Source organism: Cyprinodon tularosa, unplaced genomic scaffold, assembly GCF_016077235.1.
Source record: "Cyprinodon tularosa strain WSP-4 unplaced genomic scaffold, ASM1607723v1 ctg322, whole genome shotgun sequence".
NCBI classification, from domain to species: Eukaryota; Metazoa; Chordata; class Actinopteri; order Cyprinodontiformes; family Cyprinodontidae; genus Cyprinodon; species Cyprinodon tularosa.
In genome coordinates this window covers 115,238-187,326 of record NW_024039033.1, presented here as the reverse complement: position 1 = coordinate 187,326, position 72,089 = coordinate 115,238, and the positions used below count along the sequence as shown (strand labels likewise).

The 72,089-nt window shown below is 37.3% G+C and overlaps 3 protein-coding genes across 5 annotated transcripts; all 3 read right to left on the bottom strand.

Moving 5' to 3' along the window:
- Window positions 1–12,386: 12,386 nt before the first annotated feature.
- On the bottom strand, window positions 12,387–45,815 carry LOC119788640 (proto-oncogene tyrosine-protein kinase Src). Of its 2 annotated transcripts, XM_038293182.1 has the most exons (13): window positions 45,497–45,815; window positions 33,470–33,751; window positions 30,698–30,797; window positions 29,056–29,073; window positions 24,575–24,673; window positions 24,273–24,376; window positions 18,693–18,842; window positions 18,450–18,605; window positions 17,023–17,202; window positions 16,812–16,888; window positions 16,579–16,732; window positions 16,340–16,471; window positions 12,387–14,978 (listed from the first exon to the last, which is right to left on the bottom strand). In XM_038293182.1, exons 2-13 carry the CDS (start codon window positions 33,741–33,743, stop codon window positions 14,770–14,772), a joined length of 1,653 nt encoding a protein of 550 aa, XP_038149110.1. In that variant the 5' UTR covers window positions 33,744–33,751; window positions 45,497–45,815; the 3' UTR covers window positions 12,387–14,769. The 2 variants fall into 2 exon arrangements, with proteins under 2 accessions (XP_038149110.1, XP_038149111.1); XM_038293183.1 differs by lacking the exon at window positions 29,056–29,073.
- A 2,013-nt stretch (window positions 45,816–47,828) lies between these two features.
- Window positions 47,829–55,611, bottom strand: manbal (mannosidase beta like). 2 transcript variants are annotated; one of them, XM_038293169.1, is made up of 3 exons: window positions 55,588–55,611; window positions 55,054–55,243; window positions 47,829–48,345 (listed from the first exon to the last, which is right to left on the bottom strand). In XM_038293169.1, the coding sequence occupies exons 2-3, from the start codon at window positions 55,201–55,203 to the stop codon at window positions 48,235–48,237; spliced, it is 261 nt and encodes an 86-aa protein (XP_038149097.1). In that variant the 5' UTR covers window positions 55,204–55,243; window positions 55,588–55,611; the 3' UTR covers window positions 47,829–48,234. The 2 variants fall into 2 exon arrangements, with proteins under 2 accessions (XP_038149097.1, XP_038149096.1); XM_038293168.1 differs by having other exon boundaries at window positions 55,469–55,602.
- A 2,145-nt stretch (window positions 55,612–57,756) lies between these two features.
- LOC119788631 (nuclear factor of activated T-cells, cytoplasmic 2-like) lies at window positions 57,757–69,319 on the bottom strand. Its single transcript, XM_038293165.1, has 10 exons — window positions 68,981–69,319; window positions 67,069–68,035; window positions 66,751–66,922; window positions 66,103–66,305; window positions 65,154–65,326; window positions 64,810–64,950; window positions 62,324–62,379; window positions 61,876–62,008; window positions 60,224–60,832; window positions 57,757–58,172 (listed from the first exon to the last, which is right to left on the bottom strand). The coding sequence occupies exons 1-10, from the start codon at window positions 69,087–69,089 to the stop codon at window positions 58,126–58,128; spliced, it is 2,610 nt and encodes an 869-aa protein (XP_038149093.1). The 5' UTR covers window positions 69,090–69,319; the 3' UTR covers window positions 57,757–58,125.
- Window positions 69,320–72,089: the final 2,770 nt, after the last annotated feature.

The window sequence follows — 72,089 nt, the reverse complement described above, 5'->3', positions numbered from 1 at the left end:
AGTTTATGTCACGTTTGAATGAGGTTTTTGAGGACCCAAAAGCAGAGATCAGGAGGCTAAGTTGAGTCTTTTAATGATTTAAAAGGTTTAATGGTTAACTGAGACAGAAATACAAAAAATAAAAAAATAAAAAAATGCTGAGAACCAAAATACAGATAACCAGAATGTCAGGGAGAACTCACCTGGGGAACCAGATACAAGGAAGCAGCAAACACAACAAACCAGCACTGAGTGACTGCAGAGATGAGGTATATATGGGGAGACTGAACCAAGACAAGCTAATCAGCAGATATGGAGCAGGTGTGGGGAGGACCAGGACCAAGCGGGACCAACTGGGAGGAAGCCAAGGGGAAAGGAAAACAAGCACAAAGGGGCAACAGAGGATAATTTAAAAACTCAGCACGGTTAGAAATAAACTACAAAGACACAGAACACAAATAAACTTAAAAATAGACCCAAACAGAGGGCAGAACCCTGACAGTTTACTGTTAATGCAGCTATAGCTGCTTGCAATTTCCGTCTGAATGTTTGTTATGTAGTTTAAGAATTACAGCAGATGTTATGAGGGAACTAAAAAAGAACTGCATGCATAACTTCATTACACAAGATAGATTTTGCAGAAAAACCTTAAAGGTCCTGCAGTATATCATGCTTTTTAAAGCCGCTTAAAAATGACCTATAAGCAATTATATGATGAAATAATGCCTTAGGACTATGTATGTATTAATTTGTCGAGAAATATTGGTGTTTCCTTCCAGCTTGAAGAAAGACATTTGTCTTCAAAGCAAAGCCGCCTCTCTGTCTGGGTGGGCCAATTTTATGACATCATCGTATCATGCTTATTAATGCTGGAAAAACACATTTTCACATCTTAGATATTATCTAAAAAAGAAAAAGTTGCTGCCCTTTTCACAATAGAAGCAAAAAAGCCACTCTGTCTCAACTTTGAGCCGGAATTATCTCATTCCCTCCTAGATTGGAGGAATGGGGAACTTCCTTGCAGTGCGGGCACAGTGTGGTTAAGGCAGATACCTGCTGTAGGAGGCCTCTGTATGTAACTTTTCTTAATCCAGTCATTATCACAGGACATGGAGGAGCTGAACTCCTGAGGATTACTCAGAGAAGCATGAACCAAGGGAAATACCAAGTCGTGCAGGATATTGCTGATGGAATAGCATTACAACATTGTTAAAAGCAAAAAAAAAAGGATTTTGCATGATACAGGCCCTTTAAAATAATGTTAGGTAAAAGCCTAAATAGTTAGTCAGACCTTTTTGTACCTGTTTTAACTGTAATGAACATGAGAGGCTGTTAAAATAAGTAGTGCTTTTTATAAATAAAGGAGTGGAAAATGTTGTTAAAGATCTATAAATAGCACATTTAAAGTGACCAAAGCTGTGCTTATAGCCCATTATACAAACCATTTGAAGGTGTCATTTTACTTATTTACTAGTGCTGTTGTAAAAGCACATGTAAAGCTGATTGGCGAAAAAGGCATACAGAGTGAAAGTGCTCATGCAGACTGAGTCGCAAAAAAAAAGAGAGACGGCAGGCAACAGAGGAGATCCCAACAGATTCAATAATACTACAGTATTCATAATACTGGAAACACAGACACTATTTTACATTACCTTAATGAACAAGGAAATACTGGAAATGAGCTACAGTTGTATGGCATTGTGTGACCTCAGAGTTTGCTTGAAAAGCATTAATCTTTTCAGTGTTAGAGCTTTTTTATAGGTAGTTTTACCCAGTCATTGTGCATAAATTTTACGTTCTAAAGCATCAAGTTTGTTATATTACTCTGCATTTAAAGATTGAACATGATAATTATCTGATCCATATGAATGCATTTCATTTGATTGCTCACTTGATTCATTTGTCCCACCACACACCACATAGAATAATGTGGTTTCAGATGTTTAGTCCATTTCATTAGCTTTGACCTTAGGAGTTTTTAAGAAGTCACAGCTGTCTGTTCGAACATTTCCAGGATGAGCGTTATATTCTGGACTCCAGAGAAGCAGATTTTTAACTCCTTTTTGTAAAACTGCTGTACTTGGACTTCAAAACAAAGGTTTAGCAGTTTAGGAAATACTTTTAGATGAAATGTGCTACTGTTTTAAAAGTAGAGGAAAAAAAGATGCTCATCTTTACATAATGTGCTACATGATTTATCTATACCCTGCAAAAAAAACCCGAAATCCAGATAAGTCATTTTTTCTTAAAATAAATGCATTTGTTCTTGGATTGAGGAGGTAAAAGAGACATTTTGCCAATGGAACAATACAATTTACATTTAAAATAAAAAAACAAAATGATATTTGTCTTATTTCAAGTGCATTTTATCTAAATATCTTATTTTAAGAGTAAAAATACTCATCCACTGGCAAACTATCTCATTTACCTACTCAAATTAAGGGTAAATACGCTTAATTTAAGACCTTTTTACTTATTTCTAGATAGCTTTTCCAGTGTAGGGCCATTCTAACATTGTAGGTTTTGATCCTGTTAAATCCATTTTAATACATGTTTATGTAGTCTTTCTTCATGCCATAGTTTCTATATATAAGAAAAGATTTAAGTCTGTAGCTTCCATAATTGTAAAGAATGATTTGGGTGTAAAAAATGTTTTATGAATGCAGATATTCAAGTCTCACTAAATAATTTACAGAAGACAGTCCAGCCTTTGTTTTCTCGGGAGGAAAACTGACGTGAGCAGATTTTAGAAGCAATAAGCACCTTTTGATCTATAGTGGATCATATAGAGAAATGCACCTGAGGAATGCCCTGCACACCAATAATTTCTGTGTGTATTTATGAGTATGCATGAATTCTTGCTCGACAGTAGTCAGGAGATTTATCTGTAAAATGAACAGTAAGAAAATAGGCTGATTAGTCTGAAACATCTGTTTCTACTCTGAGAGAACATGAAATAATGACCCTGGTTTGAATCCTGGTTGCTTCAGGGAGGGCACCCGGCGTAAAAAACGTTGCCCAATCTGTGAGCAAGTCTTAACGACTTGTTGTGGCGACCCTTGGATATCAAAAGCAGTCGAAAGGACCAAATTAAACCTATGTTTCATTCCTTTTTTAGTGATAAAACCTGGAATAAAAATCGGAGTGGAAGTGGGTTTGTGTTTGCTGTGAATGATCCCACATGCAATCATTTATGTGTAATCAAAGGAATGCAGCTGTGCCTTATCTAGACATCTGTCTCTCTATCTATATGTATATGGATGTGTGTGTTTTTGTGTTGGAGTTACACATTTTTTATTATCGAAAGGAGTCAATGGAACCAGCTGCTGTAGGATTAGGATTGTAAGAAGTTTTCATTATTGCTGCAGAAAGTTATCCCAAATATTTCAAATTATAGATCTTTATATTAAAAAAAGAAGAATCATCAGTCATGTTCTGTTATACGTAGTTTTGTTTTTAAATATTACTTGGCTACCTTACTGTTTCCTTGCTAATGGGACAAACCTTTATTTTATTCCATGAACAGAGTTTATGTTTAAGTGGGAAAGAAGCCACACAGGGGCAGGTCCTTACAAAGTATAAACAAATATTTTAAACAGTTTATCCAATTTCTCAGTTTTTATAAAATACATGCCATTAAATCTTTCTTGTGATTTTATGTTTAAAGAGAAAAATCTAATTTATTGCAGCTTTTTTGCTTTTCAGGCATGTCGGTGTAACTAAACTCCTACAGAACTAATTTCTGTTCTGTTCCACAACTGAGTCCAGTATTTGATTAGCTGCCTTGTGTGTCATTAAAAAAAACAACAACACATTTTCTAACTCTAATGGTGCTCTCCACCCAGGCCACCTGCAAGCCTCCTATAATCAGCAAATTATGTGTTTAAATAAGAGGCTTTCATGGCTTTATGATTAGTGTGTGTTTGTGCTGTGAAGGTAAATGCTACACAAAAAAAACTAAATTAATAGCGTCTAGAATGTTTACATAATATTAATGATTTCATCAGCAGCTGGAAGTAAGTTCCAGAGAAACATTTTATGTTTAGGTTTTAATTTTTTTTTTTATTACAAAGATTTGGAAAGCAGTGAACATTTTTATGTTGTTGTAGAAGAAAAACTAGTTTGTATTTTTCTCCACAATTATAAATAGAAGATTATATTAATCTAAAAAAAACAATAATATGATTTTTATTATAGTACTTAATAAAGCAATACCTCCAAACAGCTGATCCTGGATATATATATATATATATATATATATATATATATATATATATATATATATATATATATATATATATATATATATATATATAATTATATATATGTATAAATATATATATATAAACATATATATGTATATATATATATATATATATAAACATATATATATATATATATATATATATATATATAATTATATATATGTATAAATATATATATATATACACATATATATATATATATATATATATACATATATATATGTATAAATATATATATATATACACATATATATATATACACATGCATACATATATATATGTATAAATATATATATATATATACACATATATATATATACACATATATAATTATATATATATATATATATATATACATATATAATTATATATATATATATATATATATATATATATATATATATATATATATATATATATATATATATATATATATATATAATTAGTATACACAAGTTTGCACTTGTGTGTGCAAAATGACAAAATAAAAAATAAAAATTAAGTCTAAGATCCCAGCCTACAGTTATTTTGCATGGATTTGCAAGTTCTTCCAATGTATTTATAGGTTCTCTCCAGGAACTCCTGCTTCCTCATATGATCCAAAACCATGACTATTACTGTATGTTAACTGGTTAAGCTGAATATTTTTGCATTATTTTGCAGAAAAAAATGCAATATTTCAAAAGTTTTGGTTTCTTGATACTCCATAATAATTCACATTAACACAATTTCAGACGGTTTATAAAGAATATCAGTCACAAAAAGTGTCCTTATTACTCCACATATTAAAATCAAGAAAAGATATACGTGTAAAGATTAAGTAGATAAAAAAAAAAAGGATGCCCTAAACTGCTCTGAACGTTTGAAAGAAAATGTTTTTTAAAAGGAAATGCCATGCAGCATTAGGGTCCAAGCTTTGAGTTCATACATTCCTTGACCTGTTACTGTTTGTTGTCTGCAGCTGCAAGACTTCTGGCCTGCTGTTGACTTAACCAATCCCATTCTGGTTATTTGATGAATAGACCAATAGAGGATGATGAATAACAGAAGAAGTAACAGGCATGGAGCATATCACGGTCCCAATGAGGCCCCAAAACATGGAAGTGGAACCAGGAAGGTAAAATAGGGTAAAGAAAGGGAGATGGAGGGAGATAAAGACAGACAGAGGAGACGTATGGAGGGAGGGTGTATCTCTCCTGGGTGATAAGTGAGGGTGGGAAAAGGAACGACTGGAAAAATGAATGTGACAAAGAGGTTGTGAGGAGAGTTGATAGAAGAGAGGAGGATTTATGAGCAGCGAAAGTAAATAAAATCATGGAAAAAAAAAATTAAACATTGAAAAAATGGCTTCTGCTGTCAATTTCTCCGGGTCAATGTGAAGTTTGTTGCAGCCACAAAAATCTCAGTTTTAAACTTTTGTTTGGATTAGGTCTGTGCTTGTTAATATTTATTTATTTAACTAATATCTAATAAGAATGTGTTTCCCAGCAGCTGAGTTTGCCTGTCATCATAATTAGACCCAGTTTTTTTAGTGTTATAATTTAGCATATTCAGGGATGCGGTTTCTAGAGCTGGTCTTTAGAAGGATATATATTGTTATAAATGATTTACAATGATTTTAATAGTTGATCAAATAATCTGTGGCTAAACAGATATTCAGAGATTACCATAAATCTGTGTGTGCTTTAAGACCGTAATGGTCAAAGATTAAAGTTGGAATTTACAGAATCCTATATATGAAGCCTTCCATTTGCAGTTATTTTGTTTACTTTTAGGAATGTCTATGCTGAAATTTGCACACCTCATCTTGCTGCTGCTGATTTGTCCTTTGGAAAACTTTAACTGCACAGTATTTGTGTTAAATTTATCCCCTTACTTTACACCATTTTTAGTCTTTAATCTTTTTATACACTTTTTAGCTCAATGTTTGTGTGAATCTTTTCACAAACAATACCTGTTATTTTGCTGCTGTTGAATTAAAATCTCCAAATTGTCATACAATTTTATTTTCAGATATGCTAAGGAAAAGTAAGTGTGATAAAAAAAAAGGCCAACTTCTCATCTCGCAAACACTTTGTATTGAACACTTACACAGAGAAAAGCTGCAGTTAGAAAAGTATCTTTCAATGTATTTATACAGGTAAGGCAATCAGATCTAAGGAAAATCAGCTGATTGCATCGACTCATTGACTTGATAGCAATGCCTCACACCAGGCATGCTTGTAGCGACAGTGGAGAGTAAAACGCCCTTTTGACAGGAAGAAACCTCCAGCAGGACCAGGCTCAGTGTGAGCCTCTATCTGATGAGGCTGACTGGGATTCAAGGAGGCCCTAGTAGAGGACTTCGATGCTGTGAATCAACATTCGCTTGAATGAGTAACCTAGGAAAGGATTAGAGTAGCCTTCCCCCAGGGCCCCAACACTGCTGGTGGAGAAAACAGTGGATGAGTGGAACTGAGAATGAGGGAGGAGCTGGAGTGGAGGTGAATGAAAGTTTGCTTATGTGCGGGAGAGAGAAGCTAGGCCAGGAGCTAAATGAAGGGGATCTTGAAAGATGGTTGGCTTTGGACAAGGTGCGGCCCTTGAGTTGATTGGCTGGAGCTGAACAAGAGACATGTCTTCATGTCTCATAGACAACCCTGGTTTCAACTGGTGGACCAGCACAGTCCTGAGGGACGAGGCATAGCTACCCCAGAACTAATGTGATGCAACAACGAATAGCTCTTGTGAAGTCAGCAGCCAGACCATTGATGTGTGGTGTTCAGATATGAGGAAGCTGAAGTGTCTCCACTTAGTAAAGTGAGTTATTCCAAACAATCTTTTATTTATATTTTTATGGTTTACACATGCTCAAGGTCATAATAATTGCCTTTATGTTGCTCTCCGCTCCAATTCCTTGCAGATGACTGAGAAAAGGGGCTTTTCTTTACTTGATTCTGTCTGTTGCAGAAAGACTGGAAATTAATTCAACTTATTTCATTGAGCATTTTTAAGTCTAGATAATAAGAGAACAGATAACCTCTTTAAATATTGATTTTTTAAAAATGTATCAATCAATGTATTATTTAATTTATTTATTTTTATGGCACGATCATTTTAGACTTTAAATGTTGTCTAACTTGTGTTACCGCTTGGCTAAGACTTGACAAACATATTTTTTAACTTAATGGGATTTTCCTGTAAAAAAAAAAGGTAAGATTAAGAAATAAATAAATAGACCTGAATTACTCTTTGTAATAAGATTAATAATTTCTTTCTTTAAAATTTTATGTGTATAAAAGCTTTGTTATAAGTTCTTCCATTTACCACACTATTGGCTTGCAAGTGTAAAACATTGAGGAAATATTTTTTTTATACATTTTTTTTTTATAACTCATGACATTTTATACACCCTGCAAGTAGTTTGATCCGTTACCAATTTAAATGTCTGAAGTGTTTAAAGTAAAAAGAACATGTATGTAGCCTACATAACATAGTATTAGCCTTAGTAACACAACTGTGCTGAAAGAGCAGCACTAAAGACAGAGAATTGCCTGGCAACCATGAAAACAGATTATCTCAAACAGGAAGACTCGTTTCGTTCATCCAGGGCTTTAAACCCTCCAATAGATCCTTTTGAAAAAAAATTATAAAAGCGTGTCCGATAACACAAAAAACTCCTTTGACTCAGTACTGAAGAGAGATTAAATCCTCTACTCAGTCCGTCATCAAAAACACTAGAAAATGCGGGGCATATTTTAAGGTCTCTTGAAGATGTTTGCAGAGTTTGTCATGCATATCAAAACCACCCAAACACGGCTCACTCTGTCACGACAGAGCTTAGCTTGAGGCTGGAAATCTCCTGCCAAGCAGACTGTAATCAGTAATAACTTCAGGGCACAACTTTGTGCCACAAAGATCTCTGCACACCCGTGGCAACCTGGCAGGCAACATGTAAGGTTGTAATGCAGGTTAAGCTCCAAATGGCTCAGCAACAAAGGAAGACTGATTAAAGTTCGGGGCCATCTGCACACCTGTTCATCCTCTGATATCAAGAAGAATATCCTGTTACTGTTCCCAAGCTGTGCAGCATCTCAGGGAGTCATTAAGTGCACAAAAGAAACTCCAGGGATTGTTTGCACACGTAGCTGCATGATCGACCTGCTGTTTGAAGTCAGTTGATGATGGAGAACATGTGCATCTACCTCCTGAAGTGGCTCTGCCAGGTTCACATGAAGATTCATCTAAAACAAGGATGGCAGAGGAAGAAGAAGTGGAAGAAAGATTAGATGACTAAAGATTAGAGGAGGGTATAAATAATTGCAAAAAAAGTGGTTTAAATTTGACCAAAGTTACATTTGTGATCACACATGTATTTTTTCTGTCAAATTATTAGATTTCATCATTCTGAAACCTCTGGAAAATCAAGGTTTTGGTCAAAAATACTTCTACACTGGAAAAATGATTTAGAAATAAGTAAAAAAAGTCTTAAATTAAGCGTATTGACCCTTCATTTGAGTAGGTAAATGAGATAGTTTGCCAATGGAATTAGTATTTTTACTCTTGAAATAAGATATTTAGATAAAATGCATTTGAAATAAGACAATTATCATTGTGTTTTCTTATTTTAAATGTAAATTGTCTTGTTCCATTGGCAAAATGTCTCTTTTACCTCCTCAATCCAAGAAATAATGCACTTATTTTAAGAAAAAATTACTTATCTAGATTTCATTTTTTTCCCCAGTGTAGTGTTATAAATCAAAAATAACATTATAGTTAGTATGGAAGTATTAAGTAATATCAGCTAGCAGACAGATGGACAAAATGTAATAAAAAAACAAATTGCAAAAGGTTTTAGGAATATGAAATATTTTAAAATCTGTAAAAAGAGCAACAAGACATTTTTTTGCAACTTTAGGTAGAAATTAGATAGAAAGGTAGGATTTGCTCAGTATTTTTTTTTTTTTATAGCTTAAGCATATTGAAACAAACCCAAGCAGCCAGAAGGTCTGATATCTTCATGAGGCTCTATGATCAACAGGCTCATTTTGATTCATTTTTAAACCAAACAGCAACCTGGAGCATTAGCAGAGACAGAAAAAAAAGAACACGACAAAACATGACTATTATCCATCTTCCCTCTGGGGTTGCCATGCTTCTGTCACTCTAATGAGATGAAAACAAACAGAAACCGTAGCTCTCTGAATGCGGGTGAGTGTGCAGTCAGTGTATTCCACCATGCTCTCTTGTCTGGTATCAGTGGTTGTCACTTAAAAAGTGTGAGTCAGTGTGTTTACTCTTTTCACAGATGGAGCTCTGACAGTTTCTGCATAACTGAGATAAATGACTCTCAGTGCAGGTCAGCAGATGGGGAAAAAAGCGCACTCACATATACTGCATGCATTTTGCATTTATGGATACAGACATGCACAACTGAGAAAAGCAAAATATACACATGTAAAGGGACGAGGAAAAAGTTATCAACTGTAAATCTTTTTGGCTCAGATGCTTTATAAACACCCATGGAGTAACTGAACTGTTAGAAATGAGGCATTTCAGCAATGATTTGATTTTAACTGTACAGTAACAGATTGGGGAAAAAGCAAAGTAGCAGCTATTCATTAATGGAAATGGTCAGTTGGACAAATATGTCAGCTGATTAAAGCTATAACCAGAAAGTCATATGTGATCTTTTACTTTTGTTCTACGATGTTCTGTCGATCTCTTACTTTTGGTCTCACATATAGAATCACAATCCCACAAATAGGTTTTCATTCAAAAAACATTTGCAGTCCATCTAGCAGGTGGGTCACAAGCTGGTTCTGCTTGAGTAGGGAAGGGTCTTTACTACTGACAAATACTGCCCCCATGTGGACAAAGCTGCTCTCACTTAAACAGAGGCTGAGCATTAATATGGAAATCAGAGACATGTCTTGAAATTCAACATTTCAAGTGAATAGTGTTATTAACAACAAGACATTATTACTTTTGTAACATGTTAAACAGAAGTAGTTTGATGGGAAAAAAAACAGGGTCATTGTATTTACCAAAAACAGTCACTTGCCCTAATATGGTTCTAAAAAAAAGAAAAGAAAAAGAAAATACAATTTCTCATACTGCTTCTACATTATGAGAAATTAGTAAAAAAAAAATGTGCCAACATAACTAGTAAGTTAAATAGTTAACTATTTAACTAAATAGTTAACTTTTAATAACGTCATTAAAGATTACGAGTGGGATTCTAGGAAGCAGTTATGCTCACCTTTAAAACAAAGGAGGACCTTTCAGACCACATTTAACCTCATGATCTTGCCTTGTTTGCTGCAAAGTAGTGTTTATATTCAAATGAACAAAAACGGTAACATGGATGATAAAGTATTAATTTGTCACTTATTGTCATTAAAATCCATTTAAGAAGGTAGCCCTGAAAACAAATCGGCAAAATAAACGCAACAAGCCTTCATCCAGCTGATCAAAATGTTTTTTTTAACACTAACTAATAAAAATAACCTCTGGATTTATAAGGTGATCAAAACAATGTGAAATAATTTCCTCCTAAAAGTGTACATAATTCCATGTAGTGGAGGAAAAAGCCATTTGCTTTGGGTCTAGCATTCTTTATTTATATCAAAATAGTTTAAATTGAACTAAACTAAGAGTTAAATCCTACTATGAGCTTTGGTTTATGTTGGTTGTCTAAGTAGTGATATTTTGACTGTTCTCGCTAAATATTAGACAATGACTCAACACAGTGCTGTATAATAATCAGATGAATGTTAGTGAGCATGCTCCCAGTCAAATGAATAAACAAACACAGCCTGCCTCATCACTGCTGGAAACACTTGGTTCCTTTGTTTTTAGCTGTGTAAGCAGGTATGTTTGACATCTACAGAAATGTAATCTAACCCTGCTCCACCGGCCATTATCAAACATCCTAAACAAACTTAACATGGTACAAAAATCTTAAATAAGCTCTACATGTGTTTATCTACATGCAATTAAACCCATTTTCAAATTCAAAATCAAGGATTATTTGATCAGAATATTGTACTTTATTAGTTTAAAGTAACCCACTTTGTTTCCCTGTCAGTTGTGCTATGATAAAACAAATTCACTGCTTTCAAACACATTTACTCTACATTCCAGCAAGTCTTTTCCTCCTTTATTGTTATTCAGGGTCAATTTCCATGGTAAATTTATGCAGAATTGATTTTTTATAAGGCATACAAAGCAATTCACTCAGCTACCCTCCCTTTCCATTGGTTTCATTCAGTTAGATGTTTTATATGCATCTTTTTAATTGGCTCCAAAAATCCCAATAATCAGTTTTAGACTTAATATTTTAAGCATAATTTTTCCTTCAAGTGACGATTAGTTGCATTCTGGTACCCAAACCAGTGAAAACTGTATCCTAATGGTGAGCATCAAATTGACCACATGAAAACAAAACAAAAAATCCTTTCATACATATATTTAAATAAATTTTTGATAATCTTAAAGGTATAGAGGAGGATGTTTTTTTTCTGGGTGGACTATCTCAATAAATGGTCCTCCTAATTGTCAATCATTGTGTGGTGATACAGTATGTTTACATAAGGCGCTCGTCCCCATTTTCACTTACCAGTGGTGAGTCTGACATAGTAGAAAAAAAATGCAAACCTTCATTTGGAAAGTAAACTTGTATGAGTGATGCAAACAGCAACTTTTAAACAGGGCGTGGATGAGGAGAAAGGGGATGATGGATGCTCTCACACGTGTTTAATAGGCTTTAATTCTCAGGAGCAGGTAATGGTTGTGCAAGGGCATTTTTTTTAAAGTGGAGCAGGCAGGTCTTTTCAAAAAAATTGCCCAAATCCTCCATTATACCTTTAATATCTTACTTTTAAAAATTGACCGAGGTGGTCAAAAGCTATAAACCTCAAATTATTAACTGAAGGTCAAGGTTGCAAGGTTAAATCACTCAAGGTAGGCTTCCTCTTTATCACCATGCTGTGCTTTACTGGTTACGCTTTAAAAACCATCAGCTCTATTAGCAACGGAACAGATTTCGCCATCTTATTTGGAGCGACTTGTTAAACTTTCTCAGCATTTGACCTGCGAGCCAACTTGTTATGCACAAATGACTGCGTGCCGTCAGGTTCCACACACACCAGCACACACATCTTTATCAAAACACAGTTCAAATATAATTTATTGCACATTTAAAAGAACATAAAGTGGCACAATACCTATTTCAATCCTGTTACATAAAAACAAAAATAGATGAGAAGTCCTTACAAAACGCTCAAACTGTTTGTCATCGATCATGTTTTTGACTTTAGAACAAAACGCTCATAAAGTTGTAGTAATGCAAGAAAAACTGCATAGATTTATAAACCATTGAAGCAAATAATGAAGAAAAGGGGAAGAATGAGACACTATTTGAAATATATGGCACAGTTTGACCTCAGAGTTACTCATTCTTGTCACACGCCTGCTTACTTCCCCAAAGCTGCGGTGACTTAGTGGTGGCTCAGTGTCCACATCAACAGGGTAATTCCCATTCTAAAAAAAGAAAAGCGCAAATGTCACAGAGCGCCCTTACTCTTTTGTATTTACCTCAAGCCCAATTGTGATGTCGTTTTTTTAGTGAGAGATTTAAAAACTATAAAAAAAAAAACATTTATCAGCCCTGTTTGTAGTAATCTTAGTATATCACTAAGATTCGATAGGGTAGGCGTTTGTTAAAAGAAGTGAAATGGAAGAGAAGCTACACACAAAAAAAACATGATCGTCACAGTCATTTGATTAGGATATTTACATCTTTGACCTTATTATACGGTATAATTACTACCTGCACTGCCTGCCTGTGATTCATCAGTGAGGCAGGTCATTAATTTAGCCACAATGGAGACGGTGGTCTGCTTGTTGGTGGACGTCCATCTCTTATTGCTGCATGGTCCTTATCAACACTTCTAAAACATCTAACCAGCTCCTTCTACTTTCATGTGAAACGTGAGATGCCCACCTGCCTTTTGAATGTGAAAGATGGATTGCAAAAAGTGAACTTTATGAGCTACAATATGTACAAGAGTGACCCGGAAAAAAAAGAAAGAAAAGAAAAACGGTGGGGAAGGATTTGATGACCAGTGTATAAGAGTCTGTAAATGATCCCCGTGTCTCAGCTGAACCTTGAATGCACAGGATATACAGCATAAATCAAAACCAACCAACCGTCAAGAATAAAAGAGCAGAAAAACATGCTAATAATCATCAAAATGAACTCAAACAGTTTTATTAGGTTTACCTGATGAGAGGTTTACCACTTCTTTAGGGCTTCGAAGTTGCATATATTTTTTTAATGATGCAAGTTTAAAAAAATAACTCACTTAACTATTGTTCTGAATGTCAGTTTGCCAGCATATATATGTACATATGGATATTTGGCACAGAATACAAAGGACTTGTATTTGATATAACTGGTCTAATTGGTCATATCAGCCTTGACCACGACTATTTCATGGAAGTTACCGGCTTGATGTTTCTTCCTCATGCTAAAGTTGCCTAATGTGCCTGTGACATTAAACAGATTTGATCAGCGCTGTTTTTTTTGTTTATGTGCCTGTGACAGAGCTGTTTGCTTTCAACTAAGGTCTAACAAAACAATACGCATTCAGACAGAACCTGCATCAGAGTCGTTTTAATGGAGGTTTGGATTAAACACGATAAACAGGAGAAAAGGGCTTCAAATGAACTCATTTCAGCATCACAAACCCTGCCAGCTTCTCCTGGCTCTGCTTGATTGGGAGTTTACCAAATTTGTCTAGTGAAAAAAATATATAAATAAAGCAAAAAGCAGAAAGTTTGTCTTCCATTAAGCGCACACACATATACCTTTCAACGCAAAAGGCTGTCGGAATAAACTGAAAGAAAAAGATGCAGAGTGGAGTTTCAGAATTGAGACACGTTAAAGAAGCAGCACTTGAGAATACTGAAGAGATACTGAAAGTTGGAGAGAAAAAGCAAAAGTGCGGCAGAGAAGATATAGAGAAGGACTTAAGTTTGGCAGCTGAGCCGCAGCAGCAGCACTTTGTGTGGTGGAGAAGGGACTGGATTATGGTACAGAGAAGCAAGAGAGGAGGGAACTAGTTTACTCCAAACACATCTATTCCTTTCCCTTTTTCCTTCACACCCTGATGTTTGTTCTCTAAACTCTCACTCCATCTCTACGTCCTGATTTGGTTCCTCCCACATCCACTGCACCTCACATACAGTTTACCTGCAGGTCTCAGTCTGAGTCAGAATAACCAGCCACAGCTCGGATTGGAGGAGAACTTGGGTCAGCTGTGACTGATTCCAGAACTTAGATTATTTCATCTCGTTCTGGAACAGTTCCTGTGTGGAACACAGAGGGACTTCTGCAGCTTTTGGTCTCGGTTGGGTTTCCACTGAAGAAGTTCCTCACAGATTAGTTTCAGAGGCTCAGATCCTCCTCTGAGGTCGGTTAGTGCAGATCATTCAGTGCTGAGGCAACACTCCCCGCTCAGGCTCTGTACAGTACGTGGTTCTATAGGTTCTCCCCAGGCTGATACTGGGGTTCTGTTGAGGTGAAGTAGTCCTCTAGGAAGCCCTGCAGGTACTCAAATGTAGGCCTCTCCTCTGGATCCTTCCTCCAGCAGGAAAGCATGAGGTCATGCAGTGAAGTGGGACACTCTGCTGGACAAGGCATCCTGTAGCCACGCTCCACCTGATCCAGCACCTCTCTGTTAACCATACCTGCAAAGAGAAACAGAAAGTCACTTTTATACCTTCCTAAATACAGTAAAAACACAAAATTTAAACCCTTATAAAAGAAATATAAGGGAATCATTAAGTTAATCTATATTTAGTTAAAATCCTTTACTCTTTATTTCAATAAATTAGTTTGTCAGACAAGAAGAGGAGTCTGCAGTGGTTCCTAGAATCTCATAAATAGAATGAGAGGCAGATCTTTCAGTTATCAGTTTCCTCTCCTGTGGAACCAACTACCAGTTTTAGTCCATGAGGCAGACACCCTGTCTACTTTTAAGGCTAGGCTTAAAACTTTCCTTTTTGATAAAGCTTATAGTTAGAGTGGCTCAGGTTATCTTGTGCTATCTCTATAGTAATGCTGCTATAGGCTTAGACTGCTGGAGGACATAGGGACCCCTTTTTCATCATTCTCTCTATTCTACCACTGCAGAATCTAATCTCTAGCGTTCTGCTTTCTCTGCTTTTTCTCATTGTAGCTTCATCTGATCTGTTTCTGTTTGGCTGTGATACCACCCTGGAGAAAAGTATCAGCTGTGCTGCTATCAAAACCTTAGTTTATAGATGTATAAATTTGGCCTGTTTTTTAGTGTAGTCCTGTTTCTCTGACTGTGACTGGCTGGATGTGCTCTCTTCATCCTCAAAGCTCGTCTGTCTGGCTGTGTGTTTCCTAGACGGGGCACTTTTTACAGTGGACTTTTTTTTTTTTTGTAAAGTGCCTTGAGATGACTTGTGTTGTGAATTGGCGCTATAGAAATAAACTGAATTGAACTTTTGTATCTCTGCTTCTGTCTCCTTGAACCTCAGTCGGCCTCGGCAGATGGCCGCTCACACTGAGTCTGGTTCTGCTGGAGGTTTCTTCCTGTTAAAAGGGAGTTTTTCCTCTCCGCTGTCGCTACAAGCATGCTTAGTGTAAGGGATTGCCTTTGAATCAATTAGTCGATGCAATCAACTAGTTTTCCTTACATAGAAAACTCTGAATCAATTTGACTGTATTACCTGGTGAACTGTAAAGTGCCTTGAGATGACATGTGTTGTGAATTGGTGAATTGAATTGCAGTGTGGGAAAGCTAGCTAATGTGGGACAGTTTTCTTTCAGTGATGTCTTTGGTTCAAACTCTTGTCTGAGGTTTGTGAGTGGATTTTTCGTGCTCCCCCTCAGCAGGGCTGACCGTCAGGTATATTGATCTTTGGGTAGTGAGTGCATGTAGCGTGATTGATGATGTGTTCAGGGAAAACTCAGACTTTAGCCCAATGACTGCAGACTGTCCCCAAACACCTTGCAAGGATAAATGGACAATGATTGGATGTATGGACTAGAAGAGTTTCTTTCTAAAGCGAACACAAACCTGGGTAGGGAACTCTGCCTTTGGTTGCAAGCTCTGTTAGTAGAACCCCAAAGGACCAGACGTCTGACTTTATAGTGAAACGGCCGTACAGCGCAGCCTCTGGTGCGGTCCACTTGATTGGAAATTTGGCACCTAAAGAAAGAAGACGAACTCAAGTGTTGAACTTCCCCACTTGTAGCATATAGCACGTCATAGAAGAAAGAAACGTTTTGCTAATATTCCCTCTAGAAATGACTTACCCTGCCTTGCCGTGTACTCGTTGTCTTCAATCAGTCTAGCGAGACCAAAGTCGGCCACCTTACACACCAGATTGTCTCCTACCAGGATGTTGGCAGCACGCAGGTCTCTGTGGACGTAGTTCATCCTCTCTACGTAAGCCATACCTGCTGCAATCTGGGAGAACCAACAGGGTTTTACTCAGATTCCTCACACTAAGACACAGTAAATCATATGGATGTTTTTAGATGTTTACCTGAGCAGCCATGTCCACCAGCTGTGGCAGACGAAGCATCTTTCCAGCATCTCCTTTCAGGAAGTCTAGTAAGCTACCTGCAAACACAGAGGGAGACTAACTGCAAATAAGTTCATTTAAATTGACCATACGAATAACAAATATAATTTGTTTTCATGTGACCTTCAAGACTTAATAGCCTCCTATGGGTAGAATATCCTTCCTATGTTACCTTGACTCATATACTCCGTCACAATGTAGATGGGCTCCTCAGATACTACAGCGTACAGCTGGACCAGCTTCTCATGCCTCAGCTTCTTCATGACCTGTGCTTCCTGCAGAAAGGCCTCTGGAGACATCGTGCCCGGCTTCAAGGTCTTAATGGCTACCCGCGTTGTACCGTTCCATGTACCTGTCAAAGATACAAGAACTTCAATGCACTAAAGCACATTCTGCTCCTCTATGAGCTATACGGCCATTTGTTAGGATTGATCTGAATCATTCATTAATATGCTGTTAAACCCTAAAAATACCATGGTGGTTCAATGTAACATATGTTCACTCCATAAATGGTATAGTTCATCCTACCCATAGTATAATATTAGATCTATACAGTATAATTCAACTGCAGGGGTCTGCAACCTATGGCTCTTTGTAGCCTCTACAACTACTCTTAATAGTGGTTAAAAACTATAAAAGGACCAATTAGTGGTTTTGATTTCAGTACATTTACAAATGGAAGAATTCTTAGCAGCTTTAGCTGATTTTTAAAGAACATTTTAATATAATTTTGATAACAGAAAGACTTTAAAGACCCATAAATATGTTTTTAGGTCTACATTTGTCATTAGTTTGGAATGATTTCTTTTTTTAACATAAAATGTTCTGTGCTCTCTCTTTATGAAACATTTATTTTGTCCTAATTTTAACTCTTGAAAGCCATGAAAAGATAAAAACTTTAAACTAATCTGATTGCATGATTTAAATTGAAACTAAATTGGCTAAATAAGGATGACAGTTTTCTTATGGTTGAAGTTCATCTCATGTAGAATAGTTTAGGCATCTTGGAGTTTTGCTCACAATAAGTGATAATAGGATGGAGCAGAAAATGGAGAAACAGAGTAAGGCCTGGTCTAATGGGCCATGGTGCTTTTATCTGGCATGTTGGACAAAGAGGCAAGTAGAAAGTGAAGCTATTGATTTGTTGGTCCATTTTTATCCCACTAATCAACTTTGGTAACGACCAAAAGCACACAAACCAAATAAAAGAGGCTGAAGTCAGCTTACTTTGTAGTCTGGCTTGTCTCAGCCTTGTAGTATGGATGAGGAGCTTCTGCATTAGTGAGGAGCTCTACACCTAAAGAGGTAAAGTTGTGTGGTTTGGGCATCAGGATACCTCCTTGGAGCCTCCCTTTGGAAGTTTGCCAGGCCTATCTTATATAAAGGGGACCAGACACAGTAAAACTCTCCCTCTTCTTCCTAAAACTGCTGCAGGAGTGTCACATCTTGGCCTTTCTCCTAAACCTGCCGCCCCTGGGACCCAAACTCCGAAGAATGAAGGAAACAATTTAGTTCACAGCAGGGATGATAAAAATAAGTCAGGGACCCTCTTAGGTTGGATGTTTAAAGTAAATCTGATCTGACATGAGAGATTCCTACCCATCCAGACTTCTCCAAAGCAGCCCTGCCCCAGTTTAACATCCAAGCGAAGGGACTCTCGTGGAATCTCCCAGGCATCCCTGGCCAAACCCTGCGTCTGAGGCTTGGCCACTGGACACACATCCGTCAGAGCATGACACAACCCATCCGAGTGCTCTGATGGAAGAGAAACAGTAAAGAAAAAACAGATTAATGACAGGAGTGCTGTACAACATTAACTAGCAGCACTGTCTAAATACTCACTGCGGTAGTGGAAGACTAGTTGCTGCAAGCTGGTGAATTGGGTGCGAGAGGTGATGTAGAACCCGCCGCTATCCAGCTTCCTGATCTTGTAATGTTTAACATTGAGGCCTTTGGTGTTGTCATAATCCAGCACTGACAGGCAGTACGCCCCTGTGGGCAAGGCAAACACAGCAGACGGGGATAGATCAGAACAATAAAACCAGGCGGCTCTGAGGCGCCGTGACAGCTGCTCTGAGGAGTTTCCTAATATTTGTGCCAAAGAACTCCAGAATTCCAACATGTTGTCCAATCACATCTCTTGCCGTTATCCTTTCTAAGTCCAATGCACTCAAGTGGCCAACATCCAATATGCTTCACTGTATATGAAGGAAAATAAAAAATGCATATGTATACATTTATACTACTACATGTCTTCAAAACCAAAAATATACCATTTAGATTATATTGTTTATTATGAATAAAACATTATTAAACTGTATAACCAGACTATAAAAATCTCACATCACTAATCCAATTCTAAATTTTAAATGCATCAATTAAAACATGTGACTAAAAATGTAGGTAAACATACGATTCTTCCATACTATTCCCTTTTTTCACTTCCTTAACGGTTTTTTTCTTTCCAAAAAAGGGTGGAAAAACAAAAAATGTGCAAACATTATAATAAAAGCTGTCAGTGGATCAGAATCAGTGAAACCAAAGTTTAGTTGTAAAAACGATTTTACAGCCATGGTTTTCAGATTGGTGCAACAAACACTGAGGGTGGTTTAGTCGCCTTTTAGTGAAACTTTCGTAGCAATTTCCAAGGTTAGACATAGAAAGATGAGCTGTTCAGCTGTTTGCCTCAATTAGGAAACACTCCTTAATATGCAAAGGAAAAATGTAAAGAACTTTACCGAACCACAGCGAGTGTAGCACAAGTTGATGGACATTTTTACCTCTAAAGTCAGAACACGGAACCAGGGAATGACTCAAAACTAAACTCAACTTCTTCCTGTTGTTAGACCAGAAAAAAAGGAAAAAAAGAGCAAAAAGCTAAATATTGTATTGTGCCAACCTAATTCAACCAGCATTAAAAGAGGTACAGATAATGTGTTTAAACACTAAAGTAATAAGTCTCCTTTCTTAGGCCAAGTCAGAGCTGGTACAGTATAAAAGATGTAATACAGGAGATGTTTTATTCTGCTGCCATCAGATCTTTTTAAATGCACATTTTGTTAGCAGACTCACAACTAGAGGAGGGTGAATGTGGCTCAGCGCTTTCAAAATTCAGTCCACTCATTGTACATCCCCACTATCATGGGATTTCTTTTCCAGCTTGGAGCTTGATGTAAAAAATGAACGTAAACTTTAGCTTCATTCTTCAGCCACAATGAATCACCAATAAACAGACTTCTATTATTTTATTTCTTTTCAAAATAAGCATAGAAGCATCACATTATTACTACTACTCCGGTAGTAGTGCTACAAAAAAATGAAAAAACAAACTAATAGTTATGTTCTAATGGTTTGTCTTTTAAAAAAACATTTTAAAAGAAAAAGCTGCATTTTACAGAGAAACTCACTGCAAACACTTATCTTTCCGTGCATGAAGCTGTTGCAAAACTGGACAGCTCCTTCAGTGACAGACTGCTGCACCCTAAATGCACCAGGGAGCGTTATCACAGATCCTTCCTCCCAGAAGCTGTAAGACTCTATAACCATCACTGCTCCCAACAACCTCAATAAGTTGTTACATTCATGCCGAGTTTGCACAATTTCTTCTTTAATTAGTAAATAACCTGCTGCTGTCATTTTGCACATCTCTGATGTTGCTGCTATTTTCAAATATCCATTACTGAAAAAATGTAGCTGTGTATTGGTTATTTATTCTACAGATGCACAATTTACACTTTACAGTACAGTATTTTATTGTTTATGTTTTAACTCTTCACTATTATTATTCTTATGCACTTTTATAAAGGTCCACATTTGTGTGAACATTTTTTTTTTATCTTTTTGCTGCTGTAACACCAGAATTTCCCAATTGTGGGACAATTAAGGGCTATTCTATTCTATATTCCACATGCTAGTTTTTGTCCAAATGTAAAAAATGAACATTCACTTTAGCTTCATTCTTCAGCCACAATGAATCACCAATAAACAGACTTCTATTATTTTATTTCTTTTCAAAATAAGCATATAAGCATCACATTATTTGTCTACTACTCTGGTAGTACTTAGGACAAAAAGATGAAAAAACAAACTAATAGTTATGTTCTAATAGTTTGTCTTTTAAAAAACATTTTAAAAGAAAAAGCTTCATTTTACAGAGAAACTCACTGCAAAAACTTATCCTTCCAACCATCTACTTCTCATGAATCATGTTTCCTTTGAGTGGATGAAAACAAGAAGGATTGTTAATGATTAGGCTGCAATTAATTAGGGAAACACATCTCTTTTGAAGTGATAAGAGGATCTGATGCTAATGGACATAAAGGAGCCACTGAACCTCTTTTGGTTGACATAAAAAAGGACTCAAACAGGCTCTTATCATGGCTTCCACACGGAGACTTCTGGTACATTTTGTTTCATTAAGGAGCATCAAAAGCAGGGGAAGCAATTCAGCTGCATCCTACATTTACTTGGTCGATTCCTGTTTCTTAAACTAACAGTTATTCATCAGTAACACATGCTTATAAATCTAAACGGCACTGAACCAAATAATATTTTTGCATTAATTATATTTGTTACTTTAACAAGATCAAGGTTAATCATACGTCACCTGCCGACAAATATATAGAACAAACTGCAGCGTAAAACTTTTATTTTCCTTTAATCAGCTTTTTTCAGCTGATTAAAATCATATTTTCCTTTTGGTTAATTGGCTACATTTTTATGTTTCTATAACCTAAATATTTCAAAATATACTTTAAATCATCAATTATAAATCATTTTGGGGAAGATTTTAACTGGTCAAATGAATAAAAGATTATGTAAAATGATTGATTCGAAAAATGAATTGCCTTTGGATACGTGAAGTCTAAAGGAAAGCGGTTCCAGTGGGAAATGGAAAGGCAAAAAAAAGAAAGAGAAAAAAAGGATTGCTACTTATCTGGAGATTTGTTGACTGATCTTATCTCTTTCTCTGACAGAAAAAAAAATCTAGGGCAGATGAGTTACTCTTCCTAGTGTTTATCCACCCTGCTTACCACATGGCAGCTCTTCTCCACCAGCTCAACCCCTCACCTTCTGTTCTGACCAAACATGCTTTAATTCAACCCTTTCCTTGAGTGAAGCTTAAAGCTTTTTTTTTATTTTGAGCCACCCGAAACATATTGACTGTCCAAGTAGGTTATTATTCCCAAACAAATCTCTGATAAAGCTTAAATGATTGATCTCCATGTGCATCCGCAGCCTGTGTTTGCAGAGATCAGATTGTTGCTGCTGTCTCGACATGTCAGCAGCTTGCTCCAGCTCATCTCTGTCACACCGAGAACCAAACATTTGACAGCTAATACAGAACGTACCCTGAGGCAATGCATCTCCTGCCAGAGCTCCTCCTCTTCTCGATCCTTCTCTTTTTTTTTCTTGTTTTGCCCCTTCACAGTTCTACACTCTTCAAGCCTTTCTACCACTGTTCTTCTTCTTCTGTGTGTGTGTGACTTACAGCCTGGGGGAGTGGGGGGGGGCTGCCCCCTTCAAGGCTGACCTAGTTAAGGGTGAGTGATTCACCCCTATCCATTCACAGGTCCAACCCACAACACTCATTTTCTTTATCCTCCCAGACTTTCTCAAAAACAGCCCTTTTCCAGGTCCTTCTATCTCACAGAGGCTACATCCGACTACAGATTTGAAGACAAGGCAACATCTCAGTCATGAGCTTAGAAAACAAAGCTGCAGTAAGCCACAGGCTGAAAGAAAATAACTTCATTATGAGCTTCTGCCTCTTTTAAATGTCGTCCCTTAAGATTTACTCATATCAAAGTGATCGCAATCTGTTGGGAACTGTTGCCTCTTTTTCCACACAGTTTTAACCCGTGAGCTAACTTCTTCATAACCTAGATTTTAGATCTGATTTATTTAATTCTTTTTTTTTTTTGGAAAAGCTGCTATTACTGACTATGTATGCAAAGCATGATGATAACCAATCACTAGCCTTTCCCCGATTTTCAGGAGAACGTTAAGACAATCGGAGCTGGACTCATTCTTACTGTTAAAATTGTATTCCGCTCTGGATGTTCTCTCAGTGTGAAATAATGAGAGGGGCTTCAGGGCAGAGCTTGTGTTGAATGGTAGAGCGAGGGTATGATGTAAAAGGAAAAAAAGAAAAAAAAGGAAAGTTGAAAAGGTTACTCTGCATCATTATAAGCATTGTCAATAAGTGGAGAGTTTTAGTGCCGATACCAATACGTCATGCATTGGAATGGATAACGAACGCAGCAAAGCGAGAGGGAAGTCTGATAGAGGTCAGGAAGAAGGATGTAAAACAGGAGCTTGAGCAGCGCATGCGTGAAGAGACCTTTACCTAAAAAAATACATTGAAAAATTAGGAAAAAAAATAAAAAATAGTTGGAGCAGTGGCTTATCTGTACCTGATAAAAAGAGGCTGGATAAGCTGATCAGAAAGGCCAGCTCTGTGACTGGAGGTCCTCTGGGCTCAGTGCAGGAGGCGGGAAACAAAATGATCCTAACTAAATGAACATCTCTGTTGGATAATGTCTCCCACCCCATGCATGAAGCTGTTGCAGAACTGGACAGACTGCTGCACCCTAAATTCACCAGGGAGCGTTATCACAGATCCTTCCTCCCAGCAGCTGGAAGACACTATAACCACCACTGTTCCCAAAAACCTCAATAAGTTGTTACATTCATTCTGAGTTTGCACAATTTCTACCGTAATCAGTTAAATAACCTGCTGCTGTCATTTTGCACATCTCTGATGTTGCTGCTATTTTCAAATTTTCGTTACTGAAAAAATGTCCGTAGCTGTTTTTTGGTTATTTATTTATTCTACAGATGCACAGTTTACACTTTACAGTACAGCATTTTATTGTTTATCTTTTAACTCTTCACTATCATGTTATTCTTATACACTTTTCTAAGGTCCACATTTGTGTGACCATTTTCTTTTAATCTTTTTGCAGCTGTAACACCAGAATTTCCCCATTGTGGGACAATTAAGGGATTTTCTATTCTATATTCTACATGCTAGTTTTTGTCCAATTCCACAATTAGCAGGTATTTAATTCAGAGACTTACTACTTGGCTTAAAAATGTAACTTTTTATTACATGATAATGACACAACAACAACAACACAGAAGGAAGGAATATATTGCTCCATTTCTAGACTAAACCCCCTGATGGTCAGCTTTACCTTAATGAGATTTCAAATGTAGCATTAAGCTATAAGCAGTTATTTTATTTTTTTTAATGGCATTTGGCTTGTAACATGCTCTAAATTGGACAGTATAACTGAACACGTCTGATTTATGACACCATTATGAGTCTCTGCAGATGAAGCCATTAGCCCTAATCCTGATGATGGATCTTAATGAACACTGTAGCCACTGAAGCAAATCAAGCGCCTGCCCTCTCACCTTTAGTCGTCTCGCTCTCCCTCACCAGGAAGGTTCCTCGTCGGTTCTGCGGGTTCAGAAGGAGCCTCTCAGAATCACGTCGAGTGATTTTCCCAAAATACCACCTGCCGAAGTCGGTCAAAGAAAAGGAAGATCAGAGGGAAGTCCAGCTGAGCTGCTGAAAAGAACAGCAGGAGCTCCACATGTACCTATAAAATACTATTAGAATCATTTCAACTGCATACATGGCAACGGTACGCAGTCATAACTATACAGTATATAACAGCAATCAAGTAACATGTAGATATAACGTAAGGAAATACTCTTCAGCTTGGATGGAGTCGGATGGAGCCACATAGTTGCTGGGGATGTAGCCACTCTCTCCTGTGGTGAGCGACCGGGCGAGCCACCAGTCCCCTTCTCTATGGAGAGAGGAGAGAAAAAAAATATAAAAAGAGGCAGAGTGGACAACAAACAATTTTTGTTTTCTTTAAAGTGGATATTTTACAGAGGATTTTTTTTAAAATATATTTTGAAGAAGAAAAACTGTGTTATGGCACAAAAGTAGTAGATTTTCTTCCGCCACAATGTTTTCCTGCTCTTTCCCCATCTAAGTTTTACCATTTATGTTGTTTTGTTTAAGATGATTTAGTGTTGCAGCGTCTGAGCGGTGGTATTATACCCACCTGCTCACAGCATGGCTAGTGTCAGTAAACTGATGTATGATGAGTTATAATAAAACCCTCCTTTTAAATCATCACTTCCTCCAAGCGAAAACAAAAATATACACATTTGTTGTGTTTTTTTGTGTAGTTTGCTAAAAAAAAAAATACTTTAATTCTCAAAGTGATATATATATATATATATATATTCTTTTTTTTTTTTTTTTTTATTTATTCACTGCACCTGAAACTATGCCAATCGGTTCCAATAAAAGCTAATATAGAAAAGAATGTGCAGAGTTAAATAACAGCATAGAGTAGTTTCTTTACTTGAGATAAATTTCCTGTTAGACATTAACAACTCCCCTCTGTTGGTATATAAAAACATCACTAAGCTCATGGGTAGATTTCCATCCCATTATTCCATAAACAGCCTGGGTTAGCATTTTAAAATCAGAAAAGTTTGTTAGGTGTTCTGGGTGAGTGTTCGTCACAGAAACCAACTCCTATCATACCAGACTTGTATTATTTTCATGAAGGACATTTGGGGCATCAGTAATGTACCACAAATGTACAAATACCACTTCCACCTTATAGCATACTTTATTACAATACAGCAAATTTTACATAACTGACATTAAGAAGTGAATGATTGAGATATGGAAGAAAAATGAAATTAGGTTTTTGATAACATTTAAAAATCAAAGCCTGAAAGGTGTGGTGTGCATTTGCATCAAGTATGCCTTCCCTGTTCTTTGTAGAACCACCTTGAGTCGTAGTTTCAGGTCCTCTGGGATATGTCTCTACCAGCTTTGCACTCACAGAGAGAGATAACCTCACTCCCACGTGTCTTTGTAAAAAAAGCTTAAGATAAGATTGCCTTTGACAGAAACTATTCATCCATCCTTCAAATCAGGGATTCTCCATTGGCTCGATACCATTTGCTCGATACTCAAATTCTTCAACATGAATATGGTACCAAAGACATACATCAAGACTAGAGATGCACCAATCTGATATTAATATCTGCGTCTATCCTGATGTAGAAGACAATTCTAGATCCGTTTTTTTTTTAAAGATACGCCCAATCTGTAGGGATATTCAGTCTATTTAAATACCACATTTACAGGTGCTGGTCATAAAATTAGAATATCATGAAAAAGTAGATTGATTTCAGTAATTCCATTTAAAAAGTGAAACTTGTATATTATATTCATACATTACATACTGTACAAACTCATATATTTCAGATGTTTATTTTGTTTAATTTTGATGATTACAAATGACAACAAATGAAAATCTCAAATTCATCATATCAGAAAATTAGAATATTGTGAAAAGGTTCAAAATTGATGGCCCCTGGTGCCACACTCTAATCAGCTAATTAACTCAAACCACCTGCAAAAGCCTTTAAATGGTCTTTCAGTCTAGTTCTATAGGCTACACAATCATGGGGAAGACTGCTGACTTGACAGTTGTCCAAAAGACGACCATCGACACCTTGCACAAGGAGGGCAAGACACAAAAGGTCATCGCTAAAGAGGCTGGCTGTTCACAGAGCTCAGTGTCCAAGCACATTAATAGAGAGGCGAAGGGAAGGAAAAGATGTGGTCGAAAAAAGTGTACAAGCAAGAGAGATAACCGCACCCTGGAGAGGATTGTGAAACAAAACCCATTCAAAAATGTGGGGGAGATTCACAAAGAGTGGACTGCAGCTGGAGTGAGTGCTTCAAGAACCACCACACACAGACGTATGAAAGACATGGGTTTCTGCTGTCGCATTCCTTGTGTCAAGCCACTCTTGAACCACAGACAGCGTCAGAAGCGTCTTGCCTGGGCTAAAGAGAAACAGGACTGGACTGCTGGTGAGTGGTCCAAAGTCATGTTCTCTGATGAAAGTAAATTTTGCATTTCCTTTGGAAATCAAGGTCCCAGAGTCTGGAGGAAAAGAAGAGAGGCACTTCATCCACGTTGCTTGAAGTCCAGTGTAAAGTTTCCACAGTCAGTGATGGTTTGGGGTGCCATGTCATCTGCTGGTGTTGGTCCATTGTGTTTTCTGAGGTCCAGGGTCAACGCAGCCACATACCAGGAAGTTTTAGAGCACTTCATGCTTCCTGCAGCTGACCAACTTTTTGGAGATGCAGATTTCATTTTCCAACAGGACTTGGCACCTGCACACAGTGCCAAAGCTACCAGTACCTGGTTGAAGGACCATGGTATCCCTGCTCTTAATTGGCCAGCAAACTCTCCTGACCTTAACCCCATAGAAAATCTATGGGGTATTGTGAAGAAGAAGATGCAATACACCAGACCCAACAATTCAGAAGAGCTAAAAGCCACTATTAGAGCAACCTGGGCTATCATAACACCTGAGCAGTGCCACAGACTGATCGACTCCATGCCACGCCGCATTGCTGCAGTAATACAGGCCAAAGGAGGCCCAACTAAATACTGAGTGCTGTACATGCTCATACTTTTCATGTTCATACTTTTCAGTTGGCCAACATTTCTATAAATCCTTTGTTTTTATTGGTCTTCAGTAATATTCTAATTTTCTGATATGATGAATTTGAGATTTTCATTTGTTGTCATTTGTAATCATCAAAATTAAACAAAATAAACATCTGAAATATATGAGTTTGTATGTAATGTATGAATATAATATACAAGTTTCACTTTTTAAATGGAATTACTGAAATCAATCTACTTTTTCATGATATTCTAATTTTATGACCAGCACCTGTAAGTTGGGTTAAAAAGCTCTTGAACGGCTAAAAAGTTTGTCCATTTTTTAACATCTTTCTTTGTCAATTTGAACCCTTACACTTGCATCTTTGTCTTCAGAATGAAATTTGTCCTGTTTGCACAATCTACTGTTTTTTTTTTTTTACCTTTATTAAACTCAATCTGCCTTTTCGGATATATACATGCCTACATTTATACATATTAAAAGTAACAGCCTCTTAAAATGTTTTAAATCAAAATGAGCAGTAATGGTAATAGCATTAAAGCAAACGTAGCTATGACATCAGAAAGCTATAAGGATCTGCAGATACCCTAATCCAAGTATCAGCCTTGGAAGTGATTTTTTGAATGGGTGCATCCAAAGCTAAAACAGCTGACATTTCTACCACCTGGGTCCGGCTCAGTTTTTGCCTCACCTTCAATGTAATCCTCTCCTTAATGGCTCTAATTTAAAAATTTAGTTCTTTTAAATTGACCACTGGGGTTTTGTCTAACTCTCCAGTTAATATTAGTCTTTTGACCCTTTGAGCTTTAATTCCAAAAATGCATCTCGTTGGATTTTTAAATTTTCCTAATTTCTCAGATGTTTGGGATGTTGTTAAATGACCCAAACTCACTTTTGCACAACTTTATTTCTGATTTACCTGGTGTTCTTTGTTTCAAAGATGCATTTGTTCACCGTTGTTCTACAAACAACCTCTGAAGCCTTCAAAAATCATATTATTACTTAAATTAAATTATAAGTGGTTCACTAATTTGGAAATTTGTAGAACTGGGTGTTTTTCTATGGCTATACACATTTCTCTGACACCGTTTTACCCATTTTTGTGTAAATATATGATCATTATCAACAGAAAATATATATTATCCAGAACTCCTCAGTATTCTGGGGGTGCAGGCAGAGGAAAGGATTTAGCCTCTCAACCTCTCAAGGCCAAGCTAAGCAAGGTTGGTGGTCTAGTCAATCTCTTTTTAAAGGTTAGATAGGAGTAAAATTTAAATCCAGGCTTTTTTTCCCTGGTTCGTCATTTCAAATTTGTTAAAAAACCCATTAGAGTCAAATACTAATATAGAGTGATTACATTTTTTGAACCATATCACAGCCCTATAGTGAAAAACTGTTTACATAAGGAGCTTGAACCACACCAATTCCCTCAGAGTGTTGAGTTAACCTTAACCCAGGTAACCTTTATTCTGCTTTACATAAAAAAAAGTGGAACTGTTGCTTTAATTTCAGAGGCATTAATTACATTCAAAAGCAAGCAACACCACAAACCTCTTCTAGGTGTGATTTCAGGTAGAATTCTGTGGTATAACCAAGAGACTATTCGTTTCAATCCATGCACTAGCAAATAAAGAACTACAAAAGAAAGGTTGCACGAGGCAACAGTACTGACCTGAAGCTGTACTTTTTCCTAGAAGAAACCATGAAGCATGAGAAAGGAAGAGAGAAGGAGAGATAACAGACACAGCAGACGCATCAAAACAGAGCAAAGAGACACGGCAAGGCGAGCAGCACGGCACAGAGGAGGGAGGGGGAGCAGAGGGGGCCATGCTGCAGGACTGCTTTGTGGGGCTGTTTTAATATCCATTTTATTCCGGGATGTCAGTTTAAATCCGAAGAACTAAAAAGAAAACAAAAAAACCTAAACAGAAATAATTTACCAATTGTTCTATAAATAAACCCTTTAAAGTCTGTTTTTTGGTTGACAGCCCAACGATGCAGTTCCAGATGACAGAAGACTTTACAGCCTTTTAGCACAAAAGGTAAAAGATTTTAGTATTTAATCACCCATTAAGGATTAGAATTCGACTGATAGATGTTTTTTAAGGCTGATGCCAATAATTATAGGTCTAACTAATCTGAACTGAATATGTTTTGCTGATTTTTGGGGCCAGATTCTTGAAGCTGACATTGCTTTTTCTTCCTTCGGTTATATATTGAAAATGAAACAATGGCAATAAATGTTAAGACTCACAATTTAAACAAAAATAAAACATGAACAAATTGAATAATAGATTGCAAATGGAGGGATTGGCAATCCATGTACTTGTGTGACTCACACATACATCAGCAAATGCTTGAACTTATCAGTCGTTGCAAGATAAAAAAAAACAAAAAAAAACAGCCAATATTGGACAAAAATATCGGTCACTCGACATATCGGTCTACCTCTAATAGAGATTTTTTGCAACCTATATATTTGTTATCTACCTACTTAAATATTTACTCTGTTCCTTCCGTGTTGGCTTAACAACTTAAGAGTTTGATAAGAGCCAGAAGGCACAAGTTTCAGGTCTAATCGGTACCAAAGAAAAGAAGTCAAGCCTGCATCTCAGCATGACACGCTCTCTTTGACGAGACTAAAAGATTACGAGGATGGCAGCGGCCCAAATGGAAGGAGAACGCGTCAACGAAACGCTCATCTCCTTCGCTTGTGTAAACAGATGGGAGGGTTTTGCTCCACTGTTCTCAGCTCCAACCCTTCACTGTGGCCGTCACTGTTCATGTAAAAACAATCTACTAAGCACATCTACTTTAACATGTAACATTTATTTTTTGTCATAGGAGCTTTAACTGGATGCCTGAAGATCTTAGCAGTACCAATGTTTAATAGCAGAAGAATTAGTGAGGGAAATGCAAGCTTCAAAGATCAAAATCTGAATTTCATAGTTTGCAGAACACTAGTTTATTCAGTTTGCTGAGCAATGTGTCATAAACTGTCTGGCTCACTGTTGGAGTCTACCTTAGGATAGTGTGTGTAATTATGTGTAATAGTACACACCCAGCATAAGGAGGTGAGGATTGGAGTCAGGAATCTCATTTAGTGGCCAGAAATCAGTAGCAGAGGAAATCATTCAAATGACAGACTAGACAAATGTGTTCAGTTACTGTAATGATTATTCCCGGTGTAATTCGCCCTGAATATGTCACAGACGTTCTGTTAAACATCAGCTAACTGAGACAGCTGGTGTAAAAGAGGAATATCGAGTCCGTAGGAGAGTGAAGAACTGATGGAAACGGGTAGAGATTCTTACGTGTTGTTAACAATCTGCAGCCGGTCGCCTTTCCTGAAGGTCAGGTCACTCACCGTCCGCGACTCGTAGTCGTACAGCGCCACAAATGTAGTGACGCCTCCTGCAAGAAACCAGGAATACAGACATATTTATTTAAACAGGACTATAATTAAAAACTCAACAAATAACAGGGTGCTTCCTCCTGACACGCATAGCAGAGACCTCACCTTGAATGAGTTTTTTTTTTTAGGTTTTGTGAGCTAAAAAACACTTTCCCAGGGTTTATTAATAAATACTGATATCCATACATCCTTTGACCAATTTCCCCTGAAAGACAACCAGATAACAAGGTTTTAAATATTTGAGAAGAATATTGTGCATATTGGCTTCAACATTAAACCTTTACCCTTCAGCAAATCATTGATTGGCTCATTAGATGCATGACAGGATGTATTAGTTAGGAAAATTGCTGCTGATACATCAGCAGGGTATTTTCTCTGCATGAAGCAACATTAACCCAACCATCTGGCTGGTCCAGACAGCTTGAACATCACTAGGTAAATACAGGACACTGAGGCACAGAGACAAGCTTTAAGTCAATCTAATGAGGAGTACACTGCAAAAAAAAAGGTTCATCTTAAAAATGCAGCTATTTTAGGTAAGTCACTTTTACCTAAAATAGCTGCATTTGGATTGAAGAGGTAAGTGAGACACTTTGCCAATCGAACAAGACAATTTATATTTAAAACAAGACAAAACAATTTAATTTTTTTATTTCAAGTTCATATTATCTAATTATCTGATTTTAAGAGTAAAAATACTCATTCCATTGGCAGATTATTTACCTACTCAAATTAAGGGTAAATACACTTAATTTAAGAAATGTTGAATTAAATCTGGGTTGTTTTTGCAGTGAAGACTAAAGAGCTTTTAAGTACTTGTTTGCTTTATTTATAAAGGACAATCTTAATTTATCTTAATGAGCGGTTATTGGAATAGGTTAAAACGTTTCTGATTTTATCAAGTTAGATTTTTGTTGCCCCTATTTTTAAAATGAAGCTCTAGGACTGGAACAGTGGGGAAAATACAGCATTGATAATAAAGCAACTTTGACTTTCCCTAATTATGCTGCTGTATGCAGGTAATTATTTATCTGGACACAAAGGCTGCTGACGCCTTCCTGTTGCTTCACAAGCTTCTTTCTCCGCTTAAAATAAATATAAAAAGGCATACAGGCTTTATTTCTTGGTTCTACTACGATTTTTCTGTGCTTTCGATATGATATGATTGCTGCCTGAAGAGATACGAGTACACTCTATAACACTAAATGGTCGTGGGTTCAAATACCAGTCAGAGTGTTTCTAAATTGGGTTATCTGCATGCATCTGTGGGCTCTTACTGAGTATTAGTGTTGACTCCATCCGATAACGGATACTGGTACGATATCAGCCAAAAGAAAATATCGGAGTATATCAGCTTGCATCTAGAAGCAAGCAGATAGTAAAACTCTGCTTCTGTTAAAAGTTAATGTAACACATTGGTTAAAGGAACTAGAGGCAGGATGAGGAAATGAGGCTCAGGAGTGACATGACTGGGTAACTGCAGCCACCAGCCAAGATGGGATGGGCACACGCAGGATTGCTTCATGGACCGGCCGCATTCACAGCCCTGCACAGCTGATGGTGCAACACCAATTACTACAAGACCACCGTACATATTTTATCACAGCAACAAGCAACATGTTAAGTAACGACGTAACTAAGTAATGTTTATTTTAGTTTTCTTCTTCTAGTCCTATTACTTCTAAAACAACCGTGACTTCCTGTATCAAAGCTGTTGGGGGTGCGCATGCAGTGCCAACGGACGTCCCATCTGTAGGACTGTGTGGGAAATTCGGTCCCTGAATTGCAGTGTATTATGTAATTAAACGTAATGAAGAGGTAATCTGTCCGGTTGGTTTATTTTGGTTTCTAACACTAAATCACCCGCATTAGCATAAAAGAAAAGACAAGCATGTGTATTATTTTAAGATTCCTGCCCCCAGTTCCTTTACTGATAAATGGGTGAGTAGTTTTCATACAGTCTGTTGTTGACTATTGTTCTCCATTTGATTATTATTGCTTGATCTAACCCCTTCTAATAATCCATGCTACAAAACAAGCAATTAAATTATGTGTGATGGGTACCGATACTGTATTGGGTTAATATTGGTAATCGGTCAATACTCAAAGATGCAATATTGGTATTGTAAGGGAAATTAAAAAATTGCATTGGGACACCCCCACTGGGCATCTCTGCTTTTTCTCACAGTCCATAATTTATGTAAGGTTAAAATGTCTATCTAAGATAATGGGTGAGTGTGTGTGCGTGTTTTTTTTTCTTTTTTCCATGTTGACCTGTGATAAATTGGAGCAACCTGTAAGGCATCTGCCTCCCCCTCACCCAGTCACTGCTGGAGATGCACTCCAGTCCCTCTGCTTAACTGTCAACGATTTTAACTTTTCGGAGAGAAAAAATCTTATCTTACCTTTATTAGAACTTAACATAAAAAAATACAACTTCTCTGCAACCTATATAATTTAAACCCAAGATATACAGAGCAGAAAACAGCTTCAAAAGATGTTAGGTTGCTTGAAATGTTTGTCTCTCTTAATGCACAATCCATAAATGTTCAGAATATTTCCGTGCACTGAGGACTTCATGAACCTTGACTGAATAAGTGCCAGGCGGTCCATTACAACAGTTGCATAACACAGAAAACCAAACGTGTCAAAATGTCATGCACTTTCCTACCTGACAGAGGTCCTCTCTGAGGAGATGTAACAGTTCCTGTGTGGTCCACACCTCCGAAGAGAGCTAGTTCCGGGGTATTTGTTGGGGCATGCTGATGCTGCCCCTGGTACCCCCGCCTTCCTGTGCCGACGGCGGGGCTTCTATTGGGGGTCTGGGTCTGCTGAGTGGGGCCCAGGTGGTGGAAGTGTCCGCTGTCTGAGCCTGTGCCTATAGTACCATCCAGGCTCATGGAGCGCTGGCCCGGCTCCTTGGGCTTGCTTTTGCCCGCCCCCATGTGCAGACCTAGGACGAAAATCCAGCAATGAGCAAAGCGGCAACATTTAAAGCCCGAAGTTGTCAAATGGGTCTTGAACTTGTCATTTAGAGCTACTTAATTACTTCAAAACAAAACAGGGTTATTCATAATAGTGTTACCACCAACATATCCACTAAAATTCAAACAAAATTGCATTAAATATTATTTCAAACCTGTATCTTTAAGAAAGAGAGCCAACCCTTTGGGAGGATAACTCATATGTGTATAAACCAATTGTCACATTCAGTCCAGCGCCTGCAATCCACCATTTTACATCCCAGGATGGACAATTTAAAACGCACACATACAATGTTGAAGGTTATTCCCATCAGATTACATCTAGTCTGAATCAATATCCATCAACAAGGCAAACACAGCGGTAAACAAAACGAGCCACGAGGCCCAGCGCTAAAGCCGGTGGGACGACAACGACAGAAACATGTCCAACACTTCTTTTCTGTCCTGATAAAAGCAACAAGTCAAGAGTGTGCTGTCATCAGGAGGGCACAGGCAAACAAGTTCACAAAAGTGTATGCACAGAAAGTTGGAGTGACTCGCTCACACACCGGCTCCATTCCTCCCCTTCAGGCAGGAGCGGTGACTCACTGTGAGACCAGCTATTTCAGACCGGCTGAAACAAGACAGTCACACACACATGAAACAGCCTGGTTCCTTTGTGAATCCCAGCACTCTCAGTTCCAGACAGAGTGGATTCATATGCGTAGGTGTGTGTGTGTGTGTGCGTGTGGATTAGCAGCTGTTCTGTGGCCTCTGGGAAACAAGGCTCAACTGCACACCAACACCCCCAGCACAGTTGTGTCTCACATCCTTTTGTCCAACACATGCACGCAGCCTGGTGAGACTTTCCAACACACAGCGTCTGACAGACAGGACAGAAAAGGGTTATTAACAGACATGGAGGAAGGAACTGACTGTGGCTCTAAAAAGAACGTGTAGGTGGTTTTTACGTACTGCGCGGACAGCTGAGGCTTAGTGGGTGTTTCAAGTGTGATGTGTGAGCATAACATAATTACACAGGTATGGGGAATCTCAAAGACATGGGCAGGCTCCCACTGAGAAGACGTGGGAGTGGGTAAGCTTCTCTAGCAAATGTGCATGCAACTTCTGAGAAAAATAAAAAACACTTTGGCCCAACCTCTCAAAGGTCGTAATCCAGTACACTTTATGTTGATCTATCTAAAAGCATCAGATGAAGTAGAATGAAGGGAAGCAAAGTTTTAACAGTAGCATCACAAGCAAACGGTCGTCTCAATTAAATCCGATTATAAATTAAAAAGTTCTTAGAACTGTTCTATAAGTGCAATGTTTACTCTACAAACTACATTGGCATTTCATGCAAAACATGCATAATGTAGGCTGGACAGCTGAAAGCATTGGCAGGGCCTGATACAAGTTATGGGATAGGCTTTCTTTACCTATTCCAGGCATTTTGAGCTTTATTGGGTCAACTTAAACTCCAAGAACTGGCAGTCAAGCCATTATATGGGTTAGGCTTAAGAGGTTTGCTCTGTTTTAAGGCAAAATTGGAACAAAAATAAAGAGGAAAAGATGTTATGCAACAATGAAATATCAAGCCCCTACTCTACGCTGGGCCCTTAAAAACACAATTGGTTGCCTTCTCCTTAGGCGGCCATGAATGTGGCTCATAACTTCATTAACACCCTCAAGTGGTTAAATAATGTTTAGGAGAATAAATCAGAAAAAAAGGTTAGTCAGGCGCTCCAAGCATACAGCATGAAGAGGTGAGTGAACCTTCATGAAAATACCCAGATGCATGACATGAATTAACATTATCAGGTTATTGGCTATATTTGTTTGGCAGTTACAGAAATAATATGAGGTCGCTTTATGCAAAATGTATGAGAACACAGATTGGGAGCACTTCTTTAATCAATGTACTTCCGTTGGCGAATTAAAAGCCTCCAATAAAAAACTAGAAAAAATGAGGATTTAGTAGGATCAGTGTAATGCTGCCGACATATTACTTTTAAGACAGAATTAAAGATAGTTAATGCTGAAGTATTATGAATCTAAATATGTGCATCTTGATACAATAAGCAATAACTAAACAAGTATATACATTTTAATCTTATAGATCTTTCCTTTTTTCCAATTACTTCAACTTGGAAAACAATACAAGTCAAAGCTAATTTTGAAATTACCTTCTGATGAATCAAATGTTTCGTTAAAACTCTCTCCGAGTAGCAACAATAAGAACAAGTCAGTAAACTGGAGAATGCAATTAGCCATTTTCCTTACAGCTGCTGCGGCCTAAGGGTGAGGTCTACGCAGTCCATACAACTTTTTTGGCAACCATCGAAAACTGCAATTGGACTTTAGAAACCTTTTTAAAAACGGAACAGAGTACATATATTTTCATTAACCAAGCTCCACAGAAAGACAATACAAAGTCTTTTAATACGGCAATTAGGGCTGCAACTAACGATAAGTTTGCAAATAAATTAATCTGTCGACTATTTCTTCAATTAATCGATTAATCATAGAATAGTCAAAGATTCCTTAAAGATTTTTTACGAAAAAAAACCCCAGGTGAATCAGAAACATTTTATTTCATTTTTTATCTTAAATGCAAAATTTTTATATATTTTTTTACGTTTATATACACTCACCGGCCACTTTATTAGATACACCTGTCCAACTGCTCGTTAACACTTAATTTCTAAGCAGCCAATCACATGGCGGCAACTCAGTGCATTTAGGCATGTAGACATGGTCAAGACAATCTCCTGCAGTTCAAACCGAGCATCAGTATGGGGAAGAAAGGTGATTTGAGTGACTTTGAACGTGGCATGATTGTGTATTTTAGAAACTGCTGATCTACTGGGATTTTCACGCACAACCATCTCTAGGGTTTACAGAGAATGGTCCGAAAAAGAAAAAACATCCAGTGAGCGGCAGTTCTGTGGGCGGAAATGCCTTGGTGATGCCAGAGGTCAGAGGAGAATGGCCAGACTGGTTCGAGCTGATAGAAGGGCAACAGTGACTCAAATAACCACCCGTTACAACCAAGGTGGGCAGAAGAGCATCTCTGAACGCACAGTACGTCGAACTTTGAGGTAGATGGGCTACAGCAGCAGAAGACCACACCGGGTGCCACTCCTTTCAGCTAAACAGGAAACTGAGGCTACAATTTGCACAAGCTCATCGAAATTGGACAATAGAAGATTGGAAAGACGTTGCCTGGTCTGATGAGTCTCGATTTCTGCTGCGACATTCGGATGGCAGGGTCAGAATTTGGCGTCTACAACATGAAAGCATGGATCCATCCTGCCTTGTATCAACGGTTCAGGCTGGTGGTGGTGGTGTCATGGTGTGGGGAATATTTTCTTGGCACTCTTTGGGCCCCTTGGTACCAATTGAGCATCGTTGAAACGCCACAGCCTACCTGAGTATTGTTGCTGACCATGTCCATCCCTTTATGACCACAATGTACCCAACTTCTGATGGCTACTTTCAGCAGGATAATGCGCCATGTCATAAAGCTGGAATCATCTCAGACTGGTTTCTTGAACATGACAATGAGTTCACTGTACTCCAATGGCCTCCACAGTCACCAGATCTCAATCCAATAGAGCATCTTTGGGATGTGGTGGAACGGGAGATTCGCATCATGGATGTGCAGCCGACAAATCTGCGGCAACTGTGTGATGCCATCATGTCAATATGGACCAAACTCCCTGAGGAATGCTTCCAGCACCTTGTTGAATCTATGCCACGAAGAATTGAGGCAGTTCTGAAGGCAAAAGGGGGTCCAACCCGTTACTAGCATGGGGTACCTAATAAAGTGGCCGGGTAGTGTATATTTATTGGGTATAATTGCTGCTCTAAGTGGGTCGCTCTTAGCCTGGGTGCCATTCCGAAATTAGTCCCGCCCACAACGTTTGAGGTCGGGAGGTTCGGTCTGGCATTGCTCAGTAGTAGCGCGAGTATGCTCGCACAATATCTGGCGGGCCAATCAAATTGTCAGGGCGGCTTTATACGATGATGGACAGATGATCAACAGTAACGTAATCAACCATGTCACCAAAGCGCGCTTGGGTGACAACAACAATGGCTGCCGCTGGAGAGTTGAGGTGAGTAGATTCTGCTATTAGGTCTGTTCTAGAAGATATCGACAGGAAATTCATTTTAAAAGAGGAACAGAGAAACGCGATCAAGTCTCATCTTCTTATTCTAGGCGTGAAACTGCACGCTTTGATTTTTGTTGACAACAACTATGTGTCGCTTAACATACGTCACGCACTCCGTTGCTCTTATTGGTTGTAGGTCTATCCAATTGAGTGCAGAGGCATTTTTTTTCCTGGTTCGTTCAAAACACGCCCCATAATCACAGCTCTATGGAGCAGTATCAGACTCATATTCTGACTAGAATTGAGTAGGACTACGTCAGGCTAGGTCGCTCTGTCAGCTACAGGCATTTTTTCCAGTTTATACAGTCCAGTTAACGAATAATTGATTACTAAATTGGTTGACAATTATTTCAATGATCAATTAATCATGATTAATCCAATTAAATGTTTCAGCTCTAATGGCAATGAAGATGAAAATAAGCTAATATATGACATCACAAGAATCAAACTAATAGGCCTCCAGGAGAAGGCACTCCATTGCCTATATGGGAAAGAAGAAATACCTCAAAGAATTAATTCAGAGAGACAAGAGGGGGAAAAAAACTAAATAAATACAACAAGCGACATGTGATATCACGGCCATGTGAGGGAGAGCTTTGAGTTTTTATGAGATTGCATTTTTGTTTTATTAGTAATATACTCCACAAAAATCACACATAAAAAACTGACAGCAGGTCTATGCCAAAGAAAAAGAAACATGTCTGCAGCCAGACCACCTATGGACTTTACAGAAATGTTAAGGCACGTTTAACCAAATGCCAAAAATAACAAAACTAATCTTTGAAATCAATAATCTGCTGTTGAAGGCTGCACTGCAGCTAAGTTCTGCAACATAACCTCGGAGTCATTACTTAAACTTCCTTTTAATTGTTGCAGAGAAAAAGCTTTTCTGGATGCAGAGTGGGGCACCATAACCAAGAAGAGTAAAATCTGTGAATGGAGCGTTGCTGACAGCAAAAGATGTAAGGTAAAGGCCAGACTGAGCTGATGAATGAAAATGTGCTGTATTTATTCACAACTTCAGTTGCTCTACTCCAATTAGTCTAACAGCTTTAACAAAAAAGAAAAAGGTGTGGCCACAGAAAGGAGACAGGAAAAGTGCAAAGCGGAAAAGAAGGATGATATGCAGCAAACATCAAAGGTAAGTTAAGGAATCAAACATTTTATATGCAAGCGAAAGCAAACAAGGAGTTAAATTCAAACACAGCCTGCAGGGAAGCACCAATGTCACCTCCATAAAGGCCTGTCCATCATCCTGTGCGCCTGCTACTGTGCAGCTATACATCTGAGTAAAGGCAGGAGGGAAAACAAAACCAAACCCAACACCACCCCAAAAAAGAATCACCTAACCTTCAACACTTTAAAATGATTTCTTAGAAATGTTTTATTTGCAGAGGCCAATTGCTTTCTTATGTAAATTTTTATAAGGATAATCAATTTTACTTGTCACTGTTAAATGTACATTACATTGTACATGAAATTTGACCTCTGCATTTAACGCGTCCCTTGGAGCACACAGGAAGCAATCTGGATCTAGAGTCTCGCTCAGGGATCAGAGTGGCAGACTGTGGGGTTTGAGCCTTCTCAGAACACAAGTGCTCTTCTTCAAACCAGCCCATCAGGCCCACTCTTATTTTCATAATGCTCTTTTTTTCTAAAATATCTTTGGCCGTAAAATGCAGAGATTTTTTTTTATGATTCACATATGCAGAGCCATTGATTTCTTTCGAGCAAACATCAACTTGTCTTCATGCTTAGATCACACATTTTTAGACTTAGTAGTATGCAAGTTTTAGATTAGGGTCATCATGAAATCAAAATGTCCAACCTGATATCAATTCCAAAGAAAATGTCGAATACTCAATTTACTTTTTGATACCATGGGAATAAAAAATGCCAAATAATTAGAGGTAAAAACAAAACCCCATTTATTAACAAAAAAAAGGTTCCCACTTCAATTTAAATGTGCTTTCTCAACAGAATCATATATTAGTCAAATATTAATAATTAAAAAATAAATAACCCAAATATAAAAACAATGCAATAATATTCTTAGTAAAAAAAATATGTATTTTTCTGTTATATGCAAATCATCTAGATATCTAAAATTTTTAATTACTAAAAATATGCAAAAAAAAGTATCAAAACCATGCCAAATTACCACAGCATTGTATCCAGAAACAGTATTTGAGCATTAATTCTTTTCAGAGTTTTGGTGCTCTATACAACCCTATTTTAGATGCTTTAATCTATCAAGTAGCAATAAATCTATTAGGTTCTCCTTTCAACACAAAGGACCATCAGGCTAAAAAACAAACACCAACTCAAAGGGAGACAATTTAGGAATAATGCAGAAGAAAGAGCGCATGATTGAAGAGACATTTTAAGCCTAATTAAACAAACTGTCCTCTCAATGAAAGGAGGCAATGGTCCCTACAGTCATGTCTTAAAATACCAAAGAGCCAACAGAATTTATCATTTACTCCGCTTTTATTCAAGATATTAGATCAAACCATGTGAACTTTATTGTCTAAACAGCAGAGCTGCCTCACAACTTTTCCTAATATGGAAGTGTAATATGCTAAATATCTATAAGCACCAAAGTGTGGATATATTTGAAAGTGTCTTTTAAAGTAAAGATATAAATGTAATAACAGAATATTTTGCAATATTTTAGATAAAAAAAAAGAACAACTTGTCTGCGAGTGTTTCAATATATGACAGGGGTGTAGAGGAACGTGGGACAAGCTGCCTGCATCGCTTAGGCTGCCAGAGACTGCAACACGAACAGCCACCTGAGCAGCAGGAGGGCAGGGCAGGAGGAAGGAAGTAGGGAGGGAGATGAAGGTGTGTGTGTGTGTGTGTGTGCTGCTTTAACAAAGAGGGTGGATACGAAACAAAAGCTCCTTCCAGCTCCTGTTGCTTTGATTGCTTCACATCTTTCATCTTCACTTCAAGCATAAATCCTAAATAACAGCATTCTTAGGTTGCTGTCTCATTGTTTTATTTCTGATTTTTCTGTCGTCTTCAAAATACAAACTACTTTTATTGACAATGTATGCAGGAAAATAACATTTGAATTAGAATATAAATATTTTCCTGTATGAGAGATATAAAAAAAGAAGTAAAAAAAAAGGGAAATCCAAATCCTGGTTTACTCAAAAGCACATTCTGAGCTACCTTTAGTTCACAATGGAGTTCAAGAGCACTTCATATTGATTCCCGTTCATCAGTCCCCCGTCTTCCTTACCGTCTCAGACCTGATGGGGTCTTATGAACTCGATGACCCATTTCTGTACATGAACTGAATACTGAGAGTGAAGAACAGAAATTATGGGCAGGAGAAGGAGAGCATAAAGGAAGAGCGCTCAGATAGCTGACAGGAATGCAGGTTAAGAAAGCAGGCAAGTACCAACACCTATCAAGTACTGAAGATACATGAAGATGAGGCTAATAAATTCATTCCTTTTACATGCATGCACCAACTGTTTTCCTTTAATTTTTTTTGTTTAAACTCACATATTTTCTCTTTTCTGTAACTGCTCTTCTAGATCACATTCATTATAAGGAGTCTTTATAGTATAGTTTACATTAAAATTCAAAGCTATAGCCCTGCAAAATGATCCTCAAGCGGTATCCTGCTGACATTTATGCCCTCTGTATTTGACGTATTTATACAGCAGCAGATCAAAGCTTCATTAAAAGGATTCGTAGGACTGGTAAATTGGCATGGTGGCATGAATCATTTAGTGAACGACCTCAGTGAGGCGACATCTCCTCCATGGGGTCATAGTGAAGCTAAGATGTGTTTCTGATGGTTATTATTCCAGTACTTTTTGCTACACTGACACAAATATCTCTGCAAAACAAAACATGTTCAAACAAGGTGCAAGGTCCTGCTCTTAGCTGTAACATCCGGACAGTGGGGGATTAAGCTTAGTAACTTAATGCACTTGCAGAAAGTGTTGAGGGAATATAGTAATTGTGATAGAATAAAAATAGTCAGAAATATTTTCAATACTAATGCTGCTATAAGGTTAAACTGCTGGAGGACTAAGGGACGCCTTTCATTCTGCAGCATTGGTTCGTTCCACCCATAACTTTATGCTTTCTCAGTTTTTATCCTGTCATAGTCGCTTCATCTGATCTGTTCACGATTGACTATGACAACATTCTGGATTGAAATATCAGCACCTTTGGTGATAGATGTTGGAGTGTGGCCTTTTTTTGCAGTTTAGGCCTGTTTCTCTTACTATGACAGACTGTATGTACTCTCTTACATCCGCTCACATGAGAACTGATTTGGAGGCCATCTGCCTGGCTGTTTTTCCAGTACGTGGCTGACTGTGTAGCTAGTTTACAATAACAGTTCCGTTTTGTATGTCTGCTTCAATTTCCTTTAACCCCAGTCGGCCTCAGGAGATGGCCGCTCACACTGAGCCTGGTTCTCCTGGAGGTTTAGAACCTGTTAAAAGGAGTTTTTCCACTCCACTGTTGCTGCATGCATGCCTGGTGTGGGGGGATGGCTGACGAGTCAACTGGTTTTCCTAGATGGAAACGTTTAACCAATCTGACTGTATCGTCTCTGTAATTTCCCCTGAGATGATATCTGATGTGAATTGGTTCTATATAAATAAACAGAATTAAAATCAGGTGAACAGAAGTTTAACTTTTCAAACAAGTCCATGTCTAGTGCTTATAGCGTAATAACATTTAAGAACTTGAACTGAAACTTTCTGAACATCTTGACCTCTGCTTCATTCACCAATGTACCCCTATGGTCTAGAGACCAAACATATGGAAAGTTTTACACCAAAAATATAAAAGCCAACCAAATATTTCACACAAGATCTTTCAGCTGAAGGATATTTCAATATTTAATCACACTGACAGGACACTTTTCCAAGTGTCCTTCCAAAAATCACTACTTCAAACGCCATTTAAACAGTCAATACAAATTATAGAAAATTAGTCATATATGGTGGCCCAAGGAACCTGAAGCAGCATTCATTTTTTACAATTGAACCATCAAAAAAGTTGTTTTTTTAAGCATAAAAAGCAGATTCAGTGCAGTTTTAAATGTGAATCCCATTCTATAAAGAATCTATTCTAGCATGACTTAATAAAAAGAAACTGTCGCATTTAAAAGAAAACGGAAACACCTCAAATTTGTTCACAGACGACCTGAGAAATCGCCCATTTCTCACCTCCGAAAGGGGAAATATAACTAAAACTGAAAGTAGTCAAAGAACCAGTGAACTTGTCTAGTTTAAAGGAATTCCTGAAGATCCCACTCCATCTTTCCACTTACATATAGGCTAAACATCTGAGTTATTGTTTTTACTTCTAACCAGGTTAGTTTCTCATTAGGACCTGATGTGTATTCTTGGTGAAGAAATGTTTGGAAAATTTGCCTCATATGCTTTAATGCCACGCTTTAAGTCTCTTAAGGGCTACTATAGTTAGCGTTAGAGGAAAGAACGGCAAAAACAAGTTTGGATTTAAAGATCCCTTCACTATAATCAAATATATGGTCAGATATTCCTACTATTTAATCCTCCACAAACCAACACATGCACACTTTCCTTTAGTGGAGCTGCAGTTTTTAGACTGGACTTTAAGCACAATCTAAAGCTGAAGAGGATTCACGGTAAAAGTTACATGAGCAGCAAAACCACAAAAATCCACCTCATCCAGACAGTAGCAGTTGCCACTTTGTGCTGCAGACACTGAAGGGGCACCACACAGTGTTTCAGTTCAATGGGTAAATTACAGTTTACCCCAGGGAATGGGGGGGGGGGGGGGGGGGGGGGGGGGGGGGGGGGGTTGGGTTTGGCCCACAATGGCTTCCAAAGATCAAAACAAGAGGAAATGTGGACATTAACAGTGCCGTCTTCCCTTGCTTTAAGATGTGCAGTGACACAGAGACGTAAGGGAAAGACAATTTCACCATGCCATCAAGTGAGGTTGTATTTGGGCACAACAAAATAAAACAAGCCCTTTAAGATCTTTCCTTAATTAACCTAACATAGTAAGAAACGTGCAAACCTGGGAAGCTTTTAGAGAACAACAAAACAACAACAACAAAAAAACGCTTCCATTCCATCCATCTTTGACTGAAGGCTGTTGCAGCCACTCATCCAGACCATAAGGAACGCCTGCTTCTGCATGATTAATTTTACAGGACGCAATGATCCTCTGGTATCAGGAATGGACAACAAGTCATTAACTCAACAAATTTTAACTGTAAGGTCAGCTTGTAAAATAAACTCTAAGCTTGGTTTAACAGATCCCTCAATAAAATAAAGAATCTTGTATTTGTATTATGTGAACTCATAATAAAACTGTTCATATTTACATATACTCTATAACATTTTTGGTCAAATTCAAATACAACAATCTGAATAGAGTCCAGAAAATATGCTAAAACATCAGCTTGTTTGATTTGTACAGTGAAATATTTACGGAATAACCAGAAAGCCTTATTTAAACAGATTTAAAGGTCTAACAAACATATTTTCTAATGTTTGCAATTCCTTATTTACTTAACAAAACTGGAGATTATGAGATTTAGCTTTAAGGAAATGAAAACACATAAATTAATGTTTGGAACTAATAATTAAAATTGATCAGCCTACATCAAAAACAAAATTAAAGTATTATCTATCTTTTTTCTGTACTTTTTAAAACATGTTAGATTTATTTTGTGGCAACCCAATAAGATGCTTGATTTTTGCTCAGGTTTGAAGATCAGACTCATTGGAATCCTTTAACTTGTTCATAGTAAAAACTGAATCCAGTGGTTTGTGGAAATTAGCTGGAAGCAAAAAAAATCTCCAAACCCAACTGGAAACAGATAAATTGCACAATTAAAAATTCTATTTCTACGAGATTAAAACCCCAGTTGTCAGCAAAGCTGCTTTCAAAGAAAACACGGGGTGGGGTGGCAGCTGGGAGCAGCAGCTGTCAAACTGAATATGGAAGGAAAAAAAACGGAAAATAATCATAGCCATAGAAAAAAGAAATAAAATAACACCACTGGCTGCTTCTCTGAATGATCCATACCAGATAAAGAATAATAAAAAAAAAGATTTATGAATGAGATCAAAACAAGAAGAGAGTCTTGGATCCGACAAACAAGGTTGTTTGCGGCCTGATGAATCAAAACAGGTGCTGTTTCTGCTCCATTTTGAATTTCCACTCAGTAGTTGGCTTTTAAATCGTGTGCCACAGTTTATGTTGGCCTTTCCCCCCCAGAATGTTAAGGACCGACGAGGATCAAACGCGAACCATTGCATTTTACGCGTTTGATTTGAAGGGGTGTAGTAAATGCGTCCTGCTGCACAGATTGGATGATTGGATGATGGCACTGGATCCACGCTCACTGGGTAACAATGAAATGCCACTCGGTGCGTGGGGATCCTACACCGGCTGTATCTATTATATACGCACTGTTAAATTTAAAGCCATGATCTTTAGGAAAAACAACTAAAATATCCAAACAGCATTGCCTCTATGAGAAAAAAATAATAAACAGAAGCTGGAATAAACTGAACGTACCTTTAACGCGTCTTCAGATTCAGAGACGCACCGCCAGAACCGCTCAGATCCGGACGGCTGTCCTCATTAAAACAATAATAGAAACCTCAGGCCAGCCGCCAGGCCCATTTAGCGAATCTCAGTAGAGTCGCAGAAGGAGGAGGTCATGATGAGAGGCTGGCTTTAGGAGCAGGAGGGCAAAAACAGCCGGTGTTATGCTGCGGTGGGCGAACACTGTTCAGCTGGGGGGGGAGCCGACAGCGAAGCAGGAGTGGTGGAGTGAGTGAGTGAGCAAAGGACTGGCTGAGCTGGGGGAGGAAACCAGGGGAAAGCGCATCACTGACGAAACACGGGAGCGAAATATAAACGGAGATCGTTTACGCTTTTTTTTCTTACGCAGCGGCGTAAGGTTCTTTGGGAATGCGCATCATGTTGCGCAAGATTCTGTAGAAAGTCGCTGCTGCGTTTCCTGCAGAAAACACATTTTAACCCGTTTTTAATGTCTTACAGCCGTCACGGCCGATTGTATTTCTTTTTATTTTATTAACTCAATAGTTCGGCACCTCTTGAATCACAGCTTTTTTATGAGATAAAAAGCGGTAAGCTTAGTTTTGGGCGATGGGTTCGGTTGCTAAGCAACACGCTTTCCTTACGACAAGAAACGTGACGCATTTTACACTTAAGTGAATTTATGTAGTAGACCAACAAAAAATATCATTCTGTGGATGTCTCTTTAAATTTAGGGTCTAGATACTTAAACTGTTTAAAATAAAGTAAAATTAATTTGGTACTTTTCTATAAATTAGAATTTAGCCTATGCCTCATCAGCAGGGACGGAGCTAGATGGGGCCCATTTTTTCCTTCTAATACAGACTGTGGCAGCAGTAATACTCTGAAGGGGAATGTGCAAACTTATTAAACATTACAATTTTTCATATATTAACTACTTGACAACAGAAACCCTGCAGTTAATTATGCACATCAATTTACAAACTTTAAAGATGATAGATACAGAATTCATGCTCTTTTCAGAACTAAATTTTGATTTATTAGGGGTAAGATAAAATGATGTGCCTCTTCAAGTCTTCAGTGAAATCATAGATAAATAACTACTTTAATAATAACTTAAAAATGCATTAAATGTGGGTATTAGTAGATTTAAATATCATTTTTTTTGCAGAATGATTATTGATAAAAGTAGGTAATGACAATTTAAATATGTTCGCCCCAGAACTTAAACCTGAAAGAATTTTGTCCACTATACCTTTCATCTACACAGCATAGATGTTTAAATATATGCATCTATTTGTTAGCAAAGGCTTCAGGAAAGTATAGTTTTTCTTTATTTAGAAAATATGGATGTGCTCGTTCCTGTTGGAACAAAGTAGATTGACCCTGAGGTTCTGGTCCCTTTCGGCCACCCCTCAATTTTTATTGGTTATTTTCTGGCTACGCCTCTGCTCATCACTACTTAAAATCATATTTAAATTTAAAACGGGAATTGTTGGCTATCACTTTGATAAAACCAACTATTATTTTTACCTAAAATGCAGTTTTATAACTAGTATGGAACTTTTTACATCTCTTTGCAGGTGATGAAGCAGACTGGAGATGTTTTATCGTTATCTCCCTTTTATCTCCTTTCTTTCATCTTTTCTCCTTTTTCTTTCCTGTCCTACTTAAATTGCAGTGTCCATATAATCTGCAATACTCTCTGCATGAATTATAATAAAGCTATTTATATGCGTAAATAAAGCGGAAAACTATGGCGATAGCCGTACTGCTCCAATTGTGAAATTAAAATCTGTTTGGCTCTCTTTGGCATCAAGACAATTATTCTTATTGCCACATTGCCAGACAGGACACTTTAAAAAAAAAAAATTATATTTAACATTAAATGGCAATTGTTGGCTATTACTTTGATAAAACCAACTATTATTTTTACATAAAATGCAGTTTAATGACTAGAATTAAACAGAAATGGATTTATTGAACATACACTTGGGCAACTTCAGTATCCACGTTTCTTTGAAAAATAAATTACATTAAAGGACTTCAGAGTCAAATTCGTAATCTATATGCAACATTATTCTTATAATTCGGCTTTAATGATATTATGCTTAAAAATCTTTACGATTTCATTTTGAACAGCCCCCCCACGTTAAAAAATGGCTTGAATTTTTTTTTTTTTTATAAAATCAGTATATGGCACCAATGCAGCTTATATTTCAGGTTAAGATTTGATATAGAAACCTAAACAAATAAAATGGAAATTTTAAGACAAACATAACTTACCTATTTGAAAAACTTAAAATAAAACTGCATACATAGAGACTTGAACAAGCAAATATTATTTCAATTTTCTTTTATACAAACATATTTTAACAGAGATCTAAAAACATATTTGCAAGCAGGAGGCAGAGCTAATCGGTTTGGGAAAAACAGCTATAATAAAACCTGACCTACTTATTTAAACAGACTGTTTTAAGAAATATTAATTCAGTATTTATAGCTAAGAGGCTTTCTATTAGTTTTAATCCACATCAACATAATAATAAATGACAAGATAAAAAACAAACACTATCAAATATGCAGCTGTATTAACAATTGGCATTTATTGTGAGTGTGATGACTGACAACCGGATCAAGCTGAGGATCATTCTGAAGTGTCTTAGATGTAGTGGATTATTTTGATAACTGTGACTAGTTTCTAATTGTGAAACACAAACGGAATACAAAAAGAGGACACAGAGACACATTTATCTCTTCTTTTTGCTCTCTTTCTTTTGTTTCTGTCGAATCTGCGGTGCTGGTCCTTTCGGTTTCTTCATCTGATCACCAGGTTTGCCTTCAGTGGAGTCCGTTTCCTCCTGCGAAGCAAACACCAGAAACGAAAAAAAGAAAATCTCCATGTGATTACGAAGGCTGGGATGAGAAGACGTAGATGCAAACCACAATTACATAAGTGCAGTCTGAGGATAATGCTGATGCTACTGCAATTTGGAGTGCAAAATAACAGGAACATTGGTGCTGATTAATAGACATTTTCACTGTGATTTTGCTGGTGGCTCATTTTTTGCAATTTCAGCTCCACTAAAGAGACAGCTGAATTAAATTCCAACATGCATGCTCACCCAACAAAAGAAATTCTACCACATTTCTTCCCGTCAGCAATACCACTGTGAGTGCAGCTTTTGTTCTTTTAAACACGCTGTTCAAGATGAAACGGCGACAGACTGAGTCGTTTCTTAGGGAAATCTGATAGTGTCACCTGAAAATAGAACCATTAAACAGAGGATTTAAATGCTCCCGTCTATAAATAACCTCAGCATTTGGAGTATGAGGAGTGTGGCTTTCTGTGGGTTTTCATTAGATTTTCACAAATGGGATTTGAATTACCAAATAAACTGTAATTGTCCATTTTTGACTAATAACCCAAATGAAATCCTTCATAAAGTGGAGAGAATGTAATTTTAATGTGAACTTTTCCCTTTTTTTATCTGGTGGCATAAGTATAGAAAGCACAATTATTTAATAATAATAAAAAAAAGAATTGATGCAAGAGTTTGAGTTCACTTTAAGTTTAATCTCTGAACCAAAAATAGCACTCATAACAGACACAAATATCTTATTTAGTTAGAAGCTATTTGGTTAAATTTAGCAAGCCATTTCTTTTTTCTTTTTTTTTTAAATGGTAGAGCTCATTGAAATGGCTGGTTTTATTGCAAAGGACATTTTAAAGGCATTTAAATAGATTCTAAAGAGTTAAAGAGAGCCAATTTCAAAGCTTGATGACAGCCTGCTTCTTCGCTTTTAAAACTGTTTTTTTGGTGTTTGACTTTATAGTTCTCTTGGAGCACTCCCTTATATCGAACTAACAGTCTAGCAGTGTTGGGCAAGCTACTTGTCCAGTGTACTGTAGTGAGCTAAGCTATCAGTTACTCAACAATAAATTAAGCTTCACTACACCAAAGCTACCACCTAAAGAATTATAGCAAGCTAAGTTACACTAATGTGTTAAAAGTAGCTTAACTACATCAGAAGCTACTTAATGTTGTACCAACCTAATGTCAATTCAAAATGAGTCTGATACACTGGTTAAAATATTTATTAAAGATCAGCCAATGACATAACACAGTGTAAACATTGCTTTATGATCAGCATATTAAAATAAAAACTGAAGTAATTACTAGTAGACAAACTAGTAAACAATCTGCTGTTATTAGAACCAAATTAAATGTACTGTGTAGTGTTCTACACATGGAGACATGGCTATGAGTTTGCGTTCAATGGACATCTCTAGGGAAAACAAAACCCTACAAAAGGCATCTTATTTCTTTAGGGTCTCCCTTAGAGCAAAACTTCTTCAGACCTCAATTAAACAGTTGATTCAAGTAACAAATGAAACTGTTTAAAGAAGGTGAAAAAATAAAGAAGCTAATTAAGTGATACATATATTTATGTCTCACCATATAATTTAATTTCTACCTACATATTTATTCATTGTATTTTTGGAGGCAATTAATTGAATGCTTATTTATTTATTTATTGAGCATTTATTTATTTATTTTATATACGTTAGAGCTGTTCCTCCATACCTAAAAACAGATTTATGTAATTATCCTGTCAGGTAAACTAGGCCATGGAAATACAATATGGAAGTTTCACTACTTCTCTCTAATTAGAGTATCTTAGTGGCACATATGGGAGAATTATCCTGCCATAATGCAAGAGCACATAATTTCAATTTGAGAAAAGAATTTCATCTTCTTGCACTCAAAACTTATAATGCTCACACTCAAAACATGCGCTCTCTCTCAAATATTTTCTCTTCATTCTCAAATCTTTGTTTCTTCTCTCAGATTTAATGCTTCTTGCACAGATATTTTCTCCTCTCACTTGCCTCCTCTTCGCGCTCTGTTTGAGTCTCAGATACGCTCGCAAACCCGTAGGCTCTGCTTGAGGATTTTTTTTTGCCCTCACTCGGATTGCAGTTGGATCGTCGCCTAGCAACCTTTCCAGCCAATAGAACGACAGCCTCGGAAAGGGTGCGCTTGTTTAACCCTACTGAGTGTGCCTGTGCTACTACGCCACTTAGAGCGTCAGCTGAAACTGCTATTTACAGTAGCTTGTGGCTGATTGTTGTTTCAAAATAGAAAACCTGGTTTCATTACTTAGTTATGCCCTGGATTTTGTAGCGTTTGTGGAAGCTACGTCACTACTTGATCAAAACAATAACGTTGCTACAGGAAAGTTACTTGATAAATAAAGCAGCGACGCTACGGTCAAGCTACTGGAAAATGTAGTTAAACTAATAGCTTCGCTACATGTAGCGGCGCTACTGCCCATCACTGCAGTCTAGTGATGATTTGAGGTGGAGTTTTAGAAAATGGAAGTTTTCCTGCTTAATTTATTCATTTGCTCTATGCAGCGAAAAGCCCCACTGCATGACAACTCCACTGCCGTGCTTAACACTTTGACCAGTAGAGCCTTTGCATAAAACAAATCTTCTTATTGTGGCCAAATAAGTCTTTCTCTCTAACTCCACATAAAACCTTTTTCCAGGAGACCGTTGGTTTGTTGATGCGGACAGATGCAAATTTCCGTTGAATTTAATGGTGTCATCCTCTCTGTCCAATAAAGTTCAACTTCAAGATTCTTAAATAAACTCCCCAAATATTTATTTATTTTTTTTTATTGAGCATCAGTGGTACATTATATAATTTCCATACAACATGATACTCATATTTATATTTTAACCCCCCCCCCCATCCCAAGAAACGGTGGGACACCAATTTTGCAGGAGTAGATATTTAAAAATAATCTAAAAATAGACAATAGCTAAAATAAATAAATAAATAAATAAAACCTCCCAAATCTTATCTTATTTTTATTTTTTTTATCATTGGCTGATTGGGTTAAAAACCTGGAATCATCACTCAGGAAGCCAAGAATTTTAATTACATTTTAAATAAACAGATTTAACATAAACCATTACTTTTAATAATGTTTACTATTTTGAAAACTTTCCATATAGGAAGAAAGCTGAAAACACACTAATAACAGATATATTTTTAACAATTCACAAACTTTGTTTTGATCCCTACTTAAAGTCCATAATAGATCTGCTTTCATTGTAGGCGTACCACCAAACATTATCTGGAGATTTGATGCTACTGGTGCTTTTTTGGACGTCGGAGATGCTGTAGAGGCCTTGCAGATACAAGGATGGAACAGAACTGTGAAAAAGCTGCTGCTTCTCTGTAACTTGATTTTGCTTGGTTTTTCACTCTTCACATGTCCAACTCTGATTCAAATCATGCCCCATATACATTACCTGGTACTGTTCTTAGCCATGCAGAAAACTATTGGATGGATAGCCAAATTTAATTAAATTTACAATTCCCCACGTTGTCCAGATAAAAAGTTATTGGCGCATCACCCCAAGGTCTGTTTGCAACATCGTTTTTATTGGTTCTGCTGCCAGGAGGGAACTAATAAGGGTTACAGCTAAGCTGTCAAAAAATGATTGTGAATTATTAACATTTTTGATATGAATTACAAAAATAAAATCCTATTTATGACTTGGTGATAATTTTAAGACCTATGAAAGACTCATTTAAGACATTTTAATACCAATTAAAGGAATAGTATATGGGTGTACTATTCCTTTAAGGCCTTATTTTTATATTGAAGAATTCAATGACTTTTTAAGGATCCGCAGGAACCCTGTACAAGTGATGACATAATAAAAAACCCAAATATAAAACCTGTTTTTTAATATGTGAGAGATTCATGCCCATGTGGTCACTGTATGAAACTGTTTTCCTAGCAGATTACTGAGGCTTATTGACAAAATGAAGAGTCATGAAAAGTAAGGGTCCTTTTTGAAGTCCTGCAACTGAGTCAGCAAATTTGTCCTGGTGTCTGCTTACATTCTTAACAGCGGTGATCTATTTCAGTTCAGTTTAATGAAGAGAAATTGTTGGTGACGGCTATTTACATTAAGGATCTCCTGTAGCTGCCTGTGTTACATCAAATCAGAAGAAGCTTCTGACTGGAGACATGATGTAGAGGATGTTTAGGATCGTCAAAGATGCTTTTCATTTTATTAGCAATCCATCTTTGTAAAATTTAGGGCTGCAATTTAAGAATAGTTTGCTAATCGATTAATTTTCTGATTAATCGATTAATAATTAGATAGCAAAAGGTTCCTTAAAGAAGATTTGTTTTACAGAATTAAACTAAAACATTTCCACTTGTGGAGTTCTGGATAGAGCATATTGACAGGAGAAAAAGTTTTTTTTAAATTGTAAATGATATGAGGTATTTAGACATTTTTTTCACAATTTTGGCATTGTTACTGCTCTAAATGTGTTGCTCTGTCAGCTAAAGGCACGTTTCATGGTCCATATACTCCAGTTAACAATTAAACCATTACTGAATTAGTTGACGATTATTTCAATAATCGCTTTAATCCGATTAATCATTTCAGTCCTAGTTAGATTATCTTCAGAGGTTCTAGAGTTGTAGCTTTTCTTTGGCTTGTTGAGCTTTTTTTTTTTAGTTACTGACTGATGTTGCTCCTCCAACCCATGATTAGCCTGGACAGCCACTTATTTACACGGAGTGTAGTTCAGTCTGGTAAGGCTCACTCTTCAGTCTAAAACAACCTGCATCAATCACAGGGTGGGATGCTTAAGTTTAAACTTGAGCTAGAATTACCCATAATGCAAGTGCGCTTTTCTGTAACCATAACAGTCAAGCTTGCAGCCACAATGGAAAGAGCTGGATATGTCTTTATAATATGTAAAAAAAAACTATTTTTTTCCTTCTTTTTTTGCTTCTCATCCATAGTTATCCGACTGGTTCTAACTGGTGTCCGCTGACTCCGTTAGTCCCGTCCTGGTCTCACCTTTGAAATCAGGCTCTAGCCGCACCTCTCCACACTGATATGCAGTGAATACAGCACAAGTCCGTCCAGCTGGCTAATGGATGCCGGTAAAAGAGAGCATTGAAAGATCTGAGCTTCATCTAAAAGTAGTCTTCTCTCTAACCTCTTATAGACGCTTTACAGTTGCGTTTCCAGTCTAGTCTGTTGTCCAGCTGAGCACCAAACTATTTATACTCCTCCACCATCTTAACGTCTTCTCTTGTGGTTTTAATCAGGTTTGACCTTTCCTGTTTCTTAAGCTCCACATACGTCTCCTTTGTTTCTTCTACCGGTACATTCAATATAGAATGTATGTTTCCACACCATCTTAAAAGCAGTCCAGCAGCTCCCTGCGCTCAGCTACTTGTGCGTCTCTGATATCTCAATGACTGCAAAGTATTTCTGCAAATAACAGGACTCAGTATTGTACTGGAAGTCTGACATTTAAAGAGTAAAACGTTTTTTAAAGTCTAAAAACGATGGTCTGTTTGTCAGGTAATTGCCGGCTACTGCTGAGGCTTCCGCCTCAGTCCTCTGGAGTTTCTGACAAAACAAAGCCGCCTCAATGATGCTAAATACTCAACAGAAACAAAAATAACCTGATCATCACAGCTTTTGTTTCTTTGTTCAGATGAAAGTTGTAGTGGGTATATGAAAAAAACCTTAGTCTGATCACTCACCAAGGCTGATGAGAGTATTTTCAGGGTAAAGTACCTTTAATGTTGCTGGATTTGGCCTTAAAGCAGAGGTAAGAAAAGTATAGAGGCTGCTTAGAGAACAATATCTAAACCAGATGAGGCTCCTTTTAAAAAGGGACTCAAATTTTTTTTGTCTATTTTTCTTTTGAATTTTTCCAGACGGATGCAAACAGTTTACCATCTACGATTCCTCATCCAAGCATCCATTAAATATGAAACTTCAAAATAATTCAAAAAGAAAGAAGAAGTTTTTTTTAATACATCCAATCTGATAACTTATGGAAGAGGATTAGGACCACTGAAAAAAAAAAAGTTTACTGATTTTTACATTTTATTTCAGTGGGAAAAACATGGGAAAAAAAAGTCAGAATTCTGACTTTTTTCTCAGAATTCTGAGGAAAAAGTCAGAATTGAGAAAAATCAACTATTTTCCCATGACAGTGGTGTTGTCCAAAGTCATTTGCCTCTGGTATACAGGTTTCTCTTGCGTCTTTGGTGCTGCTAGTGTGGTGCCTCTGTAGGTGAACCTGCAAGTTTGTCGTGTTTCCAATATACCATACCGCACCTTTACAATACTTTCAAATTGCATTTTTTTTTTTACTCCTTGGACCCCCGTAATAACGCCCCCTGGGGTAGGGAGGTATATCAATATTAAAAACTAGAATAATGGTATTCAATCGTTTTTACAAACATTGATATTAATCTTAATATTGATTTTTATTCACAGCCATATCTATATATATATATATATATATTTTTTTTTTTTTTTTTTTTTTTACTTCTAAAATTACCATAACTCCTAGCCAAAAAATAAACTCTCTTAAGCATATATTTAAGAACTAAAAACTCATTTTGATGATTTGTATGTTGTCTAGCTGGAAGGAAAACCATTTTTCTAGCTATGGGTGGTCTGCCTGCCTCTGCTCCTCTTTGGGGTGTCTACCCACCTGCTCATTACTCTTGGATGAGGGGAAAATGACAGCCAGGATACAGATAAGCTGGAAGATGGCTCCAAGGAACAGCCCATAGCGCAGGATGCTTTCCAGTAAGGTGGGCTCAGGTACTTCAGGAGGGGACAGGTCCAGCTCTGCAGACATGATGCTGCTGTGTTTGGATTTATTTCATCCGGTGAACATTCTGCCAACAAACAGCAGTGAGGTTAACCAACAGTGTTAAGAGGGTGCAGGCTGCTAACATATAATAATAAACAACTCGCTATATGTTATCCTGTCGAAATAAGACATTTAGAGAGGAGCTGCAGAGCCGATCTGTAGCCACAGGGAAGATCTGGTAAAACAAAAAGCTGGACGGAAGTAAATCTGCGTTAAATCCGATCGAGACTGCGGGCAGAAAGAAACTCACCGATAAAGAAGAAAGTCTTGACTATTTATTTAGTCTTCAAATTTATATACGTAAAGAAATGTGAAGAATTGTACAGAGAATTTATCCCAAAAAAAGAGAGAGAAAAAAAAAACACACACCGGAAGTGACGTATTGAACATGTCGTCTTCTTCCCTCCACAGAGAAATTTGATTTGAGCATGCTGACCTCTAGCGGTCATCCGGTGATTTGTTGTTGTTTTTTTTTAACGATGAAATATTTATTATTTTTATTTATTTATTTTTACTGATTTGTTTTAATCTCGAAGTAATTCAAAACAGATGAAAGATTGCGTTGGGTATTTATTATTATTTACATTATTATTACAATATATCATATTATTATTCTTTTCTTTTGTAATGAAATTATTACTTTAGTAACATTCTTGCAAAAATGTGTTATTTTGTTAATTCTCCCAAGGCTACAAAAACACAATGATGAAGTAACAACATCAAATAAATGGTATATATATATAAAGTGAATGAAAATACTACAGTGTGCATTTATTCCAAGGGTGTGACTAAAAAGAAGAATTGAGAATGTTTAACCAGTTTCTGGTTTGGTCATACAGGTCACTTCGTCTGGATGGCATTAATTTGGCTTACCATAAAATTAATTTAAAAAAAAAACTGGTGGTTAGATCAGGACTAAATCCCTAATGAAACAGGTTTCTCACATATAAATCCCTAAATAACCAAGCTCAATCTGATATCAGATTCCTTTACTTTAGTGACTAGTGGTCTTTATGATTTTAAGGCAGCTAGAAAAATGGGACTACAGAAAGGGTGAAGACTTGCTGCAAAGGTCAACAGGCCGGTATTCCTACCGTCGAGCCACGCTGAGGACCAAAGCCTCTGTACATCGGTCATTTGCTTAACCCCTGCACTACCACCTTGCCCTCTTTTATCTGATTTTTGATTGTTCCTAACAGAGCACTTCGCTCTCAATCTGCAGGTTTACTAGTGGTTCCTAGAATTTCTAAAAATAGAATGGGAGGCAGATCTTTTAGTTATCAGGCTCCTCTCCTGTGGAACCAACTACCAGTTTTAGTCCTTGAGGTAGACACCCTGTCTACTTTTAAGGGTAGGCTTAAAACTTTCTTTTTTGATAAAGCTTATAGTTAGAGTGTCTTAGGTTATTTTGAGCTATCTCTATAGTTGTGCTGCTATAGCTTAGGCCGAAGGAGGACATAGGGACCACTTTTTCCTCTCTCTGCTACGTTCTAACTCTATTATCAAGTTTTGCATTATTTATTAGTCTAACCTCTGACTCTCTGTTTTTTCTTGCCATTGTAGCTACATCTGACCAGGCACGCTGTTTAGCTGTGAAACCATCTGGGAAGGAGTCTTCAACACCTTCAATTAATGATTTTGGGCCTCTTTTTCGGTGTTCAGTTCTTCTTCTCTCCTAGAAATAGTTATGGGCTCAGTTTTACTTCTAACTGCTTTTGCTCTCTGTATCACCTTTGACCTGAAAACTGTCTCAGAGCACATCAGCTTAACCATTTCCTAAGCAGAGATACTTATAGACCTAGTTTATTTCCTTTTCTAACATAGAACGTATCCATTGATCAGTGCTGCTTTTTCTCCTTTGAGTGTTTATACATTTTTATATTTGGAAATAGGCTAAAACTCTCTGAGGTTGTAAATCTTCAGCTCTCTGTGCAGATACCATCCAATTTAAGTTGGAAATCTGAACGGAACAACTTCTTAACTAAGATAATTACTTTGAAAAATGTTATTTAAATCAAACTCCAACAGTGGTGAGTTATAATTTTTATTGTTTAGCTTTTTTATTGCTTCTAAAAATCAATTGTCTTTTTTAGTGTTATGTTTCTGTTAAGAAAATAGAAAAGAAAGGATTTAATATTTATTTTTTTAACAATAAATACAATAATTAACTAAATTGAATCTGGATTATAAAAGATAACATTCAGAGATTTTTTCCTCTGGATTTCTTTTCCACCAAGAAATCTGAAGGGGTTGCAGGCTGAAAGTCTGGTATTACCATCATTTTAAAGTGAGTTCATAAAACACAGAAATGCTGCCCTTTTTACCAGCCAGGGATACAAAATATTCTGTTTAAATAGATGAGAGATCACACTTTGTGCATGATCTGAGGTGAATATAAAAATGTCACCGCCTAAGGGGTCATAAATTCACCCTTAAGATATCAGGGTACTTGATTCTTGAACTCACCCTATCATCAAGCATTCATTTCCTTTAGACATTCAAATTGAGGTATTCATCCTTCACACTCAAACACAAAAATTCATATAAACACAATTTATTTAATATCAAATAGTTTCTACATTTCCAAAAGAGCAATTATACAATAATATGAACAGAGAAAAATGAAATGACCAGAGGCAAAATAGATACAGATTATATCTTTATAAATGGTCGACTGTTAGGCATTTAAACAGCTAAATGGCTACTCTTGGTGAATACAACAGTAATGTCATACTATGTTAAAAAACAACAACGAACAACAAAAAAAAAAACAATATTGTATCAGCTTTTAATATATTTCTGAAAAGGATGGCATCAAGCGTCCGGTTTTTGCAGGTTACGCTCTGCTTTATATTTTATATCTTGTGTGTAATTACTGGTCTTCAGATACTCTAAAGTGGCGCAGGATCAGTTTCCACTGTTGCCTTTCATGTCTCTTCTTATGATGTCATTTACTAGAAAACAGAAAACAAGCAATTAATCTGTGTACCTTGTATTCAGGTCAGGTTGTTTTAGTTGATGCTGCCTATAGGTGTCACCACAGTCTCCTTTTGCATTGGTTTTTTAAATGGCTCAAGGTACAGTGGAGATAATTCAGGAAACGATGAGTGAAAGGTGGGGAGTGATACAAACAGCCCTCAGTAGACTTGAACCAGGGATGTTGAGGTTTGTGGTTGGCGCTTGTTTGACCTCAGTCACCGAGGTCTCCCATAGAAATGATTTATTAAAACCTACAACCGTCCACTGACGACTGACTCTCACTGTGTGGAGAAAAATCTGCAGTTACATCAACATCTCTTTGGCTTGGTTTGTGCTGTCTTTTTAGTTTTTTGTTTTGTTTTTTACACCATCTCAAAAATCCTTACTTAGTAACAATGACCAGATTGAGAGGTGAGTGGTTTTATTTATTACTATTTTTAATGGCATGTGTATCAGCATATATTTGCATGTGTACAGTTTACTTCCTGTTTCTGTCAACCTCCAAAAAGGTGAAACAAAAAAACTTTCTCCCATATCGAAATCTTCTTACTTCTTAAAAGTCAAAGTTCTTTTAAATCACAAATGTTAGGATTAATATGATGGTTTACTAAAAGGGAAACTTGGTGAACTCGGTACGACTCATAAAGTGTGTGAAAGAGACAGTGAGAGTGAGACTGAAACAGACAGGAATGTGGATAGAGAGGCCCGTCAGAAAACCACATGGAAGGATTTGCAAATGTATAGTTGCACGGTGCTAGTTTGCATTGCGGAACGGACCACAAATACCCATCCCCCTGGCTTCAGAGCTTACTTCTTAGACTCTATTTGGTTATCTGCCCTTTTTTTCATATTACAAATCTATTCAGTAGGATCTAGACTAAATGTTATGTGGAAATCAGATTTATTAGAAGATCATATAACAGGATTATTGATTTAAGATGATTGTCAGAATTGTTTTCTTTTTTTGTGCCAGTGAATTTTTTAAGTATCTGGCCAGAAAACACAGAATGAGTCCAAAATCGTTGCATCAAATCAAAACCTATAATTAATGTACCGTACAAAAAAAACAAAAAAAAAAACTGAAAAAAAATAAATAAAAATCTCTGTTTATTTATTCAAAAACATTATTCATCATAAACTCAAAGGACAAGGCAATCCTCAATCCTGTACTTGGGCTACTACTGTAGCCCAAGTACAGGATTGAGTAGTAGATTTTACCACACACTTAATATTTGGGGTCAGACTACTTTAACCAAGTAACAACTTTTTTTAGATTGATACAATAATCAAATAATGGGGACGCACCTTTTTCACACTTTAATTGTTCTTCTAAGAAAGGCCATAACTTATAGAAAGAACCAACAATAGAAAACGTGTGCAGATGTTTCATAAAACAAGATAGGTCCTCTACACTGCATGAGCCTTGGGGATTGTATCCTACTTTGACTTTTGCAATAAGAACATATGGTTTTTATTTTTTAAATTCCCAACTTCACCAAATCCGCGTTCATGAAGGTGTTATATGTAGTGTTGCACCGATACCGATACCAGTATCGGGCGGGGCCTCGAAACAAATAGGGCACCGATACCATTTTGAGAGCCAAAAGTTTCTTCAACTATTGTCACCCATTGCAGGTAGGCAATAAAAAGTTCTACTGGATTCACTTTGTCTTAGTCTTTTTCCTGCTTCACAAAGGTAGGCAGCAGCTTGACAGAGCCATGATGGCAATTATTTTACATCCAATTAGTATGCAGTCCTTCATAGATACACACACACACATACATAGATTTCAAACAGAGGGTATCGGTATCGGCCAATAATGCACAGCCAAGTATCGGGTATCGTATTGGGGCCAAAAAATGGCATTGGCGCAACACTAGTTATATGTAAACTGTAACTCAAAAAAGCTTTTTTGGCTGTTATATTGGCTAGAGTAGCACCCCTGCCTTTTTATTAATATTTTTTTTTGAGTGTTTATATGTTAGAAAAATATTTTAAAAAATGATTATAAACATTAATACTCACCATCCTCTAGGTAGGCATAGCTAAGATTCTCTTGCTTAATGGTTGTCTTCTCTGAAGCCTTGTTGTCATAGTTTCCTTTAGCAGATCCGATCCGAGTGAGAGATTGGCCGACTGGTGGAATCGGGGTTCCTGCCTTCACTTGAACATATCTTGAAGGTGGCGACTTTCCCAGAGGCGTCACAAAACCCTGATGCCTTGACACCAAACAGGCTTCGAATGAATCCCCAACCTGTGGACCGTCGGACAGTTTGGGCATGGGGCTGCGGACACTGACACACTGACTGGGAGCCGGGACAGGATGGGGCATCAAGCTGGTGCTGCAGTTGCTGTAGAACTGGTTTGCGGTGTGGTACATCACTGAGTTGTGATGTACCTGATTACCAGCTCTGGACTGGTAATAAGCTGACTCATCAAGAGAATCTGGTGGTAGCATGTGGCCTCTGGGGTCTACGGTGGATAGATGGTAGAGTGTTGATGAAACATTCAAGGTCGGAGGATGACTGTCTTGCTCCAAGTGGTGGTAATAGGACTTCATTGAAGATTGCTGATGATTATCTAAGCGGTTGTAAGCATCCAGATGGTATTCATCCAGAGGCTCTGCTTTAATTGCTAGGAAATAAAGACAATCAACACGTGACAATGTATACCTGACATCAGTACACTGATAGGTGAGAATAAGCAAACACAATGAGGAGACTGCAGCTGTGACAACATATCAACAATAGCGAAAGAAGTCACTGCGGGCTGAAAACGTGCATTTCCAGCCATAACTTCTATGGCATAAAAAAACATGGCCAATGCTGAGGTTTCTCACACCGCTTTGGGATAAGGCTGAGTCTGCACCAAAGACTTTAAGGCTATTTACCACTTTTTATCTCTAGATTGATAAGAAATTAGAGTTAAATTTACCTAGAATTTATAAGAATGAAGAATACTTATTTTTTTCTAAATTTCTTAGTCTGAAAAATGACAATTTAGATGGTTTACAACAGAAAAATACACTCCTCCTAATTATTCAGCAGATGTTAAGATTTTAAGATATTGCTTCTGTTATGATAAGGCTTGTAAGAAACCATTTCCTTCAAAGGGAGGTTTGTGTTTTTAATTCTTCCTAGAAGGTGTAAAAACACATTTAAATGTATAGGTTTCAGCCTTCGGCAAATGGTGTGCTTGTAGTAAATTAATGAGAAAATAAAGATTTTTAGTATTTGTTTGAACAGTTGAGTGACAGGTTTTCCCCTTCAGGGCAAACATGCCTTTTGTTCCCAGAATGAGCCGTTTACTGCTGTTTGCTGCAAACAGCAATAGTCTGGTTGATCAGAATGTGATCAGGTTTATCACAGCAATGTTAAAAGGAAGCTTCTCGATGTTATCTATATCTGTTTATTTTTAGATTGACGCTTTTTCAATTTAATCTGGATCAAGTGTTTGAATTTCCTGTATCGCCCTTGACTTAGTATGAGAGGAGTAAAAAAAACCGAAAAAAAAAACACATGTAAGCTACACTCATCTCAACATCTTTCTTAGTCTGCCAAAACTACCTTCTTCATAGCCCAACTGAGCTAAAGTGGGTCATGATTCAACATGCTCTTTTTTCTTGCAGTTGGATAAACCTGTTTCTGGTTCTAGAATGAGAGCTGAGAGATACGCACCGATCGCAGGAGTATAGATGAAATGTTGAGGCTGGCTGCGCTTCTTCTTTCCGTTGATGACATAGAAGTTGACTTTAGCCGGCTGGCAAATGTTTCGTTTTCGATAGGGAGGAACCTCAACAAACAGCATATTCTAGAAAAATGAAACAAAATGAATAAGATGATTTGGAGAACCCGGGAAGACCTGGATTGACATCACAAACTCCAAAACAGTAAAAAAAATTTCCAAGGAAAGATTAGGAGCACGAAAGCTAATCAATCAGTGAATAAATGTATCCAAAATGTTATTTTGCATTAATTTGTAGACTTCTTTTGTTCAAGATAATGTTGCTGCAGTAAAATATTAATCTATCTAAGTTTCTTTTTATCCATCTTGAAAAGGGGCACCATCAAATGTATACTCTTGTGTGGCATACACATGTCAAACCCATCGAGTTGATTGACTCACAGCTTGGGTTTTGTCTCTGTCTACAGTTGCCTCCACTTCCCAGAGTTGTTTTCCATCTAAAAAAGGAGAAAAATGCGGGTGGTTTCAATCATTTTGTCAAAATATATTTGCACAGTAATTCACAAACATGTTGTTTTTTGAATCCAAACTTGTCATTTTGAAAGCCCTTAAATTTCCCTTTTCATGCATTTTCACTGTAGTATATGAATATTCTCTGAGCAATTTCAGATGACCTGTTTTAAGGTTTAACCCAACAGAGACATAAAAAGACCCTAAATATAAGGCACAAAACAGGGCTGCTAAAATTATAGAAAGAAAGGATCACTTTAACAGCCAGTCACAATGATATAGTTTTCTTTTCTTTCTCCTTTTATAAAACCTGTAAAAAATAGCAGTGTTTAAACTGTTTGACAGACATGATATTGTCTTTAAGCACCACCAAGGTTCTTCCTCAAGAGCTAAGAGCTTAAAGATGTCACACAACAGATTATTAAGTGATATCTTTTTAAGGGCCCTGTGTCAGGTCTTTTTGGGAGATTTCTCTTAGAGAAGCAAGTCTCACTCCTAGGAGTGAAAATATGAAAAAAAGGTATGATTAAAAAACAAACAAACAAGCAAAAAAAAAAAAAATGTTGTAAGAAAGTCAGAAAAACCACTAAACAAATGTGAGCATTAGACCTTAGAAGAATGTTGCTTTACCAGGTGGTCGTATTACTAGAAAACCAGCCTGGCTGGTTTTCTAGTAATAAAAAAAACAACAACAATAAAGTCCTTTACATCTTGAAAAAGGGAACCCCTTTTTGCTCATCTGCTTAAGAGATAGGTTTTAAAATCACATATTAAAAACCTAAACTCAATATCAGGGAAAGGAAACTTGCACTGGAAAAACGATTTAGAAATAAGTAAAAAGGTCTTAAATTAAGCGTATTTACCCTTAATTTGAGTAGGTAACTGAGATAGTTTGCCGATGGAATTAGTATTTTTACCCTTGAAATAAGATATTTAGATAAAATGCATTTGAAATAACACAATTATCATAGTTTTCTTATTTTAAATGTAAATTGTCTTGTTCCATTGGCAAAATGTCTCTTTTACCTCCTTAATCCAAGAAATAATGCACTTATTTTAAGAAAAAATTACTTATCTAGATTTCATTTTTTTTCCAGTGTGGATTTGTTTGGATTTTTAATCTCATTTCATCAGTTATGTTAAAACATTTGTTCACAAGCAATGGAAAGCAGTTGCTTTTCTTTTTCTTTTTGTTGTTTTAGTGTTACATACCCACCTCTGTTTTTACCTCCACGTCTCTGTTCAGCCCACGCAGTGAAAAAAAAAAACAAAGCCTCTGCTCTAGGTCTAAATCTTTATCAGCCTGTCTAACCACATCCTGTTGCACAAAACCCCACGCCAAGCAACAGTGAAGCTTCACATGCTGCCGACTGTACCTATCCAGCTCTAAAGCCGAACAGCCAGGCAGATCTGTGTGGGCAGGGGGGGGCGCCAAAAAGGTGATACATTTCCATTTAAACATAAATAAAAGTTGTCACTTCCAGCAAATATGTAATAGTTTGAAAATGCGGTTTGTTTTGTCAAAGCTGTGTAGGACGAACTGAGCCGTTTCCCAGGTATTATGCAAATAATCTAAAAATAAAGACACTACAGGTGTGGGTGGGCACATTTGGGCAGGATGCTGCAAGGCCACAAATTATTGGTCTATTTTAATCGCACCAATGATTTTATAGCCAAAAATAACCACATGAGAATTGCAGGTAAAAAAACAAAAAAAAAACAAAGTGACAAAAACTCAGCAAACAACATGAACGACTTCCAACACCCACCAATTTCTCTATTAATTTGTTTATTTTTGACCTCGGGAGACACTGTATGATTCAGGTTCATAGTAAGAGTAAGTAAAGCCATGCCAAGATATATGACTGAAAATTAGAAAGTAACTACTAAATATTCTTAGCATAACAAATTCCATCAGTGTCCATGCACAGAATTTCACCCATTGTTAATTTTAATAATTGAACTTTATTGATCTCACACTAGAGGAATTTACCTCTGCATTTAACCCATCCCCTTGGGGCACAGTCGGCTGCCATTGTGCGGCGCCCGGGGAGCAGTGAGGAGTTAAGGGTTTTGCTCTGAGACCCAGAGTGCAGGCTGTGAAGATCGAACCGGGTACTTGCAACCTTTTTTTTGTGTCAAAAGATTGTTTAACCCTCGTTAGAAATGTGATTGTTTTGTTGGGACTCAGGTTGAGTACCATAAGAGCTTATTTAGATTTAGTTTGAACTTGCAAGCCTGCAGATACCCATAGACAAGTACATACATGTTTGCAAATATCGATTTTTATAATAAAATTCCATTGTGCTTGTTATTTTAGTTGCATAAAGGGGAGCAATAAGAAGAAAAAAAAAAGAATTCTGGGTAGACATAAAGTCATGGAACAGACATTTACTTGCTTGAAAAGAAGCTCTCACCTTGAGCCTTCTCAGAAAATATCACTTTGGAGTCGGATGTGAAATTCTGTCCAGTCAGGACCATTTGCTGACCACCAAGAACAGAGCAGCGGTCCAGGTCCTGCCTCTCAACTGCTGGGAACTCTTGAGCCGAGCGTTGAGCTGTGGACAACAAATACACATAGCAGCACCGCCATGAAGATGATAACACTCAATAAATAAACAACTTAATAAAAATAATACCCCCCCATATATATATATATATATATATATATATATATATATATATATATATATATATATATATATATATATATATATATATATATATATATATATATATATATATATTGAACATGTCTTACAGCATTCGACTGGATTAGAAGCGACTTGAAGAGAAACTAGGTGGCCTCCAGGTTCAGGGATGTGGACTCGAAAAACCAAACGAACACGCGTGTTCTTCCGTCCAATGTCTGTCTCGCCGTTTCGCAGTTCAATGTCTGCATTTCTTAACTTCAAAATTCCAACACAGTCAATCCTGAACAAACAAAGATGAGAGAAAAAGGTTGGAGGCAGCTGTCTACTTTCTCTGACAATTTCTTTTTTTAATTTGCTGCAAAAAATATCTGAATAGATCCCAACAGCTGCATTATGTCTAATAATAATCAATGTAGTTTAATTGATTCACTAATTACATTTGTAAAATATTTTTATTTATTTATATATAGTCTCTATTCTTACTAATTCTGGTGATTCTGTGTTCCTGTACGGCACCTGCCCCTTGGTATGTGTAAAAGCCATCCTGACCTTGTTTTTACTGTCAAAAAATGTTTTTTTTTTTTTGCAACAGATATTTTTTGTGACTCATCAGACATGTATGCTACTGCAAACAAACCAAGTCTGATAGGTGTTTCTTGGAAAATCTCTCCAACACACAGGAAGTGATGCATTTCATGTTTCCGTCCGCATTAACTGCAGCCTCTTTTAGGAGTAAAAAATGTTGAAAAAACTTATCGCCCTCCTGAGCAGCCAAGGTTTTTGTGGCAAATTGTTTTTTTTCAATTACAGCTTTTGGTGCAATGAAAAAGCAATATGTTAGCTAGGAGATATGTTAGCTTATGCTAACATATCTCCCCATCTGTAGGTTGGATAACATGCAAAGACTCTGCACAGAGGTGTCTGCAGATTTGAGACACCTCTGTGAGGTAACCGACAACTGAAGTGCAAAGATGGGTTGTAATTTTGCTAAAACTTTAAATTTAAGTTAGACTTTCTTCTTTTTGGTTTAAATTGTCCTGCGCCAACTTTACTTACACCACTCTCATGTGGTTCTTTGGCTCCAACGGGATCTCCAAAACCTTCGTCCCATTGATCACCCTTTCCAAGCTGGGTGTGGTGACGGTTTTCCCAGTGATGCGGTGAACTTGGTAGAAGGCATGGGGTTTCAACAGCCTCTCATCTGCTGTGCCAATAAAGACCTGCAGCCCAACTGGAGCTGTGCCTTGGTATCCAACAAGCTTTAGAAGACAACACAAGAGTTTACACACACACGGAATACTATAACAGAACTACAAGACATGCTATAGTAGACTGTTACAGTCAAGAATAACTCCGTGAAGAGAATTCAGCACTGCTTTGCATAAACCTGTGTCTCTTTGGCAGGAAAACCAACAGTAAGCCATCATTGAACCCAGTACAGCAGTAAACAAAATCTTGTGTCAATATTTGTCTGTTGTGATAACATACTCGCTGTCCGACTTACATTTGTTTCAGCTTAAACTATATCACCAAGAGAAGGAAAGACTAGTTTGCATGGCTGTTAGCTTCGCATCAACACGAAACCAGGAAATATTGGCCTCATTTACAACCTCTTACTCCCTCTTTTGCTTTCCTCCTAGGAATCTGCAAAGTGAAAAGTCGCTTTCTTTCTCTCAAGCTTGATTTGCATTTGGACATACACACCTGAACCTCAGGATGGCCTCCATTGGGTGTCTTGACAGCTCCCCGGCTGCCCTCAGTCTCATAATGAGCTCTGTGGTGTGAACGGGGCTGCTGCTGGATCAGTAGCTCGTATTGGCCAGACTGAGAGGGCAATGCCCACTCTAAGGAGGGAAGGGGTGCTACAGAGAGACCACTGTGGGAATGAGGAATGTGGGAATTAAAAACATTTGTAAACCATCTAACATCATTAAATTTAGAATTACCTCTTTTTGGTATCTACCTCTACATCTGTATACCAAACATTTTCTTTTAACCAAATAAAAAGGTCAAACCAAGCACCTGAATGGGGACCCTGTAGCTTGATGTACTGGCTGAGGGGGCGGCCAGACAGGGAGAATGTAGAAAGGCTCAGTTTTGACGTCAGCTCCAAATCTGGTTATCCACTCTTGTTCAATGGCCCAATTAGGCCTGTCTTCATTTGCACAGTCCTGCCTTTGGTGCTGTGCATCTCTGGTCAAGTCAGAACTGAGAGTGTTCAGCATCTCCTCCAGACCCTGTGGTGCTGCCGGAACATGGGGCTGAAAATCTGCTTGGGCCTGATATTGGTGAATGTAGTACGGCCTCTGCTGCTCATTGGGCGATGGGATGGGACTGGGACTCCGAGAGCGCTGCTTGACAGGTGTACCCCCCTGGCAGGGGTGGGTCTGGTCAAGACAACGCTTTCCTTGTGGTGATGTGGATCGGGAACGCTGGTGGGGAAGTGGGGAGGGGTTGCGCTGGTGATGTGGCTGCAGGAAGGTCTCATCTGTGATGCTGTTCCGAGGAGATGCTCCGGGAGAGGAGTGAGCAGAGGAAGTATGGATGCTCTGAAAGCCTGGACACAGGTCCAAGGCAGAGCAAGAGATGCCATAGTTGCCTCCATTAGGAGGGGAGACACTTGGTGAGTTCAAGGGAGAACAGCTGTCCGCAGGCCAACCTGAGGAGGAGTTACTACTAGCCGGGCTAACACATTCCCTGTAGGCCCCCAAAGCTTTAGAGCCAGGGCTTGGCTCCAGGGTATGAGAGTTGAGCGAATCAACTGATGGAGTGATCTCAATCCTGGGGCTGGGGGCAGGGATGTTACTGGCTCCTGACGTTAGCCCCAGGCACTCAAACACAGCCCCTGGTAGATTGTCAGAGTTGTGGCTTTGAGGGAAGGTGTTCTGATTGGACGCTGAATTGACCAAATCGGAGATGTTTGTGGCGTGATGATCGACCAACAGTACGGGAGGCTGGCTGTTATTCTGAAGCAGAGCACCTGGGTCATCTGTTGGGAACCAGAGGATACATTTAAGCCTGTGGTGATCATATACTATAATAACAGGGAGCTGCTTTAGTATTACATAAAGGTCCCTTTTAAATTTCACGCAAAAACTTCAAACTCTTAAAGAATAATCTATCATCAATCAGACTAAACGAAGGGATACCTTTAAAAACCTGGTTCTGCTATGATTTTATTTATTATGATTTCATTAACCTATAGTTAACCTCTTACACCCTAAGGGGGTATAAATAAATTTCTGCCTGACAAAAACACACAAAAGTAAATAACTTATAGCCTAAAAGCTATTAGATTTAAGAAGAAACTTTTGGTACGTCTGTAAAGGTAAGATGTCATAGAATGGTTTTCTGGTGACAGCACCATTGTAGCTTTGACCCTGCCTGAAATATTAGGGACAAAATACAAAATATTTTGCATTTTTTGAACCTCGCCAAAATTTTCTTTGAAATAAACATTGCAAAACACTACCAAAATATTATTTATAGCACAAAAAAGTAGTACAGACTTTCAAATCTAAATGCTGTGTAAAAATATACCAAATTTGGACTCAATCAGATGAATCAGATTTATTTTAGAATGGTATTAGTGAGAAATTTCTTAGGCGGAGAGGCCATTTTGGCACATTTATCCATAAATGTCACCAAACTGTGCCAAATAGGTTTTTTACATCAATACTGGGGGTTTGGTAAAATTACGAGGTCATGTAGCAGCTGGACCCGCCGGTGGGTCCGTAGGGTTCAAGGGGTTAATGTTGTGCAGACTAAATAAACCGTTATATGGACAATTGCAAATAAACAACATTGCTTCTTTGATAAATAAAAGCAGCATAAAATTTAATGACCTAAACTGTTATTTTGAAGACATTTTTAACCCAACAATTTGTTGAAAGACATAAACAAACTGCAGGAACTATGAAAGCTTTAGAAATACCTTTAACACCGCCAACAGGGAAATCTCCTGGTGTGCTGTAGAGAAACAGGTCCGAAAAGTCTAATTCTGCTTGGCTTATGTCCTGCCCCAACTCCACGCCAGAAGTCATCTCCAACTTTCACTGATTTAGATTCTCCCAACACTGAGTCCTTCGCGGTAGTTCCCTTTCAAACTTTCAAACTTTTAAAAATGTGCGCAGAAGAATGCAACAAAAGGAGTAGAGTAGCAGTTGTGGTAGGATCCGATTGAAATATTGGTAGCTGGAGTAGAAGCTGCAGTGAGAGACTCGAACGAGCGCTTCTTCCTGTCAGCGATGATGATGAGAGGCTGACAGCGAGGTGCAGACCCGTGTTTGCGTGTGGGTGTGTGTGCAGGGTGTGTGTGCAAACTTGCTTGATCTCTTCCTGTGACTTTAATTAACTTTAAATAGAAGAACCGCCATTTCTCAGTTTACAGATTTTTTTTTTACACATTTTTAAACAATTTCCTTTCCACTTCCTACCTGATATTTATGTGAAGATCTGAGATGAATTTTAGTATTAACTAACTAAATCTTTTCAACTATAATTTTACCTAATTATGTGGGGTAATGACAAAAATAAATACTGGCAGCCTATATATTTATCTTTCAATTTAAAAGAGTAAAATGCTAATTACCAAATAGCAAATTTATCATTTGAATGACTTTTTAAAATAAATATTTGTTATTGCCTAATACTTGCAGACTTTGCCCACTAGGTGGCAGCATTGTACAACAGTTTTTGCACAGTTTTAAATTCCTTATATATATACACTAGTATATGTACTTTATTTATATATTTACTCCATCCATCCATCCATCCATCCATCCATCCATCCATCCATCCATCCATCCATCCATCCATCCATTGCATATATCCATATAGTTATCTTTGCTGGATCTCAGCTAACATTGACCAAGAGGCAAGGTACTTTACCATGCCAAGATCAAAGTGCTACATAACCGTGTGGGATTTATGTAGCTCTTTGATCTTGTCATTTTTTTCCTTCTGCCCCAGTGTTTCCCACATTTAAATTAATGCAAGTTCATTCAAAGTGTAAGAAATATTTCAGACATCTTTACGACTCTGTATTCTGAGGCATCTTAAATGGACCTTTGATCATTTTCAGAGGTTGGTAGTGTACTCAAAAGTTGTACTCCAGTAAGAGTAGCAGTAGGTCATATTTTTACTCGATTTAGAGTAATAAAGTAATTATGAAAAGGCGACCCAAGTAAGCCTATTAAGTAACTGATCATAACTTCTGATTCAATGTTAAAAATTATGTCAATGCATATAGTTATTTGCAAATGCTAAAAATGAAAAAAATGAATATGTAACAACCAGCAACAATCATTTCAGGTGGAAGAAATGTTTTACTATAAAAATACTGACATCATTATGGATAGTATGTTATATAAGTGGGTGAGACCATGATAAGTTATTTCCAGTAACATGATTCAGTAAACTGTTTATACTTAACCTAAACATGACATGGTAGGATCAGCAAATAGAAAATAACATTAAAACAAAGAAGAAACAAAAAGAGTAGAGAGGAGTTTTAATCAACTTAGAGTAGTAATACATTCTTATATTTTTACTCAAGTAAAAGTAAAAAGTACAATAGAGAAAAACTTCTCCTTAAAGTACTTTAAAAAAAAAAACAATTATTCAAATAAATGTAACTGAGTGAATGTAACTAGTTACTACTGATCTCTTATATTCTTAGATTAGTAAGTATTCAATATGTATTTTAATCATCCATCCATTTTCTGTCACACTTATCCCAAGTGGGGTCATGAGGGGCGATGGTGCCTATCTCCAGCTGTCTATGGGCGGGGGCTTCCGTGGACAGGTCGCGGTGGGACAGGTGCAAACACTACGCACACACTTACACCTAAGGAGAATTTAGAGAAGCAAATTAACCTAACAGTCATGTTTTTGGACTATGGGAGAAAGCCGGAGTACCCTGAGAGAACCCATGCATGCCAAGGGAGAACATGCGAACCCCATGCTGAAGGACCCCGGGTCGGGAATCAATCCCCAAAATATACAGTCTATGATAATCAACTGTCTAGAGCTCAGACCTGTTTATATTTTACATTACACTACTGGGATAAAACTGTATAAGCAGTGCATTGATCCCTTCATCCAGTTTCAGTACCAGCTTATCCTTGCAGTCATGGAGAAAAATGAACCAAACAAGCGAGCAATGCAGAAACGAGGGGGAAAATAAAACTATGCATGTAAACATTTGAATCCTAAATGGAAATGTATAGAGCCCAATTAACTGGTTTACTGGTGCAAACTCACAAATGGATGGGCTGAAATGTAAACTCCATGCATAAAGACGCCCAGTGTTTTTTATTTTATTTTTTATGTTGCATCAATCTTCCATTAAAAAGCAACTAAATGTGTTTTTTGAATATTACCGATTAAAAAAAAATGATTTTATTATTTTATTTGCTTTTAAAAGTGTTTATAATTTTGTAAAGGTGAGATATTAATAAAGTAATAAAGTGTCTACTTGGCCTTGGTAGAGGTCAGAATTCTAGCCAGATGCTAAGGAAATGTACAGCATGTACAGTATGATGTAAAAAAATAAAAATAAAAAATAAAGAAACAAATTAACTTGATTGAAACCCTTGAGTGAAATCCTTTTGGCAAACCTTACTGAGGAAAAAGTTAAATGCGGAATTTAAAATGAATACTTTAATTTTACTAAATTATCATTAAGTAAAGTAAAGATTCTATTTATTAATTTTTTTTTTCCAGTTTTGTGTTATTTAACTTACTAGTGTGAACTTATTTTCTTTAATGGAAGGAATATAAAACTTTCAAGCACAATTTTATATTATGTGTAAAAAGAATAGACTAGAATAAAATAGATTAGAATAGAATAGAACCTTTGTTGCTGTACAGTGAGAAAATTCAGATGTATCAGGGGAACATTTACAATAAAATAAAATAAATATATTTTACCGTTATTAATATTCATATCTGATTTTGACTATAAACAAAAGCTTTTGTCAATATCAGCATCAATTTAAAAGTATTTTAACAGTCTGAAGACATAGACTAAAATATAACCA

Coding starts and splice junctions, on each gene's coding strand:
- LOC119788631 (XM_038293165.1), bottom strand. CDS start 69,089: ATGACTTCTGGCGTGGAGTTGGGGCAGGACATAAGCCAAGCAGAATTA. Junction 66,923..67,068: donor GCTACAGGGTCCCCATTCAG/GTGCTTGGTTTG, acceptor TCATTCCCACAG/TGGTCTCTCTGTAGCACCCC. Junction 62,009..62,323: donor ACAGAGACAAAACCCAAGCT/GTGAGTCAATCA, acceptor TCATTTTTCTAG/AATATGCTGTTTGTTGAGGT.
- LOC119788640 (XM_038293182.1), bottom strand. CDS start 33,743: ATGGGGGCGGGCAAAAGCAAGCCCAAGGAGCCGGGCCAGCGCTCCATG. Junction 18,606..18,692: donor ACTAGTCTTCCACTACCGCA/GTGAGTATTTAG, acceptor CTCTTCCATCAG/AGCACTCGGATGGGTTGTGT. Junction 14,979..16,339: donor AGGCAGAGTTCCCTACCCAG/GTTTGTGTTCGC, acceptor TTCTCTTTGCAG/GTATGGTTAACAGAGAGGTG.
- manbal (XM_038293169.1), bottom strand. CDS start 55,203: ATGTCTGCAGAGCTGGACCTGTCCCCTCCTGAAGTACCTGAGCCCACC. Junction 48,346..55,053: donor CATCCAAGAGTAATGAGCAG/GTGGGTAGACAC, acceptor TTTGCTTCGCAG/GAGGAAACGGACTCCACTGA.